Raw genomic sequence first — 53,372 nt, 5'->3', positions numbered from 1 at the left:
CCCGTCTTCTGGTCATGAATACATCTCCCTTGTTTTCTTTCTGTCATATTTGTCTCCTCGGCCCGTTCTCTTGCAGACTCCATTAGGATTCATTTTTATCAGAAAGATAAAGTTGGCAGCTGAGTTGCTTTTCAAGAGCTTTCAATAGATCTCATAAAGTGCCTGGAAGCCGGGGGGACAGATGATATACTGTCGAGTTCAAAAAGGAAAATAAAAGCAATTCCTCGAGGAGCCAGGGGAGAAAAATGCTGGTAAATTTGAAACCGTCCTAGATGAGCGTTGAAATGCTGAGTTATCGGGATCGTTTCCCATTGAAATGCAGATTGCAGGCACAGTTATATAAATCCCTTGTGTGAATTACTTTCCAAAATCACTTTTCGGAACGCCGCCCATCAAAATCGAATATTTTGTAATGTGTTCTCGGTGAAATGGAAATATAGACGCAGAGAAAAAGTGAGAATATAACTAACGCTCATGACCCAGTGCTTTACCATCCTGAAATAATATCAGTGTGCAGCCAACCATTGACCAGCAGACGAAATGGGCCCCGGGGCTCCACACATCAAAAGCGTTGCATCGTATCCCACCTGCCAGTCAGAGGTGGTCAGACAGAGGAAATTAATACAGAGAGGAAGAGATGAAGGCACGGGAAACAAAGAGAGAGGCCGAGGAGATGCGTTATCTCTTGTTTGATTTTTGAAGAGGAAAGGAAACACAATAACAGCGAGAGGGTTACCGTCGCTGTGGATTTTTAAAGCAGAAGTCTGGATCTGTGTGGAGATAGGACCGGGCGATGATAAATTCAATTTAATTTCCTTTTGAATGAGGGGGAATGAAGAGCACATTATTCTAGTTATGTGTCTGCGGCGAGTTATCGGCTGTGGGTTACTATAAGAATTTTGAGTGGTGGTATAAGATGATAGATGATATAAAGATGATATAAATAAGGATAACAATAATAAAGAATATAAAGGAATTCATATCTATTTGAATCTTAAGGTGCAAAGAACATGACAGCAAAACTAATCAATTCTTTCTGCAAAACAGTATAAGATGCACATGCTCGACAGATTATGAGGCAGCCTCAGCTGTCAATCACTGTAAATAGTGCATCTTACTACATCTGCTGCTGTTTTTACTGCTATTTTTCACAACTTTCCATGAAGTATATTTGCACTTCTCAACTCATTTGTACACTTTTCCAGTTTGCCCTACACACATCATATTCTCTCTGTGCCATTTGACTGACAGTACTTTATGTGTTGCGTATTTAAATGTTGTGTCTACACGTCGAGAGAAACAACATTTCAGTTCTGCTTCTGTCCTGTATATACAGCAGAATTGGCAATAAAGTTGACTGTGACATTTCTCCTTGTTTTTATAGTATTAAAATAAAACTCTTATTTTACTAACACGGAGGAGGATCAGTCATGTTGTCCATCTTTATTTACAGTCTATGCCTTGCAATCTAAGGCGTAGAGGAATTTAAAAGAAACAGGAACGTGACTTAAAAAAAGTAGCTTATGTTTTAATATTTTATTAAACAATCTCAGACCTTATAGAGCAAATTCATCAGTGCCCTCTGTGCTGTGCGGAGTCACCTGGCCCTGTAACACATTGTTGCCCTTCCATGGGCAGAAAGGGATGTAACGAACCCAAGACCGGGATGCGAGGCAAGAGGTAATACCGAAGGGAAGGTCGTACACATCTTCACTTTCCAAGGTGTTGCCGGTGTCTTCAAGATGCACTTTGTCAAGGCCACGTTCACGTTTAGTCCCTAAATGGGATTTTGAAAAGATGTTACAGGAGTTCACCCTTTATTCTCCATAATAACATTGTAACAGGCTGTGATTTACATAATGATTTGATATCAGCATAAAATCAATACAACTGTAATAAATAATAGGCCCTGGGCGAGGTTTCACAAATATATTTTAAACTCAAAACACACCAGCCTCAAGAAGCAGATGGACGACAAAGAGCTAAGTTAGCAATTCAATTATTTAAGTGCTTAATCAATAGTTATAATGTTTCTTTTTTTATTTAAATAATACTTTAATGACAAAATACTGTAGATATGTATCAGCCCAGTTAGCCTTTGAACCCCTAGGCTACGACTGAGAGCCACGTTTCCATGGTAACAGTTGCTGACGAGTGGCATAAAATTCCAGCAAATAAGCAAAACATGGTTCTTATTTTGTGGTTTTCCAACAATGTTGTGTAGCGTGCAATGACGAGATATTTAAGAGGCAGCAGCACCTCTGACAGCACAGACTGACAGAAAAGCAAATCAAGAAGCTACTTAGCACTGCTGCAGGTGTACACTGCAAAAGAAACTGTAAGCTACAGGATGTTTTTTATGTATAAATTCTCCAAGAAAAAACTAATAAAAATGATTTAAGAATTCAATCCAAAAGGAATTTGTCAAAATAAAAATTCTAACCCTGCTTTAATGGTTTGACACATCAGACATGTTTTTTAGTTTGAAATAAGTCTTGATTTATCTAGAAATCATTGCAAATTACTCTTAAGATACTATAGGTGCACACACTGCTCATGAGCTGCTATCAATTGTTCAAGTGCAGTGAATGCTCTTTGATTCAGGAACAACATGCTTACCAGGAACTGTGTTATCGAGGAAGAAGCCAAGGAACCCTCCTACAAACATCTGTGTGGTTAACAATATAAGCAACACCTGGTCCAGCTCTTTCAAACCTGAGTCACGCAGCAATATCAAGACAGAAAGGTCAGTCATGTCATTATATCTTCAGACCAGTGTCTGTGCTAATTGACTGAAAAAAATAATATATTAAGTGAAAGCCGAAAAAAAACAATGAAAATTTCCAGTTGTTAATACCTGTGTTTATGTAACCCGGATTCTTCAGGATCCAGTTTGGAATGACGAGTGCAGTAAACATGGAAAACCCAAAAACAAAGATATTCCTGGAGGAATTCATGTCTGTGGACTTTAAAATGAAAGGGTCAGCAAAACAGTGCTATAGGCAAAAAATCTTCTCAGGAAGCACTGAAAAAAATACGCCATGCTGTTCTTTACCTGTAGATTTGAAATTCCGGCAGCAGCTATGACTCCAAACATGATCAGGAACATCCCTCCAATCACAGGGGTGGGGATAGTTATAAATGCCGCACCAATTTTACCCAGCATCCCCATCAAAATCATGAAAACTCCACTCAGGAGAATCACAGTGCGACTACCCACCTGTTGTCACACAGAAGAGCATTCGAAAAGCAACTCTCAAATTGGTAAGGGTGAAAAATGTGAACAATCAATATTGTTCTATGTTTTTTTATTACCTTGGTGATACCGAGGGCTGCCACGTTCTCGCTAAACGAGGTGGTGCCATTGCCTGTGCCAAAAGCTCCTGCCAACAAAGAGCCAAGCCCTTCAACCCCAATGCCCCGGTTGATTGCGTGCTTGGGCGGAGGCGGTGCCCCTGACAGCCTGGCACATGCATGGTAGTCGCCCACGGACTCCACCATGGAGCATATTATTCCAGCCATGATGCCAAGCACACCTGCCAGGCTCACAGTTGGCATCCCCCATTGACCTGAGTGATGAGTGAAACCGTTGATTATTGAACCAGTCTATAAAAAAACATCTCACAGCAGTCTTGTCTTTTCTTTTGAACTTACCAGGATAAGGTAACATGAACCAGGGAGCTTCATTGATCACATTTCCCTTCACATCAGTGCGGGCCAGGTGGCCGTATTGAGCTGGGTCGGATGGTAGGACATCATAGATGGTGAGGATGTAGCAGACAAGCCATGAGACCGCAAGGCCCAGCAGAATCTAATCAATATCTAATATTAGTGTGAGTGTCAGTATTTCAAGGTAGAGGCAGGAGTTATGTATCACAAGGAGTGATGAGTTTCCAAAGGACCTACAGGCATATTCTGGAAGATAAGGAATTTCGAACTGTGCAGTTTCTTAGTTTTGCTGTACGCAGGAACCGGGATCGGTATGGAACGGAGGTACTGGGAGAACAGGATGATCAGTGCTGAGGTCCTACATGTATGAGAAGAACTGTCATTTGCATGATGATGTGCAAATTTATAAAATTCTGAATTGTTTGGCGACAGATAAAAGCAAAATTTCCAATGTTGTCTTATAATTTCAGATTTTTAGAAAGAAGTCAGCTCTAACTCTATAACCAGATACTGCCTGTTCACACAGTAAAACATTTCCTTTCCAGCTGAGGCATTCACCGTGACTCTGGGTGCTCACGTACATGGCAGAGATGCCCCAGTGGCTGCCGGCCTTGGCTCCAGCCATGTCATACAGTGACAGGCCTATGAGAGAGACGATGGGGGCCATGGTTAATGGTCCAATGAAGCGCATGAGGAAACCGATGAGGCCAGAGAAACCGACCAGGATCTGGAGGAGGGAGGCCACCATGATGGAACCTTGCAACTGACAGGAGCATAATAATGGAGAATATAAGCATCAACACTCTTCCTTTAGTTGAGTTCGAGACAACAAACAAATAGAACAACAAAAACTAGAATGGCACAGAGTAGAGTGCATACCTCCGCCAAGGCCCAACAGTCTTAAAATCAATCAAGCAGCAAGAAATTTCACACAATCATAGATATTAGCCCCCCGAAATATCCTTCTTTCCTCGAGATACACAAATTATTGATGGGGAAAATTTGTGAAAATGTCTGGATCTGTGCCTTTCTTGCCCGATACCCCTTCTGTTCATAAAGCTGCAGAGAGACAAACAGAACAGAAAACATAACATCCTTGGCAGAGGTATTGGTTACATCCATAGACTGTAAATAAAGATGGATGACATGACAACTCCTCAAAAGTGAAGCCAAAGATTTTTGATCGCCACCTGCTGGCTGGCTGCAGTATAGGTTGTACATGGACGTTTATAGACATGGGCCGAAACTAAAAACTACAAATCAAATCCATTTTCTTTAATAGTTTCTGTTTGTGCAAGTGCTTATTTTTCTGGTAAGTTTGGTTTTAATTAGTCGAAGCTATGAATAAACGGAAACATCCCGGTTGAGAGCATGTTTTGTCCACAAGGTTCCATCCCTGATAACTTCTGCACAGACTGCTACACAAACGTGCAAGACAGCAACACTCGCATCTGGAAAATTTTGGCTTAATTTCTGGTTAGTGGGAGGAATTGGAGACATTTTGTACATCTTTATTTACAATCTGTGGTCACGTCCCAGAGCTGGAACCACATGAGTTGACTGAATTCATCATGAGCTCCACAGCAGTTTTCAATGGCTTATGTAAATCTGCAAAGATGAATGTTTAGAGCTCACTGTTCTTATGCGCGTCTGCCACACTTCTATGAAGACGGGCGAGGAGGTGTTGACCAGAGTGGCGTTCTGAGTCCATGCTGGACATTCCCATTCTGGCATTGAAAATATGGCCATAGCAGGTGCCACCAAGGCAAATGTCCCCCCCTGTAGGATGGGAAGCCTACGGAGTTTTGTGTCAGACAAATAAGTTAACAAGAGAAAGACAATTCAAAACAAAGCAGTTAAAGGACATTGAGCTAACTTGTACATGTTTTAATATGTGCAGCTTGCTAGCTCCCCTTTGCTTTGATTGAAACTGATTTTGTAATAAACCAAATTTGCATGTGCAACAATATAAACAGTACTGGAGGTGAGCCTTTGTTCTACATAGCAAGACGAGGTCTTCATGATCGCTGTTAGAATTACTTTGAGCTGAAATGCTAACGTCTGCATGCCAATATGCTCAAAATGACAAGGCTAACATGCTAATAGCAGATTTATTTATATATTATTACACTTATTTTACTAACAATTTTAGAAAAACATTAGCTTGTAAAAGCAAGAATTTTAAGAATTTTTTTGAATTTCAAGCTAACAGATTGCTGCGATGTAATAGCGTTAAGAATGGTGAACATGTTAGCAAACACTTTAGCAAGATCACTATTAATAGGTGTTTAGCAGATGAATTTAAGACTATTTATTCACTCTCAACTCAAATCTGTTCTGGTCTCTGTCTAGTCTAAAAAAAAAAATATCTGCGGCTTCAGGTGCTTGCATGAAAATCTTTACTGGCAATTCGCAAATAGATAGTGGGCAGGTTTTGAAATTCGCAAAAATGGTGCTGCTGGAAAACAGGCTGACAAGGCTGTGGATCTGTTACTGTAAAAAACATTATTATTTGAAAAATACTGATTCATGCAACTTTAAGATTGTTTCCATAATGTGAGTAAGTGAGAAATGGTCCTAATTTAGGTTCAAATTAAAGTTCATATCCATAATATTCAATATATTCTAACAGGATGGTGACTGGTTACATGAACGAGGTTCTGACCTGACACCGAATGTGACCTGCAGCAGGGTGCACAGGCCAGAGACAAAGAAAATTGTGTTGATGAGGCGACTCTGGGTCAGGCTGTCGTGCTGCAGACACAGGCCCTCGGAGAGAATGAGAGGGATGGCGATAATCCCACCAAATGCTGTCAGGTAATGCTGCAGAGGACAAAAATGACAGGGATGGACTAATGGTAGAGAGGACACCACTACTAACATCCATCACATTAAGAAGAGCGGTTTAAACTCCATTCAGTAGAGTATTCTTCAATAGAGTTGATACAAGGCATAGAGGGATTGCATATCTCTGTGTAAACTAAATCTGAATGTGCTGATTAACACTTGTTGGGTCACACACACCTGTATGGCCAGGAAAATACAGAGGTACCATGGGGGAACATCAGTCACGCAATACGTTGGTTTATTTCTGTCGTCATCTTCTGCGCAGCTCCTTCCATGTGTCTTCAGCGCCTTTTCTCTAGGTTGATCATTCACTTGTTCACCCATCTGTCGTGTCATTAAAAAACATGCACAACCAAAGACGAGTAAATAAATATCAAGGGCTCACCCAGAGCCATAGAACAATTATCAGTTATCCTGAGATAATGTTTTATGACTATATAGTCAATTTAAGTTCAACATGGCATTGTTAAAAACATGCTGACCATGAAGAGTGTCCATCATCTGTGAACATAAGAGACCAAAAATGGCTTTTAGTAAAAAGAGGCTGAAGACAGCAGTAGCTAAGATAGAGGACTATGGTCTGTGGTCTGTATGTTTTAAGCGCTTTAGTCTTGAAGACCACTCAAAGCGCTTAACAGTACAGGTTACTGCCATTCAGCCATTCACAAACACACATTTATCTAGTGCATCTATGGGCAGCACTTTTTCTCTTCAACTTCAACACCCAGATGGGGATGGGGACCGGCTGGATGTAACAAAAATATTAAGATAGAGAAGAAACTTTCTTTTCCAGAATGGAAGTGGAAAACTTGGGATAGTTTGAGAGAACTGGATCAAACACATGCCGCCAATTAGGTCAGACCTTAATAAAGGATGCACAAACCACGTATGATAATACTTACATTACTTACTGTATTACTTATCTTATCAAATGTTTACTTAATGACTATTATAAATTGTCATTAAGTAAACATTTGATATCACAAGTAATAGAGTAAGTAATGTACGTATTATCATACGTGGAGGAGCAACAGTTGGATACAATGGTTGTATTATATACATATACATATTATATACAGTGTATTTCTATTCTATTTAATGTTTTATTTTTTATTTTATTTTATTTTTCTACATTCACGTGTTCTCTTGTTTACATCATTCTGACTTTCTGCTGCTGCAATGGCGTGGGATCATTAAAGTTTATCTTATCATATATAAATGTGGATGAAAGTACAAGGTGATCGATTTTTGTTCCTATGTAGTTAATCTTATCTATAGTTGTTAATGTTTAAAAATAAGTGTTTGTATAATGTGGTTGAAAATCCACTAAAGCAAGAAAAGCAGAGAAATATAAACCATTACAAATCTATTCAGAACACGTGAGAAGCATTCGATCAGAAGCATAATTATTTACCACAATATGACAGCAAAAGGAAGTAAAGGTAAGTAAATGATTTCGCGCTCAGAAAAAGTCACGATACCTACATCAAAGGCGAGATTGTCAAGTCCACCGCTTTCCTTCCGTGGAGCCATTTCGATAACAGGATAAAATAAAAACCTGATGCTGGTCTTTTGAGACTGGTCTTCTACTAACCAGAGGTGGATTACTAGCTGAAGACAAAAAAAAAGCAGACTGGAGTGGGGAAAGCAGGACAAAGAGGTAATCTTCAGTCCTTGAAGTGTCTCCTTTTTACTGTGAGAGTTGTAAATGTGTGGTCAAGGTAGAATTGTAAAGTCAAGATAACAGCCAACGTTATTGCATTTCATGGTTTAAGAGGTAAATTCCAGACTGGGCGTTTGGCACATCCTGGTTTCACCATAGGTCACAAAAGGTTTTTAGTGTTCGCTGTAGTTACTGCTGTGGTTTTTCGTTTTGTATTTTGCAGCAATAGCAAATCTTTTCTTCAAGATATGCAAATTATAGTATAGAAATAATAGACTGTATATAAAGTTGGCTGACACAAAGACTCCCCTGCATCTTGATTGCACCCTGGTGGCTGGCTGCAGTATTGCCCATAAACCCTGTCTCCTCCATGTTAGTGGATGGGATATGGGCCAAAAGTAGCTCTTGTCAAACAATTTAAATTTTTTCTTTTTTGGGTAAGTTTGATTTTCATTTGTTATTTTGAGTCTGTGTACTGATAGTATTATGAATCGTAGTTAGAATGCTTACATAGCTAATGCAGCCGTGCTATCCAGATTACAGCATATTCACTTTCGGGCTGCTTACCTCATTAATTTACTCAAATTGTGCTGAAAGGGAAAAATTGGGAAGATAGTTACATAAAGAGATTAAGAGGGAGGAGAAGAATCCACAGATTCTGTGTGAAGCTGATAAATGTGGCAAGGGAGGCGCAGCAGAGTATCATGGGAAATATTTATGTAAAAAACACACTCATCAGCCTCAGTTAATAAACCAAATCCTAACACTAAACCAATAAATCCTAACACTGATTGAACAGCAGCACAATCTCAATCAACATCTCCTTCATCCTCTCTTTCCTCCTCACTAGTTTGACATGTTAACACAAGTAGAAACAGTATCGCAGGATGAAAAGGACTCAATCTGCCACAATCAAGAGAGCGACACATCGAAACAGGGCACGGAGGCACTTTGATATATTCTTTGTTTTTTTCCTTTCATACTAACATATACTGGTTTATTAGCAAAGTGCGTAGCGGTTTAGGGAATTCATTTATTTTCTAAAGGATGCTCTTTGCACAACACTAAACTTTATTGTCACTGGCACATCATTAACTCCCTGGGATGATTTATCAAAATATTGCAGCTTTGTCATTTCATGAATCATCAGCAGACAGGTTGATTTTTCATGGTTGGTTTTAGAGAGGCAACTCAGACAATTTGTGGGGGAGTTTATGCATGCAGAAGTCTCGCTCGTTAATCAGTCATCTTGTGTGTGTTTAGGGGGAGAAGCGTCTGTTGGGCCGTTGCTCTTGCTCACGCTCACTCTTCAGGGGAGAAAAAGGCCTGCCACAAGTCATGCAACAAACTTTGCCCTCGTTTTTTTTACTTTTTCACTGATTCCCCCTCAGGAAAATGTCCCACATCAACATCAGCACTGCACCAAATCAACACCCATTCCCCTGTGCTGTCTGAAATGTCATTGTTTCGAGGATATGACAGCTGCTATTGTCATTGCACAGTACAAGTACTTATACAACAAAATGCAGTTTAGCATCTAACCAGAAGTGCAAAAAAGGCAGTAAAAGTGCAGAGTAATGTGCATATTAAAGTAAAAATGTAAATAAATAGATCTGTACAGTAAGAAATATATATGGAATATTACAGTATTAACAGGAATTGTAAGATATAAGGACGATGAATACACTACGAGCAGGATAAAAATATAAATATGAATACACAGTAGTAATAATAGTTGTAATAATAATTAATAGTAGTACGACTAATATTATAGTTAATCTAGTGTAAGTAAATATTCTCTCTCCCTCATTCCTCTCCTCTCACCCCAACGAGTCGAGGCAGATGTCTTCCCTCCCTGAGTCCAGCACTACTCGATGTTTCTTTCAGTTCTCCACTATCACCATGTGCTAGCTCGTTGTAAGAACTGTCGGGTTTCTCAATAATATTGTAAGGTCACAACCTTTATCTGTCAAGTGCCTTTTATTATGAATGTTGTGATCAGATCCTGGTCTTTCACTTTGAGATCAGGACTCCCATTTTAGTAATGCTTTCACTCAAAAGTCTAAGCTCAAACTTACATATACCCGGCTGAGGCTTAAATTTGCTCTGCTTGCGCTCAAACTGTGTGCTTGCAATCAGATATGTTGTTGCTCGGACAGATTTCATGAACACATGAAAACCTCAGCTCTTTTTTGGGGGATTTTTCTCTGCCACAAGACTGTCAACATTTTCCAACCAATAGAATGCCAGGAGAAGTGTTGACGAATGGAATTGTTTCGTCCCCTTGTCCCTTCAACTGTCCGTATCTCAACAGATGGAAAATCTTTTTCCATTTTCCACATGAGGGCATTTACTCTATGAGCTGGCAACTCTCTCTGCTCCGTCAATGTTTCAATCAATATGTATTCATGGGTGCATATGAAATTGATGTCGTCGAGGGTCAGGGCCCTTGTCCCATGTACTGCATCTTTTCATACAATCTCTCCAAGATGTTAGGTCTGAGCAGGTTCTGTAGGAAAAGTAGTTACTTCGATGTTTTTGGATAGGACTGTGATGAGCTGGCGACCTGTCAAGAGTGAGCCTCTCACCCAATGTCCGCTGGGATTGGCTCCAGGTCCTCTTCCTTATCCTTAACAGGACAATTGGCATAATGGATGGATGAATCTATGGGTACAGCACCCATAGATTTGGTGCTTTATAAATAAAACTGAATTGAATCCAAAGTGATGCAGACGTGAACACAGGGGTTAAAAGCAGCAAGGAATATTCAGTTAGCATATGTCAATGCAAATAAAGCATTTGCTCCGGTGGCAACAAGCCACTGTCTCTCAGCAGCACCAGAGGGAATGAAAGAAAGAAGACAAAGACTCTTCTCTACATGAACGCTCTTTAGGGCAAAACCATAAACTGCCATCCCATTCCAACAATGAGTGATAGTGAGTGTGCGAGACATCCATGTCTTCCTCCTCATAGACCATCAGAGATTGACTCCGCCTGAGGAGGATCTGCACGACTCACTTCAATTGTGCATTCTTGCCCCCAACTCCCCCAGCTGAGTGAAATCAGATTAAAGACTGAGCGGCTCATGTCCAATAGAAAGTTCAGACCTTTTCAAAGCAAAATAAGTGCCAACACCAATCCATTCAGACGTGAGTCAGGGCGAGGAAAGACACGACTCCGTTCCCAAACTGCCATTGATCTCGACACCGGTGGGGGTGTCCTCGTAGAGAGGCAAGCTCGCCGCTATTGATTTAAACCTCCTCTGTAGATTTTCATTACAAAGTAAAAGTTGTAAAAGTTCTTTATGCTAATGTTTGTTCTTATTTATTTGAATGTCATTGCTTTCCCTTTTTTCGTTTCACAGTTTTGTATTCATCTCTTTGTATCTCAGTGAGGAGCACTTTGTGAAAGTGCCACTTAAATGAGTGACTCTACAGGCCTATTCTATTTAGCAATCTATTTGAATTGATAACATTTCCTCCCTTCTTAAATAAGAAAACGTGTGTGATGTGACCGATTGGAGTTGATCCGATGTATCCATAGTGGTATGGGTGTAGCCTTATTGATAACCTTTGAACCTTTGAGCCTAAGGGGGAAATCAAACAAATAATCAAATTGTGTCCTGCTCTTGTCTGAGTCCTGAGTCCATATCACTTGAGGTTTACTCCCCCCATGTGAAGAATGCTTAACATCAGTGTCAGTTAAATAAAAGAGAGGAAGGTCACAGCAGGACAGATGATCCAAGGCAGCATCAATCATCTTTAATATATACTCAATATAAGAGTTCATTAAGATATTCTCAACACTTTATGTATGGTTTCCTATAGGGAGCACCGAATAAATCCATAATTTATTGATCACTTGCAGCCCAAGATAAAATAAAGTTGTTCTTGCAGGTGTTTGACATACACTCGGTGTGCAAGCAGAGGGTCAAGCAAACCGAGAGCACTGAAATGATTACCTGCGAACTGCACCTGTCCAGCAGACAGCATCTTGGGAGCTGCTCCTGGGCGGCCATTAGTGGGGGGAACATCGATGACTTGAAACGCCTGTGGAAAGCAAGGATTTAAGGGGTCGCCTTGAAAATACAGTCTCAGACAGTCACTGAATGTGAATTCAGAAACCAGCCATAGGAAAGTATTGTGGGCTGCACCTTGATCGCCCCTCCCTCCTCTGTAGGTTAGTGTGAGTGAATAATGTTGGATGAATGAACACTTTTTGGTCTGGCATTCTTGATGTGTGTGTGTGTGTGGTTTTTTTTTGGCAGGTCTGAGCAGGGGTGTGTTTATACCTCTGCAGGTTCCTGGGACACCTGCAGGTGATTTCCACCAATCCCCTGATGCATGTTTATGAACCCTGGTCTTCCTTCGCCATGTTTTACAGTTTGACTACGCGGTGGTATCGAGTCTTGGCTCCTGTTTATTCATCTCAGATCATCATCTGTCTGTGGATTTGTGCGGATTAGGAAACTGAAGACTTTTTCTCTCCCGTGAGCTCTTGCACCGAAGTCATATTGACAGACAGCAACAAAAAATACTTGCTGAAACTTCTAAGAATGGAAGTAAACCAATGATGGAAGGACATGAATTTGTTACACCCCTAGAAAAGAGGAAAAGACAGAAATGAAGCGGACACAATGTTTGTTGGCTTCAGGTCCAAAGTGTAATGCATTAACAAATTTCTGAATTTTACAGCAAATCTCAAACACATCAGGAAAATCGGAACATGAAATATACAAAATAGAAAAATACATAAGTGGCATCTCTGAATAAACAACATAATACACACATTGAGAACAGTAACACCTCCACTATACAACACAGACAGCGACACGGGAGCTGCCTGCACATCTGGACCCTGTGCCGTCTGTGTGTGCCCATCCAGCAAGCATGGCGCATCGGGCCAGCTCCCTCATGTTCAAACTTTCTAAACCTACCTAGCAAAACCCCCTGTAAACAAGTATCCCACCAGCAGCCCTCTCCCCTGAACCTATAACACACAGCACAAGCGTGCAGCCCCCACATTACAACACCTGTCCTTACCTAGAAAAGTGGAAAAGACAAAAATGAAGTGGACGTGATGTTTGTTGGCTTCGAGTCCAAAGTGTAATGAACAAGCCGCCCCCTCTACTGTCCAAACCCGGGACCCCAGTGTGATAACAAGACCAAAGCTGCAGACTGCAGACGTCACCGATAATTCAATCCCTGCAAACAACACTAGAAAAGGACACATCCACCACAAATGGTCCTTTAAATATCTCTTACAGAAAACTAGAGAGCCCTAATAGCCATATTCCACCAAGGCAGTTCCAAGGCTGGTTCAGAGTTGGAAGCCTAATCTGGAACCAGTTATTTATATTTCGGCCTAACAACTGGTTCCAAAAGAAAGAAATGCGTACATCAGAGGCTAGGGGCGGGATTATCGTGGCCATCGAGCCCAACCAAAACTTGGTTTCTTACAAGGTTCACAAGTTGAACCAGCTCTGAACTGTCATCAGCTCAGCACTAGCCCTTGGTTTACTTTGGTGGAAAAGGGGAATCTTCACTACGGCCCAACGGTGACCTTATCAGACCACATTTAAATTCACCAGTTGTGGAGATTTCTTTGATCTGCACTGAAATGCACAACCTCAGAAATATTCGGCCCTACACATGCCTTTTTCTTCATGAGGAATGAGGATCTATGAATTATTTAAAAAAAAACGCATATATAACGATGCTAAAGGTTTTTCCTCGATCTTCCCCCTGATCTGGATCCTTGGCCAAATAAATGGGTTCTTCCCTGAGAGGTTTTGTCCTAATCCTGTTAACTAAGAGACAGACAAACAGACGAAAAAATAGCCTCATTGTTGAAAGTAACAAAGTGCTCTGTCTGAGTCTCCGCCCTAAGTGTTGTGGTTTTGTGAAGATTTATTTAGATGCAAATATGTAAATCATCAGAACAAACAGCTCACACAGATCATTCAATACAGCTCAGTAGAAAATGATTAAAGTCTCAGAATTCACTTTTCTGCTCGGACTGTTTGTGTGATCGGGCTTGTCTGAAGCACATTTAAATCAATGTCCATGATGAAAAACCCAGGAGAGGAAATCATATGCAGCAGAATGCCGATAAAAATGTTATTCACTGCAGAGGTTCAACACAAAAGCTTTGTGAGCATCCTCTCAGATGTGCGGCAGCAACAACAGCAGTGTTTTAGGCAAGAGAAGAGCTTTGTGTCCAAACATCATTACAATGAAAATCGAAATATCTATTTATTATTACTTTAATGGATATGGGAACATTTTTTCTTCTAGATTAAACTTAAATTACAGAGCTTTGTTGATAAATAATGACAATAGATGCATTGCAGTACTTAACGATCATCTATAAGAACATCAGAAGTTTCTGTTTTTCGAGTTTTTGTCTGATTTCACTGGTGTGAGGTGGGTGGGGCTCAGCTGGGGGGGTCAATGTAATCATATAAAGTAAAACACACTATACTAAATCTAATAGCATATGAACAGTTTAAACTTGTATGTCTTCATTGAAAACACACATTAAATGTAATTATAAGCATTCCATATACCATGGAATGGCCTGGTGTGGTATTATGGTATGGTATGGCATGCAAATATATGGCATGGTATGGCATTGCATGGTATGATATTATGGTATGGTGTGGTATTATGGTATCGTACGGTATGGTATGGTATTGTGATATGGCATGGTATGGAATGGAATGGCACAGCACTGCACAACATGGCATAGTACAGCATCAAATTGCCTCCATTGATGGTGTGTGTGATGAATATCTGAACTCTGACATTATTTTATGAGCATTTCATACCACTTCACATCAGACTGTTTTATATAGTTCAGGGTAGCTCTAACGCACAGCTCCAATCTGGTTTCATAGGTTCACTAACCACTGACCCCAATTAGCTTTTATTAGTGTGATTAGCCTTTTGAGATCGCACACGTTTTCTCACCTACACAGTAAATGTTCCAGAGATGTAATTATTATAGATGGGAATAATAAAATAAGAATTGATGACAATTGACATGATTGTCTATAAGAATAAGTGCAGATAATTCCAAAGGCTCCACTTACTTTTTCTTTCCTCAAGCACAAATCAGAGTTTAGCAATTCAGTTAAACCTCTGATCAAATGATCCCTATATTCTTGAATGTCTTCATTATATAAACAAATTATTCAAGCTACAATTAAAAGGACCATAAAAAGAATGAACAAAACAAAACATAGATTTACAACCATGATAGACACGAATTAATGAGGTTAATAAATCCCTCCTGTCTGCTACTGATCTACAATTTGTATTAACCTCCTCTTTGGGCTGTTGTTGACCTATCATCATCCATAACCATGTGGCTTTCATTAGCACATTTCAGTTAACAGTCAACCACATTAAAAAAAGAATCAGCCAGTGAAATAATATTGTCTGGAATCGATTTTTATTCAGGATATTAAGCGAATATAGGAGAAATGGAGAGTGCAGCCAATTTCGATGATATCGCGACCATTTGACCAATGTAATCAAAGACTTAAGCTTGAATAATAATAACCCACGAGAGGTGTTACTTTGACTTTGGAGAGCTATTTCATTACCTTACAGCTGCAATGTTACCAGCACTGTGTTGTGAATTTTATACATGAGTGTAGAACACAAAAGTAAAGCTCTTTAAAATTTAAATGAAAATAAAATGAATAAATAAAACAAAATTCATCCTTTTGGAGGGAAACCTCCAACTCCAGTCCTCCGAGTCGAGGAGTGAAATCCAATAGTTCCAAATTTTTCCTTGTGTAGGTGAGTTCAATGTCCTGTTTCCACATTTTGAACATTTACACATGTTCCTATCTTGGATTCAACAAGATGAATTCAGCAGATCAGGTGGCGTTTGGCCACATCGCCCACAGGTCCACAGTCTCATTGGCTGGGTGAGCAGAATCCTCCAGATCCAACCTAAGCAGCAGGTTTCAGGAGCTTTCATCTCAAACCGGACGTGCAAAGAGCACACCCAGTGCCACAGTATCGCTCTAAAGATCATATATGGTTTCACTAGCGATAGGTTTCATATGGGAAACACAATTTTACCCTTTTAAATATGTGTATCTGTTCAGTTGTTGCATTTGTGAACATTGCATCACACGCACGGTCCACTCAAGATACAGTGTCACTGGTTCAATGTCTGTGTTTCTTTGAGAGTTGTCGCAGTGTTCATAAACACTGTCCTCCTCTTCCCAACTTTATAATTTAATCACATTTATTTTCACTTAGTCACGATCTTTTTCTTCCCCACAGATCTCATTAAGAACTTCACTTTTACTCTGTATTACTGGAACGAAGACATTCTACCAAAACACTGTCTGAATTTAATCACGGGTGATGGCAGAGGAACTCTAGCTTGCAACTTTTACATACACACACACACACACACACACACACGCACACACACACGCACACACACACGCACACACACACGCACACACACACGCACACACACACGCACACACACACACTCAGGTCACCGTAGTTCAGGATGTTTAATTGTTGAGTTCATTCGCATTTGATTTCAATAGCAGAGAGAAGAGTGAAGGGGAACTAAAGGATTATAATTAGGAAACATATTTTAATAAGCCTTCACCGGGGTGTCTGGTAATTAGGATAATTCACATCCCGTATTACCCAATAACTCAGAGCTGAATCCTCTTTATTGGCCATTTCACTCTTGCACAGGCCCTTGAGGTCCTATTTAGCTTTGTATTAAGAAGCACCCTTGCTGCTTCAATAACAGAGGTACTACCATTACAGTTGATGAATCTGTGAACACAGACACATTGGGTAAAAGATATTTTACACAATGTATTGATCATCCTGTTAATGCATAATCAGCCAAGCAGCTTTGTAATGACACCTGCAGTGTGCAGCCTATCCGGCTTTATTTTCCGCACCACCTCACTTGTTTACTGTAAGTAAGTATATACGTCTCAAAGAGTGTTTATTGATTTAGTTTACGCACCACTTAAATACGACCTAGTAAGTGCTGCTGTATAATATCATCCTAATGTTCTGTCTTGAAGAGGATCCCTGTGTCAAGCAATCCTTGGTAGCTGCGCTGTGGGAGCTTTACCTAAGTGCCTACTCTAATTTTAGACAAATGCTAACATGTGCACAATGGCTGAGCTAACATGCTAATGCCTACCACATTTAACGTAAAGCTAACATGCCAATGTTTGCTCAGCTGAGGTTGATGGGACTGTCATTAGTTTTGCAGACGTGTGGTCAGAAACCTCAGTATTGGACAAATATGCAACCAATAATTTTGCTTTAGTGTAAAGTGCTTCAAGTGACCCATGTATTGTACTTCCCTAACCACAAGTGTGGGACATTTCTAGGCATTTTTGCCTCAATGATAAGTGCCTGGAAGTGTCCGGCTCATTCTGATTGGTCGGGACATTTCTAGGCATTTTTGCTTTAATGTTAAGTGCATTCAAGTGTCCCACATATTGTGAATCCCTAACCACAAGTGTGGGAAAATACAAGTCATATTGCTATAATGATAACTTCCTACAAGTTTCCCACGTATTGTACTTCACTAACACCAAGAGTGGGACATTTCTAGGCATTTTGCCTCAATGATAAGTGCCTAGAAGGGTCCGGCTCATTCTGATTGGTCGGGACATTTCTAGGCATTTTTGCTATAATGTTAAGTGCCTACAAGTGTTCGACTCATTCTGATTGGTCCAGACATTTCTACCATTTTTGCTGTAATGTTAAGTGCCTAAAAGTGTCCGGCTCATTCTGATTGGTCCAGACATTTCTAGGCATTTTTTTTGGCTGTAATGTTAAGTTCCTACAAGTGTCCGGCTCATTCTGATTGGTCGGGCAATTTCTAGGCATTTTTGCTTTTATGTTAGACCTTTAATTGTGAGACTGTGCTATAAATAAAACCTCCTACGTTAAAAAATAATCCATAATCCCACATTAACAGACTTGTTTAAAGTGTGTTTATTTGACCAAAGGGGACCACAGAACTACTCCCCATTGTTCCTGGACTATAATCAAAGCCCAACATAAAGCTTGTTCCCACCAAACATCAAGGCCTAGCTGAGGCTTTCATGCAGCGTGGCACTTTGTCGCTCGCCTTTTGTTCATGCATATAAATTGTCGTGATGAAAGGAGTGGCGTAGTTGCAGACAGGGACTGATCTGTGAGTCGTGCTCTCCGAACCTATCCCAACACATTGAGCTTTCCCTCTGAAATTTCCCCCTCCTTCGCCTATGTCTTCATGGCTCACTAAAATATTAATCAGGCCAGGAGCAATAACAGTGACGGCCACACAAACAAACACATACACGGTGTCACATGCGAGTGCACAAACATTCACAGGGAACACACACACACACATTGTTCCGAGCGAGATTCTAGTATAATTTAGTGGTTCACTGCGTTTGATATCCAGTGGCTGGATGGCTCCCAGTGCAGCGCTGATCATGGTCACAGACATGACTTCCTCCCTTGGGAACAAAGAGGAAACTGCAGAGTGCTGTTATCCTGCTGTTGCTGCTACTTCTCACTGTGCACAGTGCATGAGAAAATGAAAGTTATCCCTCTATCTTTCACACAAAAGACCAGGTTCACTGGCTGCACTGGATGTTCAGTTTCACTGCCTGACGTTATTGTTTTATGCTCTGAGCAGTAATTGTTTCAGCGACCACAGTGCGCGGCCGTCTGCAGGAACAAAGATGGATGTCAGCGACCAGTCGTGCAGGCACGAGGAGCACAGATGAGAGAGCAGGACATTCACATCTCGCCTCGCAGCTGTTGCAGTTTCTGGGCTCATGGTGCCTGAAACGTGACTGAATGTGCTTTGCCATATGCATTAAGGTCAAGGCTGATGTAGAAAAACCACATGTAAAACCCCATTTTAAATCAAACTAGTACTCTTTAGTATAGAATAGTTATGGATAGTGCATAATGTAGAGTACACTACAGTATAGTCTAGTTATTTATAGTGCATTATCATACTGTACACATTTGTATAGTATAGTGTAGTATAGTATAGTAGCATACTATGGTGAATTCATACCTATTTATATACATACATATACATGTTTCCTTATACTAATCTACAAATACAGTTTACATAATTTGCAACCATGAGCCACTACACAAGAAAGCAAGAGAACAAAGATATCATGCAAAGTTCCAAAAAGAAGATGCCAGTGGTTGTCAGGTTGAATGTTCTGAGCCACGCTGAGCTGTGCCCACAACGTTTGAGCTCTGTCGCCGCACATGTCAGCTCATCCCAAGAAGACAGCGGCGATCTGTCTGAGCGGTGTCAGAGAATTAGAAACAGAAGAAATGCAAAGTGAGGATAAGATCACTGTCCTTTCACATATACAAACACAACTTATTAATGTTTCTCTGCAGCAATGCTTTATTTTAAAAGATATTCAGTCAATCTGGTCAGAGCATCACTGGGTCTGCAATAGAAATATGCAGAGAAAGTGCACTCCTCTAATACGGCCATGTCCCTGGACTGTTAACCACAACCGCTATTGATCCACGTCTCATTAACTAGTTTCCCTCGGCTGATGCTGAAGCTCAATAGACCTCATAAGGAATATGATGAGAAATTGGCTGAATGAATTACCGAAGAGTCAGTTGGGCTTAATTCGGACTCAGGGTTTGTCAAACCCCTGAGCTGCACAGGTTGTGACATTTACTCAGTTTAATATATTGCACATTAGCATATATTTATTAATTTATGCCAGTATACAAGTAGGGCAAAAAAGCTGTATTACATAACTTCAATGGGAGACGTTGTTATGCCTGTTATGAAACACAAAGGAGAAAATACGGATCTTATTTTGAGTGAATTTATTACAGTGTTATAATGCGAATATGTCTGCGATCTGATTTAATGTCACAGCAGCAGCACTATAGAGGGCTTTCCACATAACTTGAAATTAAGCATTTCAACAGATAACTGAGCTGAATCAGGTCATGACATTAAAATATTAAAAACAAAAATGTCAAATGAAAGATGTCTGGATCTGTAACCTATGTTCAGAGCAGTGAATAGAGTTTTCTTTTATATAACATGGATCTTTCTTTGTCTAACATAAATGCTGACAGTCAAACCAAAGACACAGAAGCGTTTCAGTATCTACCTACTTATTCCACAAATGTGATCTTCGTCATGGCAACAACATTCATAGAATCACGTATCAAGTATGTCTTCAAAGTATTTGAGCATTTATTTTGAAAGTTTGTGAACTTAGGTCTGAAGATTGTGTGGATTACTTAACAGATCTCGGAATGGCCACAGACATGCAATGTATGAAAATATAACAGCAGTAAAGTAAATAATTCAAACTTATGTATAAACCACATTTGTACTAATTTTAACATGAGAATAGAACATCTTCACTGCAGATAAACCAGGTAGGATGAACAAAAAGTTTTCTAACTTCAAAAAGAAATGCACTATACTAACAGCCTCATTAATACATGGTTAAGAAAATCAAGATAATCAAGAACAAGCAGGATCCAGGGAAAAACTGTGAGAATCAAACCTCCAGTTTTGATTAAAAGGCAACAATTGATGAATGATAAATAAACACTATTCCCAATTACAAAGTCATGTTTCAGGATTAACAAATCGTCCTCGTTTTTCCTCAAGCGTCTTGTGGCATTTACCGCACAACACGGGATGAAAACCAGTTTAAAACCACATCACCTGAACCAAACGTGACACTAACAGGATTTCCAACGAGCTTGTCACGAAATGTCGACGCCGTGCGCAGTTCCAGTCCACTCACGCTCTCTCCCTCTCTTGCAGGTCTAATGAGTCATGACACTAAAGGGAGCCGTGAGCCTGGAGGCTTCCTCCCACGCTTTCCTCCCAGCCCACTCCTCTGCCTATTAGAGGAGCTCCCCTCTGCTCCTGAGCTTCAGAGCAGCGCAGCTCTCTCCTGCTGCTGCGAAGACACGGGGACTCCCAGGCACGGCTGCTGTTTTTCCAAGTGGGATTTACCCTGATCTCATCCTCGCCCCCAACATGAGACTTCTTCTTCTTGTTGTTGCGGTGGCGGCTCTGTTGACAGGTTGGTGGATTGCTGTTGCTTTTTCCCTGCTGAAGTTAGTGGAAGTCAGATCAGGACCACGGACAGAGGCAGAGACGACTCCTCTATTTGAATGCATGCAGGCAAACCCAGTCTTGTTATGTCACATTTGAATACTTTTTCTTTCCTCTTATGCAGAAAATCTAGCGCTTCCAGTGGGGAAAGAAGGTCGGAGAGAAGATGTGGTATGTTTTTTTTCTGATAAAATTCAATGATTATAAAGTGAATCCTGGATGGGAGCATGGAGCTGCATGTTTAGTTTGTTTGATTACTTGCAGGTGACACGATGCCTGGTTGAGGTCCTGTCCAAAGCTCTCTCCAAACCGGACTCTCAGCTGGATCAGGAATGCAGGGACATTCTCCAAGCAGGTCTGTAGCGAATGGGTCGCTGTTATGTCCTATGTTGCTTCAGAATAGAACATTAAAATATTGTAATATGTACCCTACATGGATTTAAAATCGGTCATTTTAGGAGAGTGCTGTTTGTTGATGCGCTGCACACTGAGCTGCTGGTGGATTCAAGCTGATAAAAATACAGTGACGCTGATTATCTTAAAAACAAGTAATTGAGATTATTATGATCACAGTTTTCATGCCACTTCTACCTTCAAGTGAATATTTTCTCTTATATGACAGAAGTGAATCACCGTCACAATCAATTTGATCTAGACTGAAATTAAATGACAAATCCATCATAACGTGTCCCTAAGGACAAAAGATCTATACATCACTCATGATCTTTCTTTTGCTCTGTCACAGGGGTTAAACACGTCCCGCTGGACAAGAAGAGCGGGGACGGGATCGTAACTCATGAGGAGGTGGTCGAGGTTCAGCCCAAGGATACAGAGACAAAGGCAGCCGATGTGAAAGACATCGAGGCACTCCTGAAATCCGTAGAGGAGAAGAGGGAAAACCCAGAGGACGAGCGCAGCCAAGAGTCCTGGAGTCTGGGTGACGAGAAGGAAAAGAGACATGAGAACGCAGAAGAAGAAGTAGTGCGGGAGAAAAGAAGCAAATGGAAGTCTGGGAGATACCACCAAAAGAAAGCCAAACGAGATGAGGAGCCTTTAGAAGAGCGCAGCCAAGAGGATTGGGGTCTTGACAATGAGAGAGACAAGAGGAACTGGAGGCCTGGCAGGTACCACCAGAGGAGAACCAGGGACGAACCAGATGAAGAGCGCAGCCAGGAGAGCTGGGACTTTGACACAGGAAGAGAAAAGAGGAAATGGAGGCCAGGCAGGTACCAACAGTCGAGAAGCAAACGTGATGAAGAGCTCGCAGAAGAAGCCAGGGAAGAACCAGACGAAGAACGCAGCCAGGAGAGCTGGGACTTTGACTCTGGAAGAGAGAAGAGGAAATGGAGGCCTGGCAGGTACCGAAAGACGAGAAGCAAGCCAGATGAAGAGCTCTCAGAAGTAGCCAGGGAAGAACCAGATGAAGAGCGCAGCCAGGAGAGCTGGGACTTTGACACAGGAAGAGAAAAGAGGAAATGGAGGCCTGGCAGGTACCAACAGACGAGAAGCAAACGTGATGAAGAGCTTGCAGAAGAAGCCAGAGAAGAACCAGATGAAGAACGCAGCCAGGAGAGCTGGGACCTTGACACAGGAAGAGAAAAGAGGAAGTGGAGGCCTGGCAGGTACCAACAGTCGAGAAGCAAACGTGATGAAGAGCTTGCAGAAGAAGCCAGAGAAGAACCAGATGAAGAACGCAGCCAGGAGAGCTGGGACCTTGACACAGGAAGAGAAAAGAGGAAGTGGAGGCCTGGCAGGTACCAACAGTCGAGAAGCAAACGTGATGAAGAGCTTGCAGAAGAAGCCAGGGAAGAACCAGATGAAGAACGCAGCCAGGAGAGCTGGGACTTTGACACAGGAAGAGAAAAGAGGAAATGGAGGCCTGGCAGGTACCAACAGTCAAGAAGCAAACGTGATGAAGAGCTTGCAGAAGAAGCCAGGGAAGAACCAGATGAAGACCGCAGCCAGGAGAGCTGGGACTTTGACACAGGAAGAGAAAAGAGGAAATGGAGGCCTGGCAGGTACCAACAGACGAGAAGCAAACGTGATGAAGAGCTCTCAGAGGAAGCCAGGGAAGAACCAGATGAAGAGCGCAGCCAGGAGAGCTGGGACACAGGAAGAGAAAAGAGGAAATGGAGGCCTGGCAGGTACCGAAAGACAAGAAGCAAGCCAGATGAAGAGCTCTCAGAAGTAGCCAGGGAAGAACCAGAGGAAGAACGCAGCCAGGAGAGCTGGGATTTTGACACAGGAAGAGAGAAGAGGAAATGGAGGCCTGGCAGGTACCAACAGACGAGAAGCAAACGTGATGAAGAGCTCTCAGAGGACAGACGAGACGAGGTGGACGGAGAACGCAGCCAGGAGAGCTGGGACTTTGACAAAAGACACGGAAAAGAAGTGGGAGAGGTGGAAAAGCGCATTTGGAAGCCGACACACCGGTACCATCACAAAAAGAAACTTCACAAACGTGGTGGAGACTCATCAGAGGACGAGGAGGAACAGAGGGGTGTTCAAGAGGACGAAGCCCTGAGGTACTCCAGTCTTGTCTCTTAAACTGTGCATGTCTGTATTTTGAATCCCACTGCACAAAACGTTGCAGTGTTCAGTAATAGCAGCCAAATCAAAATCAACTTTTGCATAGTGAAAGTGAACAAATCCCTGCATATGCTGGCATGAATAGTTCAGCATCTAACTGCGGCCGCTTTTCAGGTATCTGGCAGAGAAGCGTAATCCCTGGATTTACAGAGGGTTCTACCAGCCCGTCTTGTTTAAAAGGGATTCAGATGAACACGCAGCAACTAAGGTGAGCGTGATGAGACGACTTCCACTCTCTGCCTGCTTGTATGAAACGGGAACGATATAATTGCTTGTTTCTTTGCATCCTTATATGGACCCCACTTTTGCATTGAATGTGCTCAGATGGACGACCTGGCCAAGTTGCTGAGCTACAAGATAAACCAGCTGCCCGGCCATTCTAATCAGGAGGTTGCAAAGAGAAGCACGCACCAGAGAGTCGTCACTCCGCAGGAGGTAAACACTGCACTCACTAACTGCGAAAAAAAAAGACCTTTATGGCTGATGTGGGGGTGCAATCGCTGTCATATTTACTTTGCTAAAGCTCTAACTAGGCCACTGTACCGAAATCTATGAAGAATACTTTGTTATGTCTACGGCAGATCTGATTGTGCTGATGGCAGCACTACGCAGCAGGAAGGGTTCAGGCAGAAATTTAAAATTTTAGTATAAAAGCAAATCATTAAAGTTTATAATAAAACAGTCTACCCTGAAGAAACACCTGCATGTTGCATAATATATTTGATCAATAATGATAATAAAACAACAGCTGTTACAAAGTGCTTCACAAAGAGGACAATGGAAATACAAATTTAAAGATCACAGCAAATCAAATTAATAGTGTAAACATCCAAAGACAGCAGATAAAACGATACAAACTTTAAAAGTAATGGCGAAAGAGAGGGATAAATTTTCAGTCTGAGCCATTTCCATGAACAGTTTCCGCCATGTATCCCAATGACCCCTTGCAGACATTAAGCTCATCCCTCCACCAATCAGCTTCACTGAGGGAAAAAGCAGCCACGGGCTCATTATGGAAATCTCCAGTTGACACGGAGATGTCAGGATTCAGCCCTCACAACCACAGAGCATCCCTGAATATGCATCTGTGCAAATAGGCATCCAGAACTGTCCCTCATGAGCATGTCCCAGAGACACCAGAGAAAATCATGGGCAGTGACTTGTTCCAACTCTGTCATACTCAGAATCCTGCATTACTCACAAGTGCTCGACTCTCACTCGGCTTGTTTGTCCCACTTTTACTTTTTGCCCTCACCAGCATTCACGACTGCTGCAATAATCACACTAGGAATCTCATGATCAAAGCCTCCCAGGGCAATCAAATTGTAATGTGCCCATTAAAAGGAGAGCAAAGGCCGTGGATACCTCCCCATCTCGTCACATGGGTGCTTATTTATGATGAAGAGCACTACAGCTCAAGGGATAATGGTTTTATCAACTGAAATGACAGATTCTGCTTATTAGGCAAATGTGAAGCAGGCCTAGAGAAAAGGGGTGAATTCATTCACTCCAGATTTATGTCCCAAACATTATCAAAAACATGCTTTTTTGTATGACAACAAAATGGATGGCTTTTAATCGCTCATGTATAAATGCTGTGTTTTTTTCAGGATAAAGATCTGGAAAACCTAGCAGCCATGGACGTGGAGTTCCAGAAAATCGCCAACAAGCTGCATGAGAATGGTGCATAAACCAGGACGGACAGCATATAAAGACGCCATCTGAGGATCACAGCTGCCGTGTTGCCGCATGTCTGCCAATTCAGTGTGCTTACCGTGTACCAACATAAACAAAACCTGGAGCCTTGCCAAAAAAGACCAACTTGTTTATCATTGTATTTGTGATATTTTGATGTTCTCAATTTAATCCGCATGGGAATGGTTTGATGTGAAAATAATATATAATATATATCTGGAACAGATTATTGGAATAATTGTGTTCTGAAAAGTTTGCTCAGTCTGTGCTCAATAAAAGACAGTTATTCTTGGACCAAACAAAGATCTCTCTTTATTATGACTATTTTTTTGATGAAAAACAAAAACAAAAAGCTTTCAGGACTACTTTTAGTACTTTTTTTATTCTGTGCAGATACAGATGTAGCACACTGTGAAGCTTCATAAGTAACAGGATTATAAAACAAATGGCACTTTCTGCAGGGATAACAAAGTAAAAAAAAAAAAAGTTAGAACCCAGAGGCTGGAAAGACTTATTGTCTTTACACCAGGTCTTGAGGCGTGAAACACAAACCTGTCGGTTTCTCTCAGCACGCACATGATTATTTCTGCCGTTTCTTCCATAAAACATACACTGAGCTCCGAGAGCCTAAACTGGCTTAAAATTGACTCCTTAGTACGACGCCTTCCTCTGCACTGATCCGAACACACAAGACGGGAGAAGAGGCTTGATGTGTGCAAAGCAGACACTCCGTCTCCCTTATCACAGATGTGTCAAATCAGTTCAGCACAAAGGAAGGTCAGCGCTGGAGGAAAAATCCCTGTAGGCCGTTAGAAAAGTGCCCTCAGAAGATCTGATGCTTCGTGTTTGTTTGTTTATCCCTCAGTGTCTGTCACTTTCAGTCTCTTTGGTGCTGGTTCATCAGCTCGCTGGGAGCTTGCGGGTTTGGCGCGGTCCGCGGCGACCGTTGTCCCTGAGAGGATGTAGCCTCCGCCCCCGCTCATCAGCAGCAGAGGATGGGTCCTGTTGGGCAACACCTAAAGCACGGCACAGAAAGTCAGGATGCATTAAATCTACAGGAAGAGCTGCAGGAAATAACACATTGGTCCTGAAGGGGAAAAAACTCTTGAGTATGCAAACACGAAAGTACAAAAAAGGGGCAGTTGGAGTTAATGCTGTGGAGGGTCAGTGATAATGGGGTTCGAGGCAGTGACAAGTATCTTATCCCAAAGAATTGATTCTGCCAAATGTAGATTATTTGCCCTGATAGCACTGACTGAGATGTGGCCTGAGGGGTAACTCCAGTGAAGCCACACTTGAAGGACTGGATAAATGATTTTCTTCTTCTGGAGAGACATGTTAAACTAAAAGCTACACCTGTTAGTTTGACAGAGTAAATCACCATTTGTGGCTTCGGAGGGCACTTCGTTTCCATGCATGAACTCTAGAGAATGTCTGCAGAGTTTGCCTTTTCACAAATGAACATCGCAGCAGGAGATTCACCCTATACAACAACAGAGAAATCTCTGGCGTGTTTATGTGAGGGCGGGCACAGCAGACCGAGGGAAGGATGCACGTGTTTCAAAGCACGTCGACACCGGTGTCTGCGCTTATCACCCAAAGCTCTTTAAACAACTTTATCTGAGTCTTCGAAAATGCAGGGCTCCGCTTTATTATCTTGAGATATTTGTTTTCTTCCCTTGCATGGAGGTGCAAAAACAAACTTACCTGGTAATGTCTGAGCCAGGTGTCTGCGAGTCGGAGGCTGACCGTACCACCTTGTTCCTTGAGCTTCGTGTAGCACTCGATGAGAGGCTGCAGAGATTGAGGGGGGGAATGAAAAAAAGGCATTAAGGACGAGGACCGAGGACCGCGGATGCAACTACTCCCCACCCACACCCACACCCACTTTTAGCAACATAAGCACAATAGAGGTAATAAGTGCAGGGACGTGATAGGAATTGTAACTCCTTGGCAGGGATAGCGATGTCCGCTGCAGTAATGAAATAAGGACATTTCCCGCTGGAACTCTTAGCAATAAAAACCCGTGTGCAGAGGCAGATAATGAGAGATCCCTCAGCTGAATGAAAAATAAACTCTGTGAAGGACATCGATAGCGTTGGTTCGAGCAGATGCAAGTAGTCATGACGACCGTACCTCTTTGTACTGGGAGTAGACGACGAAAGGCCTGGAGGGGGAGAGGAATTTGAGCAGGACCATGAGGACGGGACACGGGTGGAACCGGCTGGCGATTATCAACCTGTAATTCAAAAGAAATGGATGATCACGCAAACATGTCTGATGTGAAATACATGTTATCGGAAACGTGGAGGTAGGGGATATCTCCCAACGTGACTTATCACTGGAAAGCTTCAGGATTTAGTGCCTTCCTATTGCAGACATTCATTTCACTTCCTATAATGAGATGACAGTCAGTACAAGAGACTCTGATTTAGGAACATCGATTGTGGTGTGTATGATGTGGCTGGTGTGATGTAGAGGAGGGGCGAGTTAACAGCCTAACCAGATCAATACTTGTTCATCTGACCCTCACAACACGACATCCATCAATTAAACAGAGGCTGTGAAGCAAATCCTTTTCATTTAACATGACAGCAAACTGCAAGGCAATCACTCTGTTCACCCTGTAAGGGCACCGTGCACTAATGTGTGCGTGAGCTTTTATGGAGATGATCAACATTTTTTTAATTATCATTCATAAAATCGTCATCTCTGCGGATCAGTTTTAATTACCGTTGTTCACTGCACGGTGCAGTCCAGACAGTCGGAAGAGAGAGAGGCTTACGCTGAAAAGAGCCGAACAGCGGAGGGTAAAGGCACAAAATAATAAACAATTTGACACTAACCCGTCTGCATTTCGGCCTTCCAGCAGGGAGGCGGCGGCAGCCAGCTTCTTTCGCTTCTCCTCCAGCTTCACCCTTTTTCCCTGAGCCTAAAAAAAGAAAGAAAACCAAACAAATCAGTGCCCAAACTCTCTTTTTGCCACATCAAATTCTGACATTTCTATTTCTTGGCGATACCCTGATCATCCCGAAAAAAACGCAACTTTATATCAGGTAGGAATCATCAATGGATAGTCTGTCTTTCAGACCTGATATTAATGTCTGTCCTGAGAGATCTGATAAAGTGGACAGCATTAAGTACATGTGTCCCAGACCACCTTCAAATGTGGTCTGAGTGCTCGCATATCAAGACGCATTCAGGACGGATGTTAATTCCAAGTCTGAAGGAGGTCACAGTGACTACTTCCTCCTCATCATAACCATAAAAGTAAATAAGTAAAGTATTTGGATGAAAGTGGGCTTAGTAAATATTGGACATACTTTAGCCTCTTTGAGTTTCTCCCTCTCTTTTTTCTCCTGGTCCACGGCGATGTCATCAGCAGCATTGGTCTCCATGCTCTGTTCCTCCGGATTGCCCCTCGGTTCTGCCTCAGGCTGGTTTTGCCCCTCAGCCGTGTTGGACTGCTTCTCATCTGGAATTATACAAGTCAGATCAATGAATCACTTAACCTTTTATATATATTATTCTCTAAAACAGGAGATTAATCTAGTCTATGTTTTGGTTTATAAATAATGGTAAAATAGCTATCAGAGGAACACATTTAAATCTTTTAAATCAGTTGTTATGGCTCATTTATGCTCAACGTTAGATTCTCTAGAACAGACAGAGCCTTCTCTCCATATATACACACGTCTTCTAAAAGCTTAAAGAAATGGATGAAGAGAGACGGCCAAATGAAACGCCCAGCAATGGTGGAAATTGTTGAGACAATTTGTTAAAAAACTACAGACATCTTTTTATATGATGTTACTTTGTCCTGTTTTCGCACGGAATGGCAGCATAAATGCCAGGAAACGTTGAGAACTTGCTCGTAGTGACTCTGTTTCATGTGAAAACAAACCTATAAACATCTTTGAGAGATGATTTTTTTTAAAACAGGCAGGTCCTACCAGCACATGGGTCTTTGGCTGCAGTGTCCAGATTGCCTGCCAGCAGAGCATTGACATGGCAGATGGGAAAGTCATGCAGCGTGTCGTGGAAATGTGCAGGGAAGCCAAAGCTCTCCACACCCGCTCGAACGGGCCCACCTCCTGGGTACATTTGGATCACTGAACCGTAGCCTGAATGAGGAGGCAATGGAGGGTAATTACACAGAGGGCAAAGTAAGGGCTTTTGTTTATAAAGTTCAGAACAAAATACAATAGAAAGTATAAGTAGAAAAGGCAGAGTCAGTCAGCAGGAAGGTTAGAAGGACTTAATTACCTCCCATTCTTTCCATGACGGAGCCCAGCACGAGGCCGGCACACGTCTCAAACACCAAAACCTTGCTGCCAGCGTGGATGTTTGCCAGAGTCAACATCTGGGCGAGTGAGTCATACCGCAGGTGGCTGCGTTACACAGAAACGCACACATCTTACTTCCACATCTTCCTGCTCATTAAAAGGCTATTTTCACACATTCTGTTGATCGGCGTGCTGACTCACCAGATCTTCCCCGGCTCCCGGCCGTGGTACATCATAGCCAGGCTGCGGCAGGACGGTTTTAGAATCGTCACAGTGTTTTCGTACCTGGAAGAACACAAGACGGGAACAGCTGATAACACTAATTACAGCACTCTGCATTATTCCTCGTCCGAGACAGTTTGAGTTTGGGTAATTGGAAGTGACTCACTTCTTCTTTTTCTTCTTGATGTACTTCGCCTGAGCATACTCAGTCTTATCTCGGAATGTGGTGCTGTTCTCTATAAGCTGCTGAACGATTTCCTGTGGAACAAACACACACACACACACACTTCTTAATTTTATCTGATAGTTTTAAAGACAAGTGTCCAAAGACGAGGCAAAAACCAGCAGTGTGCTTGATCGCATCTTAATACTTTTCGATTTCCTTTCTCTGCCTGTGGCATTTCGGCAACAGACACATCTTTAACGACCGTTCACAAACATCCTCCTGAAAAAACTTTATTGTAGGTTTTAGAACACATTTCTCAAAACAGGATTTAAAAGTGCATTTGTTGGAAACTAGTCTCAGCTACAGAATATTATACATTTGACTATAGAGCCTGTATTAATATAACTACAACTGAGTATGTGGATCGACTCAAATTCAAGTACTTTGCCCAAAGAACATAGTTTTTTACTTTAGCCTGAACCACAACAACAGGTGTGTGACAGGTGTGTAGTGAATAGATCAGACTTTTGGACCAAATGCTGGAAGAAAAGGGAAGTGTTAAAGAAGCGCTAGAGGCTCACAGTTTTCACCTCCAACAATATCATGTTTGAGCGAGGATTTGTAATTGGTGCATTTGAACTAAGCTGCCCCTGACGTTTGTGATGCAGGTAGAAATACCATACTGATATTGTTTTATGGTAAAAACCAAGAGGAGGTGGCGACAAAATGCATGAAATGTTAATTCATGTTCAATTCATTGATTTTCTCCCGTTAAGCAGAAAGAATTGATAACACACTAGTCAGACGCACGGCAGTCTACAAACCAATCAACCTCAAGTAAAGGTGAGGGAAGGACGTATGCAAGTCATATAAAAGTCTATCATGTGCTCCCTGAATTACAATGTCACATAGAAAGCTAACTGTAAACAATGTAACAAAGACATTAACCTTCATTCAGATCTTGGTTCAGAATTCAAGGATTGAAAACGCTGTATTAAAACTTCCTGATAACTAGCAGCGCTAAGATGATTTCTTTGTTTGTGTGTAAACTCGGGGTTGCTGATGTACCTGTCCCTTCAGACCTTGCTCCTTGAGCGTCTCTATGTCGTCTCTGGTCAGTTTCTGTGATGTCCCATCATCCACGATGTGTCTGTTGTCTGTGCCTGCCTCCTTTGCATCTGTAAAGGACACATGAAAATAGGTTGTGAGTGAAAAGCAAGAACAACATGTTGTCAAGGCTCTCACAGCCCATGCAGTGTGGAAATAAGATGGATGAAAATGCCACTGGAGGCAGCAGACAGGTTTGTTACACACCAGCAGGACTCTCTTCCTCCTTCGGCTTCTTGGGCTGCAGGTTCCCTCCGGACAGGATCTCAAACTTGGTGCTGTATAAATGACCCACTGCTTTATCCAGGAAGAACCACTGCTTCTCAAATATCACCTTCCTGTGAGGGAATCAAACCAGGGATGAGCACGGCACGTCATGACAGTTCACTGTGTAGGGCCTCAGTGTTTGGGATGTCACTTTTGGTTTCGCTAGGACCAGGACTGTGCCTGACGAGAAATCTTAAATGATACTAATCTGAGGTTCCTTTTTGTATTAACATATTTACATTCCACAGTTTTTAACTTACTTCCTGAGTTGTATTTGCATAGCTTTGAAGATGTCGCCTCGCTTCAACACTACGTAGTCTCCCTCTCTGATTCTGTACTGAGCATCGTCGTCCCCGTTGTCCGCCATGTTCCGGCAGATAAAGCGACTCACTGCGGAGCTGCCAGCGAACTGAAGCCTTCAGCTGACCGCGCTGAGTCTCCGTAGACAAGGCACTGGGGGAAAGGCACGAAACGACCCTGAAGTGAGAGCAAAACACGACGAGTTACTGTTTCCACGTGTTAGCGTACATTGAATGCTTCTCAGGACGGCTAATCGACTGCAGAGTGGAGACTGCGCCCGCGCTGCAGTGTCGTCGTCTGTGATTCGCTGGAGACGCGTCGCTGAGCTCGGCGGCCAATAGGAGCGGAGTGCGATGAGGTCAGGAAAAGGTGTAGATACAGTAGAGTCATCGATAAGCCAGGACTGGACTGAACATATATTCATATATTTTTAAGATAAATTGATAGAAATGTATGAATATAGCTTAGTTGCATGGTTTAGTTTTTATATTAAATCTAGGGTATATTCACTCAGGGTATTTTTCATAAATTGTATCTGTTTTCACGAATTTCTTGCTTGATTGGTTACACAACTTGTATTTTCCTGTTAGGATTAGGGTTTTACAGTGATGGAATATACCAAGTAGTTGTTGTTAAAAAATAAGTTAAATAAGATTATGATAGAAAAGCAAATATTCTCGACTTGCAGAAATGTCCATTGAACTAATGCACATAACCCGTTTTCCATTTATTCACATATTTATGAGATAAGTTATGTGCAATAAAGCAAGTATTGTAATATGTTAAAATATACTTAAAAAGTATATTTTAACATATTAACATTTTAAGTCAAATTGTTTATAAAATCACTCAAGAATCCGACACATCCTCAGAGCTTTTTTGTATTCAGGCTGTGTGGTACCAGAAAACAAGAGGGATATTAGGATATTCATCCATGCAGTAGATGTGAAGATAAAAGTATGACATTTCTTTGTCACCTTAAATGTAATAAAATTAAATTCAGTTTGAATTTCAGCAGTTGAACAGATGTAAAACAAGCAGTGAATTAAAAAAAACACCCTTTAATATTTTTTTACAAACATTGTGTCTGTTGAAATGAGGACATAGCTTCACCTTAAAAAAAAAAAAAAGCTTAATTCTTACAAATCTTAAGTTCATCCAAGTTTTGAGAGAAAGACAAATCTTCACTCCATATTTACATCAACACCATTATTGTTCTAGTGCAGGGTACATCTCACTGTTTGAGAGAGGATATAAAATGACAAAAAATCATGCTGTTGTTCTTTGAGTGCCGATGTATCAGCTCTGACTGTTTTCTTTGGCTGTGAGTTGACACTGCAACACGGAACTCTCACATTGTAACATCTAAGTAAATAAACAGCAGCTGTACTCGAAGCAGCACAGTCTCGTATCGAATCTCATTCCTGTCCTCCAGTAAGTTTATGGAACAGTTCTTCATCCAGGGACTCGTTCTGGTCTTTGCCTCGTGTGGACAGGAAGATGTATCCGCCGATGAACTCGTGCACCACCTTGCAGTCGCAGCTCAAACAGCAGAAGGCTATTGTCACGTTCTGGTCAAACTCTATGGTCACCTGGAATTACATGAAGTAGATTAGGTATTCGTGTCTCTTAGATAAGTCGGTTTGTGTGCAATAACCCAGAAACCGCTGAGTCAGGTGAAACGATCGCCCACCTGTCTAATCTCCCAGTTGACATTCCACTGCTTCATGTTGGCGAACCTCCACGTGGTGACAGGAAGGCCAGAGGACATGTCAATACGAATTAGACGGTTGTAGGAGATCCCCAGCATCTCATCCTTCTTACTGCCTCTGAATCTGAATCACATAGAAAAGGATAATCCCTCAAGTTATCATTCAAGTGAAGTATAATGTATATATGTATATACACACACACACGTAAATACCGCACCGTACCTGACAATGTAGTAGTTGATACCAAACTCTGGAAGTGACTGCCATGCCTGAATGAAGCGCATCTTGGCATCCATTAGCGACAGCCGTCCTATGTTCTGATGGGCCTCCAGGATACGAGCTGTCAGCTTGAAACAAAATCACGAGGGGCATATTTAGCAAACATTTTTCCGAACTATAACAGTGATGCAACACTGATGGCTGTCGTCAAAGTCGAGCTGTTTGGTCTAAGCCTCAAACGAACATGTTTGGTCTTGTGCTTTTTGGCGTAGCGCGGCGAAACGAAACACTCAGCGTTCATCTCCATCGCGTCGAGGTCGGGAGCCGCCTGACCAGGAGGGGGCGCCAGGCTCTTCATTTGCAAAAAGGACTGGATGTTTCTCACTTCTGACTTGTAGGAGCTGTAGGCCATGGTCTTGCCCTTGGAGGCGAGGATGCACGCAGCTTTCCACTTGGCGTACTGTGTTTCCTGAAGAGCATCACACAGTACAACAGTGACAAAATGATCTGCTACTTCCAGTTACCAAAGAAAGCAATCTCATAAAATGTGGAGCAGACGTATGTGGAGCTGGACCTTACATTGTCACATCGGATGTAGACCTCGTTCATGCCATCAGCGACTGGGAGCAGAAGCTTGATGCCAAACTTCTTGTCTGTGACGTTGACATCAGGAACAACCTCACAACCTGTCAAATGAGGAGGAAGATATGTAAATATATGTTGTGTTGACTTAGGCTGCAGATACAGAGCAGTGGGATACAGTAGAGCTGCTTATAGATAATACAACTGCAGTTATTATGGTGATTACCACACAATCTTAGATTTTGTGCTTTGTCATTTCAATACGAGGATATAATTAATTTAATTTTCTCACCACCTGATTCTGATCCAAACTGTGAATTCATACAACTTTATAATCATTATGAGGAAATGAGAAAACTTTGTTTTGTACCTTATGAGAAGAATTACTCACATAATCAAACGTAATGAGATCGCTTTAACCAAGGGTTATTGATCCGCAACAACACAAAAGATATTAAAACAGGGTTTCCAGATCGTCTTTTCTCACTAACCTCGGAGGTGAAACTGCTCTAAGGGTTCTCCACTAGCAGTCTCCTTGTTCTTGTAGTAGGAAATGGTGATGTCCTTGAACACAAACCAGTATTCTTTGTAAGGCCGCAGGGTCAGTCTTTTAGGCCTGATTTAAGACACAAAAAAGAATGAGGCTGAAAGTGGAACGGAATAAAAAAGATGGCTATGTTCATGTGAGACAGTAAAATGTGTCCAAAGGTGGTTTTACCTAAATAGCCGGAGGGAATCTGCCAGTTCTGGAATGTCTGTAATGTCTTCCTGGGGGCGGGTCAAACAACAGTCAATCATCCTGTGTCTTCTCGTTACATCACCGTGTTAAGACATGCAATCATCAGAGGCCTAGCTATCAACTTCAGCTTAAAAACAGGTGTCCGACTGTTACAGACCAGAAAACCTGGAAATTACTGTTACTATTCACCGCAGCTCTAAAAAAAAAATGTTTACCAGAATTCTGTCCGAGTGTCCGCCTTCAAGCGTCACCTCCAGGTTGGACAGCGCCGCCTCCACTTCGTCTATCTCTGGTTCGTTGGAGATGTCCAGTGGTTCACTCGACATGGTCAGTTTACAAATATGATACTGAGAAAAAAGGGGGCGTTTTGCTTGTTAGAACATTGATAAAACATTTAGTTTTTAAAGTATGAGCCTTTATGAGTCTCTCAGACACGACTTTAGAGGTTATGCAAAGCTGCCTTGAGTCAGAGGGAGGTTGGAGCACAGCCCTGTGAGCCAGCCGCTGCATCAGTGTGTAGGTGAGCGCAACACTGATCTCCCTTTGAATCACTGAGATTTCTGAATCACTGTCCCAACAGTTGCAAAATAACAGCTGAGACCGGCTGAGATTTAGACACAGTGAGAGCCACAGCTAAAACTTTACAGATATCAGTTACCTTTGTACACAATAAATTGACATTGGAAACTTGTGTCTCCAGTTATGAGCAGTAAAATTCATAAATGTGAGTACTTAAAATTTGGTATTGGCTAATACAGCGACCAGTCCTGACAAAACAATGCAAGGAAATCATAATAATAATAATAATACATAACCTTCAAATAATTTTCACAACTATGACGAGGAGGTGTTTACCTGTAGTGAAGCGAACATGAGCATTTCCTCCTCAGTGCAGTCTATCTCCTCCAGTAGGATGGACCAGCGGGCCTGTTCGTACAGCTGAGTTATCCTAACAGCGTCGTACTAAAACACACACACACGGACACAAATTTCAAATAAAGTCTGTCCTCGTTATTTCAGTTTTTTCCCCCCCAAATAAATTCTGATAAATTCTGGGGCACTTACTTTGGGATTGAGGTCAAAGAAAACATTGTACTTAAACCGAAGTAAAAGCTTGTCGTCATCCTGAATATCTTGCTCCATGAGGGATCGAGACGAGTCCAACCACCTGTCATTCACAACAATAATGAATCATATGAGCTGAGGATAAAAAAATATCATCCAAATTGTGTAACAGCACCACATTTTAATCAACAGTGTTTCTACCCTGCGTTGTTGACTGCTTTGTCCACTAGCGAGAGCGACTGGTACATCTTGGCCAGCTCAGCGGGCGGCAAGTTTGGCTGAGAGTCAGCAAGAGGGTTTTCTCCAAAACACTGGCTGGTGGCAGACACAGGCAGCCTGTTCTCTGAGTCGTAGGTAGCTGTCATGTACATGAAGCCTTTGGGGGAAAATAGAGGATTGATAAATGCATGCATGCGATAAAAATATATATATGGTTCAGCATAAATTGCTAAGAATTAGCATTTAAAATCCACAAGCTGTCAGATAGTATAAGTGTTAGGTCAAAAGAACTTATTAAACCAAAAGATTATTTTCAACTTTAACTTTCAAAGACAAAGAAACTAGAATAACACTCAGGGGAGGGAATAGCTCTCCCAAAGCACAACAAAACTCTGCCAAGTGCATTCGCCCCTAGATTCTAAAACTGCTGAAGAGACATATAAACTGTATTCCCAATTGAACCAACATTATTTCAGTTAAACATTGGTGGTAGTTACAGGTTTGTAGCCCTATTTGTCACTGTATGCCAACATTAAGTTCAATGCATTATTCCCAGGGAAAATCAGTTAAAATATAAAAAGCAACCTATCTCACAATAACTTCCCTGGCTCCATCCAAAAACATAACAGATTTCATTCTTGGCCCAGGTTCCACCCATCAACAAAGACTTGTGGAAATATGTTAAGTAGTTTTTGCACAATTCTGCTGACCAAGGAACAAACCAACAAATAAAGAAAACCTACAGGGCGGAGGTAATAAAACTTTGAAAGGGAGGACAAGAAAAACTAAATAAAGGATGATGGAATTTGAAAGGTAAAACCTGGTTTGACCTTAAAAGTAGCAGAGAATAAAGTTCTTCCTTAGATAGATTTTTACAGTTGTGAAGTCTGAGCTGCATATTCAGCGTCGGACTGAGGAAGAACAAGGCAGCACACTAAACAATTCTTTCAGATCTCCCTGATGAAAACTGTAGAGCTCAGTAGCAGGCAGTGGAATGGAAATGGATATTATTACTTTCTGCTTCTCCAGGTTAAACAAGTTCAAGAGTAATGCTTGAAAAACTCCAAGTATATCTTCAATATATAAGGAGGAAACTTAAAACATAAAATATAAAGATTTCTGATTTGGTGGATTTGTTACAGCAGCAGCTCTTCTGGTTCAGGAAGCCGGGGATCATGGGTAATATTCACCATTCAGTTCAGTCAGAGCTCCTCTCAACACAGTCATAGGCTTTGTTTTTCTCTACATGAAAACCACTTTATCATCCAACATAAGTAATCAACACATGTGGCTGCAGAGGGAGCTGCTGCTTGGTAAAAGTTACATAGTATTGCTTTAAACTGAATCTTGACAGTGACGTTAGCGATGGAGCCCACTTTTGTTTTATTCTATTATTCTATTATTATATATTCTTACATTATTCACTGCTTCAGCGAATTAATGCAGTGCAGCAGCCACCGATAATATATGTTTTTGTCTTTAAAATGATTTATTCATTTTTAGTTTAACTTTAACCTGCCAGCGTGCTGCATTCCTCTCATGGGGCCATAACCCAGGTTAGGAACCACTCCCCTTGTTCTAAATTCATCAAATCCATCTAAACTTTAAAGTAGAGCGCCTCTGTCAAGGCCCAAGGCCCCTTACACACCTGGTATTAACATGTGTTTTTTGTAATCTAATCTCAAGTGTATAGCTTTAAGTCCAGGTGTGAACGCACTTAGCTCAGATATAGATCCGATCACGCCAGACCACATTCGGTCAAATTGTTATGGATGGGTCCCACAACCCTCAAAGGTTCAAAGGTTTTCTGATGAGTGCATCTTTCTCTTTTCAATACAGGAGTATTAGTGTATAATTTCTTCAGAGATGCTGCCGACCTTTTGTGAGACACATTCATGTCTTTCACGGTACCTTGGCCTCCTGCTCCCCCACTGGGTAAATCGATGTCCCAGATGTCCTGCTCTGCTGAGTTCTTGTCTTTCTTCTTCTTCTTCTTGGAGGGATCATCTGGGAGCTTCAGCAGGGATAGCTCCTCTGCCCTCCTGAGGCCTGGAATAGAGCAAAACGCAGAAGGTTGAGGGAAGACAAGTGAGTCTTAATAATCACACAAGCAGAAAGAAGAGAGGGGTAATGTTCTCCAAAAAGAAGGAGAAACTCACCAAGCATTTGACAGATCTCTCCCACCGCCTTGAAGACCACACTGGAGAAGCTGACAGTCATTATGATGGTCTTCATGTTGGGAAGCAGCAGCAGCAGGGGTTTGTGCTGGGGTGTGTAGCGCAGGAAAGCATCAGACTGGGGAGTAAAATATTTGAAATCATATGAGTCGCCCAAGCAAAATTAATACTTATCCCCGCTCCTTCCTTAATGAGCAGATTTTAAGTTTTTGTAACCTTGGCTGGGCTAATGAAAACGTCCCCATACATGGATTCTAACATCAAGAGGTAATTCCTTAAATATCTGTGGAGCAGATTACATTAACAAGGTATGTGTGGTATGAAATGATGTTTGCACATGCAGTGTATGTAATGGACACCTATTCGGCAGGGTGGCCATTTTTTAGGGGGAATTTTGGATTTAATTCATTTGCAAACTGTTTTCAGATGTTTTTCTGCATAATAACATTATGTTATCACTTTATCAACAGGAGTTCTACGATTCTTTGAGCTATACAACATGAGGTTAGATTTTTGACCCGACAAATGGCTATGGGCTATGTTGACTTGGTTAGTAAAATTGAGCTTGTTACAGCGGGGTTCAAATCCTGTTTCGGCCAGTGTCTTTCTCTGTGGAGTTTGCATGTCCTCCCATTATCTGTGTGGGTTTTCTCTGGGTTCTCCAGCTTTTGCCAAACAGTTCAAAGGCAGTTATTAAATTGGAGACTCTAAAATTGTCCAAAGATGAGAGTTTTTGTCTCTATGTATGTTGGCCCTGCAATACACTGGCGACCTGTCCAGGGCACACCGCCCAAAGTCTGCTGGGATTGGCTCCGGTTCCCCTCCCAAAACCCTCAAAGGATAAGCTGTATATCCTTTGAGGGTCGTCTATCTGTATAGATAATGGATGGAGGGAGTAAGAAGCTATGATTTTGTTTCAGAAGCTTCCACAGGTGGCTATATAACCTCTGATTGGCCTCCCTGCCTTAAGGAGCTTTGATACAGATAATTTAATGTATGGCTTTGAATAAATATAGGGATATACAACTGTGCCATTGGCATTCAAATGGATTTGTAGAAATACATTTAAAGCGAATATTTGAATTTCTTTTTTGAGAGTAACACACTAACATTAGATATTACCTGAATTCCATACTTGTCCATGGTCCAGTGGGTCTTAAGCAACCAGCATTTCCTCTGCTCCCACCACAAGGCATGGTCTGACCAGTCCTGAGGAGCCTCTGCAGACACAGTAAAAGATACTTTTATAGTCCTGGCATTATTGGTACCATACTTCTGTCATATATCAAGTTGAATGGGTTGTTGGAATCTAAGGGCATTGTTCACATTTATTGTTCAATTTTAAATGGACTTTGAGACTTTGAAATCTCACTACTACAGCTAGCAAAACAATCACTTCCTGTTCCCACTGTTGCGTAGGTGGCTGAGTATGATAAAAGTGCGGCACTATGAGTCTACCTGACATCATGTTATGGCGCTGGGCTGAAATCCGTCTGTCGATGACAAGCTACTTAGTCATCTATTATGTCTCATGCTCTTTAAACCGCCTTGCTAAGGTTAGACGCTCCACGGTTACAGAGCATTGTGACAAGATATCAGATCCCGGCTGAACTTTAGCCCCTGAGGCTAGACAATCCAGTGCACTGTGACTAAACAGGGCCACTGCAGTGTCGAGAAATGCAGGGCAAATAAGGGTGTGGCATGACTAACAGAGCTGTTGTTGCAGCCGTCGAGGGACCAAAGCCACAATTGTAAGATTAAGAAAAGCTTGATTTCTAATGTCTCTGACCTCTGTAGTTACACATGCATACACATTTGGCGTTTTTCTCAGTGGTATTTAAAGCACATTCTACCCAATGTAAACAATAAGACCCAGAAGGCAGAATACATTAAGAGGTTTTTAACCTTTCAAAGACACTCACTGATTTTTTCCACTAACTTCAGCATGAGGCCTCCGATGTGCAAGTCTCCCTTCACCCTCAGCTTAAATTTCATGGACTCGTCTCCGTCTTTTTGGTCCACCTGCACGGACAGCTCCCATGAGGTCTCTCCATACTCTGCTGTGATCATCGCCCTGTTCTGAAAAGACAAGAGGGGAGACCGTGCATGGGGGTTTAGATATTGCATCACAAGGAGTGTCGGGAGGATCCCTTTTAGAAACACACCAGGGACGTCATTAGGCCGCGTTTCCTTGGCAGATTAGGAAACATCTGAAAACATGAGTAGGCAGATTAAGTGTTTCTCAACATCCTGCGGGAACTTCCAACTTAACTTGGCCTGCAGTTAACAAACAAGCCTCTCTGCTCTAAGTGGAACTGATTTTTAACCTGCAGTATCTCTGCAAGTTTACACCGCAGCTCCCGAAGTACTCCTCTCAACCCATACATTTATGAATAAGATATCAGTGAACACACAGCCTGGCAGATGTACTGGCTGGTGCCAGCAGGAAAAGGGAGATGAGACTGCGAAGGACACGGAACAGACACAACGCAGCTCTGCACTTAAAAGACACATGTATCGTGGATGTTTGTCGCAGTTTAATAATGAGAAAGAGAGAAACGGATGAAATCAGGCAGGTTAGGAAGCGGAGCCGTGTGGAGGAGGAGCAGGGAGGGTAGAGCCGTGGAATGTGTGACGAGCAGGGACACGAATCTGGTGCAGGAGAGACCATGCAAAACAACAATCTCCACACGCTGCACCATTCTCTCTCCATTTCACACCTGAACGCTGTTAATCGGGCGAACAAAGAGATGCAAAGTCATAAGCACACAATCGTTTAGACTGGGGCTATTAACATACCTGTATTATTTATTGGGTGGCCTGTTGAATGTGTACACTGTGTAACACTGTGTTGCTGGAGGGCAAGGTTTTGAGAGCACACTCTACTTCTCTTTGTGCTGCTCCCTCCCTTTGCAGCTGCTGGGAGCAGGGTAAGAGCTAGCACGCCTGCGTAGGGGATACTTGTTGAGGTGTGTTAGAAGTGGGATGACCTCACTCTTAAAATATTAAACTATATCGATTAAAGGTGATGGAAGGTGCACCGAGGGCATTTGGGGCTCACGAGAAAGTAAAAAACTGAAATTAAAATAAAATGCAAAATGCTTGAAAGAGGCGTAAAGCGTGTTAAGTGTTCTTTATTCTAAATCTTTATGTGTTAGGTATTTGAATGTCTCATTTCCACGCTGATAGATCGGACTTACACTGTGACAAGTGGAGGATTCCAGTGCTGTAAAAAGACAACTACGCTTCTTTGCAACACACACCAAATACAAAACAATGTTTAAAAGCATTGTGCACTATTTTGTATTGTTAAAATCATTCACATGATGCTAATGGTCTGAAATAGAGAAACTGAACCCTGTGACAAGAATTCTTAAGGATCAGGTTTATGCTGTTCAGCCACCAAAGACAAACACTATGTATAATAACACTATATAAATGAGACATTGACCTGCGCGTCTATTAGAGACACTTCACATTCCATGTTTTTCCACAAGGCACATGAGGCTGCAGCTTTATTCAAACCCACATAGATAAAAGCTCAGAAACTCGCCTCAATAAAAAGTGTGAAACAGTTCTTACCTGTATTTAAAGTTTTCTGCCGGTCAGCTGTTTTCCTGGAGGTGTGTTGTGGAGTGAGGTGACCCGGGACTGAGGCTTGCTCCTGGAGGGACACACCAGGTAAAGCCGGAGGAGTCAGGACAGCGTCTGTCTGTGGAGGAGGAGGAGGAGGTGGGAACCGGAAGTGGTGGAGGTGGAGGTGAGTGTGTTCAGTGGTCACACATCACAACACAAGTTTCATTCATGTTCACCAAACGCGTTCAGGCTACGTAGTCGTTGCGAGCTAAATTGTTCACGAATAAAAACGGCTAGCTAGCTATATGACGTCACACAGACGTTGACCGTAGCTAGTAGCCGCACCAGAGAACTATGGTCAAAGCAAACACCAGAATTAGCTAGAATAGCAGTTAGCTCACTCTTCACCAGTCCTTATTATACTAATTGTCCTTTATATATTAATGTAGTAACATAGCAATACAGTGCGTGAATACACTGTATTTTAGAGAACATTTATATAGTTTGAAAATATGTGTACCTATTTGTTTTGGAGTTAGCAAGAATGCGAATTTCCATCTGTTGTCCCTTGGCAGATAATTGATAAATAATACAAAATAATGATAAATTAACAAATAATAAACTTTAACCTTTGGGTTTACATTTACCTGTGTTCACTTTTGTTCAGTGTCTTTTAACCTGGTATATTCATAAATAGTTAATTAACCTGAGACCAATACAGTACAGTTTGTCCTGTCTTAATCAACAATGGCACAATAGAAGAGGAGGATACAACTGTTTATTTTAGTGGTGTATATAATGTTCATCAAATCAATATACTTTGTTGTTCCACAGATTTTTTTTTCTCGGTCCAAAGTACTATTCTACAGCAGCTGCAGAATAGTACATTTCACAACAAACAACAACAACAAAACACAGTACACAAGGACATATCACAATAGACCCAAAATAATAATGCTGAATAAAAGTGAGTATTGCAGCTGCCCTAAAACATATTAAAATGATTAAACACAAAAAGGATAAAGCAAGATGAAAAGCAGAAGCTGGCATTAAAACTTAAAAACCAAAGTATGAAATGTGCTAGACCAGTGCAAGGGTTATTAAGATACACGACCGAATCAACACGTCTCCTTATTGAGTAGTATGATGGACGTTGGGATGAACGAGAGCTTGAGGCGGTAGGCTTAACACTTATAGGCTCTTTAACGTCTGCCTGATGGAAACCGGTCAAATTCAGGCAACAGAATGTGTGACGGGTCATTAAGGATCCTGTGAGCCAGTCTGACCACAGAACCTTCGTAGATTGTCTGGAGGGAAGGATGGTCCTTTATTCCCATCGCCTTCATAGCCGTTTTTACTATGCTCTGAATTTAAGATTTTTGCTGGATCGTGAGAGTACCGAACCATGCAGCCATTCCATATCTAATCAAGCTTCAAGCACAGCAGAATAAAATATGGACAAGATGTCGGTGCTCATACCGAACAGTCTAAGTCGTAGAAAGTACTCTATTTAATCTAGTATTTTTTTTGTTTCTTATTCTATTGCCTTTTGTATATTTTTATTCTCTTGACTACCTCATTCTGACCTGCCTGCTGCTGTAACAAATAAATATCCCACTGTCTGTAGATCAGTAAGTTGAATATTATCTTAAATATGCTAAGGTGTGTCTTGGTTATGCTAATGTTCATTTAGATGTGTTTTGGTGACGTGTACAGTTTTTAATGTTTCACTTTGTTGTCATTCTTTCTCTATGATGAAAATGAGGAAATCATATCAGGGTTGTTTCTTCAGTTCATGTGGATTCAGGAGACAGACCCACCGCATGATGAATATTTACCCCAGATGAATCAGCCCACACCTTCCTTAATTCCCACATCCTACCCAATGAGTAATTCAAGATGAATCACCAGAATGTGGCTTTTGCCCATTATGAGCTTATGAAACTACAATACACGTCAGTAAAATGGATGACTGGCATTTCTCCTATTTGGACAAATTGTGTTATATTGATAATCAGCCTAACACACTGAGTTACAGCCAATTATGTAGGTGGGTTTCTTCAGCAGTTTGTGTATGATGTGGACTCTCAGTGACTTGGTCATGAGGTGAGCCCATGTGTGAAGCCTGCCACCTTCTGGTTTCTATTGGTACGATCATACAGTATATTTTGCCCTGCTTGTACTTAAAGAAAAGGCATACTTGAATACATGTTTCAAATGGGGGTAAAAAATAGATTAGCCTGTAGGGGGCAATTGGGCAGCCCAAGCTAAGCCGGAACATGTTATGTTAGGTCATATCATATAAGTGTTTTTGACGAATGACAATCTCTATCTTGCAAAAGAAAGAAATGAAAGCCTCGGGGAAAGTAATTACATAAATAACTGCCTTGTACATGATTAATTCTCCAATGCATGTGTCATCCAGGTGTAGATAACGAAATGCTCAATTTAATATTGAAATTACTAAAAGCAAACAGATCTAAACAGAATATTTGTAATGCGATAAATCCACGTGATGTCAAAAAATCTGTTATTGTTTTTTGACAATTTTAGGTGATTCATCATTTTCATGGTCTTTTGAAGGACAAAAAGCACTGAGTAGTTTGTCTTGCTGTTACTAGAATAGTTTAATCTAGCATCACAGTAATATTCACACAGTCTTAAATAGTGTTGCAGGGAGCCTTCTGCACAAATGCTTTTATTTTCAGAAAGAAAATAAGTAATTTGAAATTAATAAAGGTAAGGCAATAATAATAATTGGTTAGGAGAAGAAGTCTTATGGTGCTTAGTAGACTGAGACTTTCTGTCATCCAATCCAACCTTCTCAAAATATACAAACAGAGCTCAGATGCTGCCACATAGTGGCGCCATCAGACCATGTCAGAGTTGTAGGAGCAGGGGAGTGAAGAGAGTTTAAGAACCAGTTTGGAGAGACACATTCCAATCTGTACTAACAATAAGATTATTTATCATCCCCTTCATCTCATTATATAATATTTTACTACTGGAAGAAAGCAATGTTTTCTAGGATCCTCCCAGTTGCTTTTTGTTATTTGTATTTGTATATTGAAATTAACAACTCATATCATGGTATGAAATAGCAATTTCGATGAGCATATTTATACAAATAGAATATTTTTGAGTAACTCTGTTCATGTATTAACAGTAGCTGACCTGGCTGTCATACTTATTTACTAAGTGATGAACTTGACTTTTTATTTGTCCTATCCAGGGAGAAAATCTGTCACAGTCGGCTGCAGGAGGACCGCCCTAGAACTCGTGAGTATTCACGGACATTTCAGCGTGATGGGTCTTTGCCAATACAAGGACTTCAACCTAGACTCTCCAGTTAAAGGACAGTTTCTTCAAACATGTGACCAATTTTTTTACCACACCTCACCGATCAAGTGCAGCAAACACTGCCGTGAGTCTGTCTAAACTCCCTGTTCCAGCTGCGAGTTTAGTGCTGGCAAACAAGGTTGTCCTGAGTCCTTGTGTAGGAGAGGCAATGTAAGTTCCATGACAAAAACAAACAAATAAACCCTGAGCCTCATAAACTGTGTCACTGGTGGACAGACACATGGAAAATAACATCATCTGGAGCTGTCAGGCCTGGATGGAGTACAGACAAAGTAACACCACGTCCATGTCATCATGACACCTGTGGTTCTAATGGCAACATGGTACACACCGTCCAAGCTAAAGCACAGGACAAATATCAGCTCGACTGCAGTGCCAGGGAGAATGATAAAATGCAGCTTTTAGAGTGATGAGGAGAGAGAGAAGGAAAAATTTTGGACTGTGGTTTTAGACACAATAAATTACATCTACTGCCTGAAGCTGGTCTGAACCTACTTGGAAGCTGGTGGGAAACAACATCTGTAGAAGCCTTTGCCGGCTTTCTGTATTTATGGAAAGAGAAACCTCCTGGTGACCTGGGAACACGCTTACCCAATTAGCAGCCTCGCCGACGGATCAAATGGAAGTGAAAACATTCACTGCCGTGACGGAGACGCATCACAATGCCCCATTCATGCTGCTGAGCCCCATGCTTTTGGGGTGAGATGGAGCGAGGGGGGGGTTGTTCGTCTTAGGATGTGTGTGAGGAGGTGGGATAGATGAGAGGGGAGTAATGAATGCAACAAGAACCCTAACTTACCTCACCGCCGTCTTTGACGTGTCAATGAAGACCTCATACACGGTTTCAGAGGTAAACACTGTTCAAAGGTGTTGTTTTCATAAGGTTACCAACCGCCGCTCACCTTGGTGTTCCGCATCCCCTTCACCTCAGCCCCTATATCCCAACACAACCACGGCTGTTATCCTGTGGGACCGGGGCTGAGGGGGTCAGGAGGCATGAGAAACGGCACTGGCAGAGAGTCTCTTGACAGCACAGGGCTCTGGGGAATAAACGCTACTCTGCCCCTTGGCCTACGGAGTGTTACAGCGCAGATTCTTTTTCGGTCTCTTCGTGGCTGTTAAAATCACATCTTCGCTCCGTTTCTTCGTTTCTTTTTCAGCGTGATTCATTTATAAGCCACTGACCTCCGTAGCTGTCATGAAAAGTCAAGAATGGACAGCCTGCACCTGGCAGGTTATTTGTTTTACAAATGTCAGAATAATATAAAATTCTGTCATGATGAGAATCAAGCAGAGCCCAGGTGTGATGGTGTGAAGACGGGCTCTATGTCTCAGAGCTGTGTGGTTGACTAAATATAGAGTCTTTGTTGATAAAAGTATCTCTATTTACCCTCCTCAGATAGACTGTGTAACCGTTGCACTGCAGTGGAAGCTCAGTACAAAGGCTCTTTTATTTCTAAAATTAATTGTTTATTTATATGGGTGGAGCCATAGGAGCTTCAGTGGCATCTTACGTCGTTGCTTGTTGATGTTTCCATTGAAAGCTTTAAAAAAGTGTTACCAAGCCGCAGCCAATGCTATAAAAAAATTCAAAATATATAAAAAAAAGAAAAGGTTTTTAATAAGTGCAAAAGAAGTAAAACTTGCAAAAAAGTCCATGCATTTTCAATTACATTTGAACTTTCCGTACAACACTGCCAGGACTGATATCCCTTTTTTTTCTGTTCACCTCTCCTTGCGTGGAAACATCTGATAGAAATAAAACTTTTCATGGTGTCAGGTCAGATAGCCATAAATACAGGTTGTCAGCACAGTGTGACCCTCACATGGAGAGGAGAGGCGGCTCTGAGCTGTGGTTTGGAACAGGATATCACATGTTTGAATATTGCACTTCTTTCTGAAAAGTGGCTACTGTAAAACAACTTCCATCACAGAGTATCGCTTTACCTGTCACCGGCAGTATTTCATCCCTTCGCTGCCCAGATGCATAAAAGATATAGAGGAACACAGCCCTTATGCATAGTTTGAAATCGTTCACCTCAGGAATACTCTGCTTGTCCAAAATTGAAAGGAAGAAAGAAAGAAAGAAAGACAGATAATCAGGCTTTCTTCAGATATTAAGCCCGAGGAGTTCACTGTTCTTTTTGTTGGCAGAATTTATGATGAAGTGCCGCCGCTCACGTCCAACTCTCTCTATCCTTCTTTGTCAGTTTCAGCAGGTGCGCTTGAAAGTTTTTGAGCAGCTGACATTTTTGTTCCTGTGTGACTATCAAATGTGTTGAATAAAGCCATATGCACAGCTTTGACTTTTATTCGATTTGTCAGTGCACACAGAGTGGGAACACTGCCCATATTCTCTCAAAGATAAAATAACACCTTTTCTTGCATGCAGAGGATGTCGGGCGATGTGGCCACATGTGCACGGAGGCGTTCAGATTCCAACCCGCCACGTCCTGTGCCGCAGAGCGACATGGAAGCAACGACCCTAGACACTGGCTTTGAAGTTGCAGTAACTGATTTCACAGGTACAGTGTAAGAGGAAGCAGGGCGTTGTGTTCCTTTCCTCCCAACATCAATTTGCCAACTGTTTGTGAATGGGTGCCATTTTGAAACATGCAAATGTGGGTAGCCTTTGCCTGTATCAGCTGATGCAGGTCAGTGTTGTTTTTGGCCGGGCCTTAAAGGCCTTAGGGTAGAAAGACGTACTGAGAGTTAGAAAAGGTTGCATAAACTCTAGCGGGATTACTTTACCAACACTTTCCATGGCTGAGATCCTGTGAATGGATCCATTGTGGGGTGGGTCTCTGCTCGCGGAAAGCAAACCCTGTCAGGATCCAGTTCATTAGCACCTAGTTTACTGTTTGAAGTTCGTTATTTATCCGGTATCTAAAGGGGAACCCCATTCAGACACATGTAAATGTGAGTATACCTGTGTATTCATGCACGGGCATGTTACGTGTACGTGTTCAAACGTAAAGGGCTCACAGCATCTGCTGGGGGTTTCCAGAGCAAATTGCTGAAGAGCAAATAAACTTCCCATGGTGCAATAAAATGTATGGAGATCAAACATGTACAGAGACACTGGTGCTGCTCTGAAGATGGGAAACACCGTTATGAAAAAGTACATACACAACACACATACAAACATGCAATAGTGCAACATACAATACCAAAGTGTAAGTGTGAGTATGTATATATACATGTATGTATATATATAGATCTATCTATATATACAGTATATATCGATACAGATACATACATACATACATATATGATAGACATTGATACAATAAAAAAAAAATAGGAGGATAGGAAGTTTGAAATGTTTAAGTACAGGTCATATTACATAACTTTAGCACTTAAATATGAAAAAGAATTGATACTAGTAAACAGTGCTTGAAACACTTCACTTATGGAATAACACTGAGGCAGCAGAGTCTGTCCTCCTCTGAGTTATTCCACTGTATTTTAAACTATCATGTGAGTGTGCCTGTGTGTTATATCTTCTCTTTTCTTTTGTGATCTGTTTGTTCTTTGGAAGGCATCCTTGTGCCTCTGGTCAGACAAAAGTGCCGCGTTGAGCAAAACCTCCACTCCACTTTTATGGTCTGTGTGGGCCGTCCTATTTGTACATGCTTAGAGCAAATTAGACCAGCAGCTGCGCACGGCCGTCCCATTCCATGTTGGCTTTTCATGATAAAAATATGCTTCGGTAAACCTCGCAGCTTGGATCCAGAAATACGCGGTTCGTTTCTTCTGGCACTGACACCTCTCCATATTTACAATCAGTGCTTCCCTTCTCTAACGAAAAAGAGAAAGACTCAAGTGGACAGAGAAAGAGAGAGAGAGAGAGACAGAGAATTGAGGGGTGGGAGTAAATGAGTAGGGTGGAAATTGGGAGGGGGGGCGGGGGGTCAGAGGGACCACCTATGCAGATGTTTTCCACATGTTAGAGGGAAAACAAACTGTAGTAGGATGAGAATGAGGAACGGGAAGAGGGAAGGCTGCACCTGTTGTGGGGTGACGATTTGGCCAGGGTTGACATCAGTCCTCGTAACATGTCATGCTGCTTGAGTCATTAACCGACTACAAGCCAAAAATACTTCTTTGAATGTATTTCATATGTCCCCACTTCACTTTGTTGTAATATCAACATTTTAAGACTAGATGTGTATAGTATTTTTAACGTTAAGTGAAAAACGAATTCAAACAGGATTTTTTTTTTAAAGCTATAAAATTACTTAATGAAAATAACTTGATATGTCCAAATGGATTTAAAGGGAAAAAAAGTATTTCAAGAAATATGTAAAACCTAAATACAGAGACACAGGTTTCTGCTTGGTTTTAAAAAGGCTTCAATTTAATAATCTCTTGTCAATCTTAGAAATTGTTAAATATGTTAAAGTAATACATACTAGGTCTTAAAGTCGTTGAGGTAGGTCTTGAATACGTTATTGTTCATTTAAACCTACTTTCTTTGAGTTTTTAAGAAAATATTTGGGGAAAGCATACCTTGTAATGATGTGTTGCAGTTATTTCTCAACTATACAGATATGAGCTTGCTATAGTAAAACTACAAACAAGACTGAGGTGAAACTGATAACTAATTGCTTACAAACACCCTAGTCTTATTTTATAACAGTATACTCCACTTGGTGGTAATAAAGATATTCCTATAAGATTCCTACTATCCCTGCCTGTAGTTAGCAATATAACATGCGTGTTGAGGGTTATCCTCTACTTGGCCACTCTGCCTTATCTTCAATTATAGGGAATTGTAAGTAATTCTGGGTCTCCTGGGATTCTGTCTTACCTCACATAGGCTTTAAATTTCTTTCTTAAAAAGTCTGACATTTAACTTTGCCGAAACCCTTTACGAAAGTTTACTTTTGTTATTGTATTCATTAAATTATGAAGTAAAAACAGAACAGCTGAACTAGCTTAGAGGCTTTTCAATAAATCTTTCTTCCCGACATCTTAAACTAAAATGAAACCTCATGAGATCATGTGTTTGTACCTGGACCAGACACATTCTGAAATGAGGTGTATTTCACTTTTTAATATTTAAATTAATATTACACACCTGCCTGATTTCCACTGATCAGTCAAGTCTCCCTTTATGTCTCAGGACAGCTGGGAAAGGTGGTAGGTAAATATAATTTATGACACTGTGACAGGAATAAGGAATAGTCCCCTTTCAGAATTGAGTTCTTAGGCTAATCATCCATGATTACAGCCTTGGAAGCCAAAACACACTTCATGTGAAAGAGGTTGTTTTCATCGGCATGCTGCAGCAGCTCGGCTGGCTGACAGAGTTACCTTTTCTCCTGAGAGTTCTCACTCTCCTTCTGCCTCTGTTGGACTGGACTGCAGCAGGTCTCGTAGCCCCCAGGGACTGTCCTGGGAGACCTGGACTGCTTTGGCAGCAGGCGGCTTAGCTGTGTCCTTTCGCCTCGGTGAGCTACGGACAAAAACATCTCTTGTCGTCGCAAGCTGTTTGTGGTGCTGCTTTCCCAGCCCTGTTGAAAGGAAAGGACCGCCAATGACCAATGCCAAACAAACCTGCTCCAGCTCACCTGTGCAGTGAATGTGGAACCAAGTGACCCAAATCTGGATGGAAACCATTGCAAATATTTCCCAGCAGCGTCTGTGGAAGAAGCATTTAGCAGGGCCTCTCAGCAGGGAATTTAACTGACTGTAAATGACTCTCACTCCCTTCAGTTTGTGTCATGTGTTCCTAAGAAGTTGTAAACAGTCAGTTTACCATCAAACCTTGTAGCACGTAGCCCAAAGACACAAGGGGCGGATTGAAGAGCATTAAGACTTTAATGCCAAGGATGATTGCACAACAGAGCAATTAATGACAATGATGGTGTGACTAGAACTAGAGTTGTTGTTGATGAGCAGTGAATCTGTTACTTGCCTTGTCTACACAGCACTGCTTGCAAGGCAAACCTCTTTTTTTGCCCAAACTACAGCTCAGTTTAGAAGCATAAGCCATGCTGCAAATATTTAGCTTGGCCGCAGAAATTGAATTATATTGGCACAGAAAGCCCAGAAATAAAAAACAGCAACCTTGGGAACAATTATGAAAAACTAAACGTGGTTAAACCAAGTGCTACTGGTTTCCTTTCCATCCAAATGGGGGAAATAGAGAAAAAGGTGCTTTGGTAAAGTTTATCTATAGTGAAGCATTTATCTATACCATGGCAGTTGTATCTATAGCAATTTTTTGTCGTGTTCTATAGCTTCTTGATATTACATGTGGCTTTTAAAATTGAACACAGTTTCTCTGAAATTCATTCATGTGAACCCAGCTCTGTGGTAACTTGATGGTCCATTTCAACCACAGATAAAACCCCGTAACAAATAGCAGTTAATAGATGTTTCTTCTGTTTCAGGAAAACATTTTATGCAGTAACAACACAATAAATTTCATTTGAGATAAACAGCAATGATGTCTGCGCCTACAATTAAATGAATAGAGGATAATTTATGCTTTTGTACAAGTATGGTAGAGGAATAAATGAATCCCAGGTTTATGATAACGAAGACTGAATTGGCTAATAGAATCCATCATTGTGCTTCGTTTTTGAATCACTTGTTGGCAACTTTGCTGTGGCTGTGTGATTTTGTAAGCCAACACTTTTTTTAATTCAATAAAACATTGTTTGTATAATGCCTAATCACAACATAGATTTTTTTCAATATATAAGGAAAAATATAATATGAATAATATAATACGGCATTGTAGCTATAGCTCATATTCTTGTGTCATATGCAATGTAATATACTGTTGAACACCTTTGTTGACAGTCCTCAAGTTTGAATAATATATTTATAGTTACAGCCAAACAACAATCTTGTCATTCTCTGGAAAGACTGAGTGCAAAAACAAACTACAGTAGAAGCCATACCAAACTATACAAATTAAATAGGGACTATAAAATGATATTGATAACATATTAAAAATCTAATAAACACTCAGATGAGCAGTTGAATACAGAGAAGAGGAAAACATGATATATATTATGTTATGTAAATTAACAACACTGTACTTATACATTTGGATTAAGTCCAGACATATAGTAGAATACAACATTGATATCTCAATATTGTACATATTAATCTCTCTGACAGTATTGTGTGGACACATTTGGAATTAATACAAATGTTTATATGTATATGTATGCATTATATAGTAAGGAATTATGTAGAATACCCAAGATGTTGTCCCTGCAAAACCAATAAATCTGAAAAGATAAAATGTTTATCATTAAGTCCTTATATGAATATTATACAGTGCTTGTCACCCCATTTATTTGAATGCATCACTGTTATTTACCACAAAAGTTTGAGCCATTAAAAAGTGATAATTCTGAGACCGGTATGTTTTTCGATTACATCTAACAAATACAAGAAATTTAAACAGGAGTTTTTTTTCTAAACCATGAACATTTCAATAACTGGACTTCAAATGCATTGAATGTAGAATTTGGATCACATCATGTATTCTTGAGCTCCTTTTTGCACAAACCATGAAAAATACAGTTATCGGTTTTATCAGTGTGTCATTGACTGGGCCCTCTCTCATTAGCAATTGAAGCTGCACCTGCAGAACACAGGAAACACAAACTCCATTGCTCCATTCACACAAACACGAATGTGGCTAGCCAGCTAGCTAGTTAACCATCATGCAAAACTTTAAGCCAGCTTTGTTTGCTCACAGCTGAGGCTCAAAAGAAGGACAGGACCAGTGCAGAAAA

General features: G+C 41.3%; 4 protein-coding genes across 5 annotated transcripts; 1 reads left to right on the top strand and 3 right to left on the bottom strand.

The window, feature by feature from the left end:
- Positions 1-1,531: 1,531 nt before the first annotated feature.
- Positions 1,532-13,270, bottom strand: LOC133024379 (solute carrier family 23 member 1-like). Of its 2 annotated transcripts, none has more exons than XM_061091457.1 (13): positions 13,222-13,270; positions 12,141-12,228; positions 6,694-6,840; positions 6,335-6,492; positions 5,305-5,464; positions 4,251-4,432; positions 3,907-4,027; positions 3,655-3,811; positions 3,316-3,569; positions 3,056-3,220; positions 2,858-2,966; positions 2,620-2,715; positions 1,532-1,777 (listed from the first exon to the last, which is right to left on the bottom strand). In XM_061091457.1, exons 2-13 carry the CDS (start codon positions 12,210-12,212, stop codon positions 1,557-1,559), a joined length of 1,842 nt encoding a protein of 613 aa, XP_060947440.1. In that variant the 5' UTR covers positions 12,213-12,228; positions 13,222-13,270; the 3' UTR covers positions 1,532-1,556. The 2 variants fall into 2 exon arrangements, with proteins under 2 accessions (XP_060947440.1, XP_060947441.1); XM_061091458.1 differs by lacking the exon at positions 13,222-13,270 and adding an exon at positions 12,471-12,766.
- Positions 13,271-21,247: 7,977 nt separating this feature from the next.
- On the top strand, positions 21,248-25,605 carry chgb (chromogranin B). Its single transcript, XM_061092064.1, has 9 exons — positions 21,248-21,293; positions 21,450-21,496; positions 21,590-21,680; positions 22,071-22,449; positions 22,525-23,414; positions 23,670-23,850; positions 24,029-24,128; positions 24,239-24,349; positions 25,525-25,605. Exons 1-9 carry the CDS (start codon positions 21,248-21,250, stop codon positions 25,603-25,605), a joined length of 1,926 nt encoding a protein of 641 aa, XP_060948047.1.
- Positions 25,606-25,972: 367 nt separating this feature from the next.
- trmt6 (tRNA methyltransferase 6 non-catalytic subunit) lies at positions 25,973-32,198 on the bottom strand. The gene is made up of 12 exons (XM_061091388.1): positions 31,918-32,198; positions 31,598-31,728; positions 31,352-31,461; positions 30,284-30,375; positions 30,097-30,180; positions 29,876-30,000; positions 29,563-29,733; positions 28,933-29,084; positions 28,456-28,541; positions 27,746-27,848; positions 27,317-27,403; positions 25,973-26,625 (listed from the first exon to the last, which is right to left on the bottom strand). Exons 1-12 carry the CDS (start codon positions 32,022-32,024, stop codon positions 26,464-26,466), a joined length of 1,410 nt encoding a protein of 469 aa, XP_060947371.1. The 5' UTR covers positions 32,025-32,198; the 3' UTR covers positions 25,973-26,463.
- Positions 32,199-33,129: 931 nt separating this feature from the next.
- On the bottom strand, positions 33,130-42,311 carry fermt1 (FERM domain containing kindlin 1). Its single transcript, XM_061091711.1, has 16 exons — positions 42,253-42,311; positions 40,593-40,749; positions 39,793-39,890; positions 38,653-38,788; positions 38,405-38,542; positions 36,476-36,650; positions 36,275-36,377; positions 36,065-36,172; positions 35,425-35,556; positions 35,189-35,238; positions 34,962-35,086; positions 34,468-34,574; positions 34,133-34,357; positions 33,892-34,016; positions 33,651-33,792; positions 33,130-33,549 (listed from the first exon to the last, which is right to left on the bottom strand). Exons 2-16 carry the CDS (start codon positions 40,738-40,740, stop codon positions 33,376-33,378), a joined length of 1,986 nt encoding a protein of 661 aa, XP_060947694.1. The 5' UTR covers positions 40,741-40,749; positions 42,253-42,311; the 3' UTR covers positions 33,130-33,375.
- Positions 42,312-53,372: the final 11,061 nt, after the last annotated feature.

This window comes from Limanda limanda, chromosome 18 (genome assembly GCF_963576545.1).
Source record: "Limanda limanda chromosome 18, fLimLim1.1, whole genome shotgun sequence".
Taxonomy (NCBI): Eukaryota; Metazoa; Chordata; class Actinopteri; order Pleuronectiformes; family Pleuronectidae; genus Limanda; species Limanda limanda.
This window is presented reverse-complemented; position numbering and strand designations above follow the sequence as displayed.

Coding starts and splice junctions, on each gene's coding strand:
- LOC133024379 (XM_061091457.1), bottom strand. CDS start 12,212: ATGTTCCCCCCACTAATGGCCGCCCAGGAGCAGCTCCCAAGATGCTGT. Junction 2,967..3,055: donor CCGGAATTTCAAATCTACAG/GTAAAGAACAGC, acceptor TTCATTTTAAAG/TCCACAGACATGAATTCCTC. Junction 1,778..2,619: donor CCTCGATAACACAGTTCCTG/GTAAGCATGTTG, acceptor AATCCCATTTAG/GGACTAAACGTGAACGTGGC.
- fermt1 (XM_061091711.1), bottom strand. CDS start 40,740: ATGATCACAGCAGAGTATGGAGAGACCTCATGGGAGCTGTCCGTGCAG. Junction 34,575..34,961: donor AGAGCAGTTTCACCTCCGAG/GTTAGTGAGAAA, acceptor CTCATTTGACAG/GTTGTGAGGTTGTTCCTGAT. Junction 34,017..34,132: donor AAAAGCACAAGACCAAACAT/GTTCGTTTGAGG, acceptor TTTTGTTTCAAG/CTGACAGCTCGTATCCTGGA.
- chgb (XM_061092064.1), top strand. CDS start 21,248: ATGAGACTTCTTCTTCTTGTTGTTGCGGTGGCGGCTCTGTTGACAG. Junction 23,415..23,669: donor GGAAGAACCAGATGAAGAGC/GCAGCCAGGAGA, acceptor AGGTGGACGGAG/AACGCAGCCAGGAGAGCTGG. Junction 24,129..24,238: donor ACGCAGCAACTAAGGTGAGC/GTGATGAGACGA, acceptor GAATGTGCTCAG/ATGGACGACCTGGCCAAGTT.
- trmt6 (XM_061091388.1), bottom strand. CDS start 32,024: ATGGCGGACAACGGGGACGACGATGCTCAGTACAGAATCAGAGAGGGA. Junction 31,462..31,597: donor GGAGGAAGAGAGTCCTGCTG/GTGTGTAACAAA, acceptor TGTCCTTTACAG/ATGCAAAGGAGGCAGGCACA. Junction 27,849..28,455: donor GAAGGCCGAAATGCAGACGG/GTTAGTGTCAAA, acceptor TTTGAATTACAG/GTTGATAATCGCCAGCCGGT.